Source organism: Eucalyptus grandis, chromosome 7, assembly GCF_016545825.1.
Source record: "Eucalyptus grandis isolate ANBG69807.140 chromosome 7, ASM1654582v1, whole genome shotgun sequence".
Lineage (NCBI taxonomy): Eukaryota > Viridiplantae > Streptophyta > Magnoliopsida > Myrtales > Myrtaceae > Eucalyptus > Eucalyptus grandis.
In genome coordinates, this window is record NC_052618.1 from 47,853,204 (window position 1) to 47,922,382 (window position 69,179).

The 69,179-nt window shown below is 39.4% G+C and overlaps 9 protein-coding genes across 13 annotated transcripts in view; 1 reads left to right on the top strand and 8 right to left on the bottom strand.

The window, feature by feature from the left end:
• Window positions 1-1,642: 1,642 nt before the first annotated feature.
• Window positions 1,643-5,024, bottom strand: LOC104453885 (putative methylesterase 11, chloroplastic). Its single transcript, XM_010068528.3, has 5 exons — window positions 4,487-5,024; window positions 3,243-3,479; window positions 2,988-3,131; window positions 2,554-2,685; window positions 1,643-2,229 (listed from the first exon to the last, which is right to left on the bottom strand). Exons 1-5 carry the CDS (start codon window positions 4,913-4,915, stop codon window positions 1,957-1,959), a joined length of 1,215 nt encoding a protein of 404 aa, XP_010066830.2. The 5' UTR covers window positions 4,916-5,024; the 3' UTR covers window positions 1,643-1,956.
• Window positions 5,025-9,572: 4,548 nt separating this feature from the next.
• LOC104453887 (pre-mRNA-splicing factor ATP-dependent RNA helicase DEAH10) lies at window positions 9,573-19,394 on the bottom strand. The gene is made up of 15 exons (XM_039317154.1): window positions 19,056-19,394; window positions 18,284-18,412; window positions 18,005-18,051; window positions 17,837-17,917; window positions 17,372-17,588; window positions 16,754-16,914; window positions 16,501-16,718; window positions 15,625-15,828; window positions 14,783-14,943; window positions 14,024-14,209; window positions 13,297-13,528; window positions 11,808-12,007; window positions 11,577-11,711; window positions 11,235-11,442; window positions 9,573-10,966 (listed from the first exon to the last, which is right to left on the bottom strand). Exons 2-14 carry the CDS (start codon window positions 18,385-18,387, stop codon window positions 11,259-11,261), a joined length of 2,130 nt encoding a protein of 709 aa, XP_039173088.1. The 5' UTR covers window positions 18,388-18,412; window positions 19,056-19,394; the 3' UTR covers window positions 9,573-10,966; window positions 11,235-11,258.
• Window positions 19,395-19,695: 301 nt separating this feature from the next.
• LOC104453886 (TMV resistance protein N-like) lies at window positions 19,696-20,606 on the bottom strand. The gene is made up of 2 exons (XM_018877292.2): window positions 19,931-20,606; window positions 19,696-19,799 (listed from the first exon to the last, which is right to left on the bottom strand). Exons 1-2 carry the CDS (start codon window positions 20,455-20,457, stop codon window positions 19,778-19,780), a joined length of 549 nt encoding a protein of 182 aa, XP_018732837.2. The 5' UTR covers window positions 20,458-20,606; the 3' UTR covers window positions 19,696-19,777.
• Window positions 20,607-22,010: 1,404 nt separating this feature from the next.
• Window positions 22,011-24,741, bottom strand: LOC104455735 (disease resistance protein RUN1-like). Its single transcript, XM_039316279.1, has 2 exons — window positions 23,861-24,741; window positions 22,011-23,238 (listed from the first exon to the last, which is right to left on the bottom strand). The coding sequence occupies exons 1-2, from the start codon at window positions 24,082-24,084 to the stop codon at window positions 22,119-22,121; spliced, it is 1,344 nt and encodes a 447-aa protein (XP_039172213.1). The 5' UTR covers window positions 24,085-24,741; the 3' UTR covers window positions 22,011-22,118.
• A 2,289-nt stretch (window positions 24,742-27,030) lies between these two features.
• LOC104453889 (geranylgeranyl transferase type-2 subunit beta 1) lies at window positions 27,031-31,552 on the top strand. Of its 2 annotated transcripts, XM_010068532.3 has the most exons (10): window positions 27,031-27,517; window positions 28,181-28,234; window positions 28,379-28,529; window positions 28,777-28,893; window positions 29,205-29,271; window positions 29,370-29,518; window positions 30,330-30,463; window positions 30,543-30,641; window positions 30,750-30,825; window positions 31,142-31,552. In XM_010068532.3, the coding sequence occupies exons 2-10, from the start codon at window positions 28,181-28,183 to the stop codon at window positions 31,243-31,245; spliced, it is 951 nt and encodes a 316-aa protein (XP_010066834.1). In that variant the 5' UTR covers window positions 27,031-27,517; the 3' UTR covers window positions 31,246-31,552. The 2 variants fall into 2 exon arrangements, with proteins under 2 accessions (XP_010066834.1, XP_010066835.1); XM_010068533.3 differs by lacking the exons at window positions 27,031-27,517; window positions 28,181-28,234 and having other exon boundaries at window positions 28,380-28,529; window positions 28,763-28,893.
• Window positions 31,553-47,887: 16,335 nt separating this feature from the next.
• LOC104453891 (scopoletin glucosyltransferase) lies at window positions 47,888-49,609 on the bottom strand. The gene has a single exon (XM_010068535.3). The coding sequence runs from the start codon at window positions 49,494-49,496 to the stop codon at window positions 48,033-48,035; it is 1,464 nt and encodes a 487-aa protein (XP_010066837.2). The 5' UTR covers window positions 49,497-49,609; the 3' UTR covers window positions 47,888-48,032.
• Window positions 49,610-55,966: 6,357 nt separating this feature from the next.
• On the bottom strand, window positions 55,967-57,968 carry LOC104453892 (scopoletin glucosyltransferase). The gene has a single exon (XM_039316539.1). It carries the CDS (start codon window positions 57,702-57,704, stop codon window positions 56,208-56,210), a length of 1,497 nt encoding a protein of 498 aa, XP_039172473.1. The 5' UTR covers window positions 57,705-57,968; the 3' UTR covers window positions 55,967-56,207.
• A 2,805-nt stretch (window positions 57,969-60,773) lies between these two features.
• On the bottom strand, window positions 60,774-67,176 carry LOC104453893 (cell division control protein 48 homolog B). 2 transcript variants are annotated; one of them, XM_010068537.3, is made up of 12 exons: window positions 66,966-67,163; window positions 66,784-66,828; window positions 66,593-66,648; window positions 66,217-66,366; window positions 65,225-65,332; window positions 64,727-64,826; window positions 64,271-64,543; window positions 64,019-64,188; window positions 62,875-63,003; window positions 62,340-62,427; window positions 62,191-62,268; window positions 60,774-61,577 (listed from the first exon to the last, which is right to left on the bottom strand). In XM_010068537.3, exons 1-12 carry the CDS (start codon window positions 67,140-67,142, stop codon window positions 61,281-61,283), a joined length of 1,671 nt encoding a protein of 556 aa, XP_010066839.2. In that variant the 5' UTR covers window positions 67,143-67,163; the 3' UTR covers window positions 60,774-61,280. The 2 variants fall into 2 exon arrangements, with proteins under 2 accessions (XP_010066839.2, XP_039172386.1); XM_039316452.1 differs by lacking the exon at window positions 66,593-66,648 and having other exon boundaries at window positions 66,966-67,176.
• Window positions 67,177-67,998: 822 nt separating this feature from the next.
• Window positions 67,999-69,179, bottom strand: part of LOC104455737 (asparagine synthetase domain-containing protein 1) — an 8,463-nt gene continuing 7,282 nt past the window's right edge. For 2 of the 3 annotated variants that reach the window (XM_039316702.1, XM_039316701.1), the window contains exon 13: window positions 67,999-69,179. This exon is cut by the window's right edge and continues 88 nt beyond it. In XM_039316702.1, the coding sequence (XP_039172636.1) occupies window positions 69,088-69,179 (92 nt within the window). In that variant the 3' untranslated portion in view covers window positions 67,999-69,087. The other variant, XM_039316703.1, reaches the window with a different exon arrangement.

The window sequence follows — 69,179 nt, forward strand, 5'->3', positions numbered from 1 at the left end:
TTGTCATAGAAAGCCCATTGCCTATAAATGGTATACAAAATAAAATATAAAGTAGATAGTTCAATTGAGCAATATAAGGCTCGACTCATCACTAAAGGACTCACTCAACACCACGAATGTTTTGATTATCATGAGACATTCTCTCTTGTTGCTAAAGAAATCACCGTTCGTTCTTATTTGTCTATTGCTGCATTGCGAAATTGGGAGCTACACTAAATGGATGTCAACAATGCCTTTCTTCATGATGATCTTGACGAGGAAATTTACATGGAACTTCCACAAGGATTACGTAGATAGGGGGAGTCTCAAGTATCTCGTCTCCGCAAATCCCTGTATGGACTTAAGCAAGCCTCTCAACAATGATATGTGAAATTTACTGCGGCACTTACAAATACAGGTTTTCGACATTCCAAGCATGATTATGCGTTATTCACATGGACCAAAGGTACCTCATCGATTTGCTTATTGATTTATGTTGATGATATACTTATCATGGGAAATGATTATGTTACAATTCAAAACTTCAAAAGATACTTGCATTTGACCTTCCATATTAAAGACTTAGGACTTCCCAAATATTTTCTCAGTATTGAAATAACTCAATCCAATGAGGGAATTTGTCTTAGTTAGTGAAAATTCATACTGGAAATCATATCAGAAGCAAGAGTGTTGAGATGCAAACTAGCTACTATACCCATTGAGCACAATGCCAAATTGACAACATATGAATATGATGCAAGTTCTTCCTCTCCAAATGAAGATCCATTGTTCAAGGATCTAGTAGGATATCGGCAATTTGTTGGAAAATTGATCTATCTCACCATGACCAAGCCTAATTTATGTTATGCAATGCAAATATTTAACTAGTTTATGCACAATCTAAAGTAATCACATATGAACACAACGCTGAATGTTGTAAAATATTTAAAGGATGTCTAGAACTTGGAATTCTATTATCATGTTATTGCAACATGAAGATGACAACCTATTATGCTATAGATTATGCTACTTGTTCGATGACAAGAATATCCATTACTAGCTTTTGTATCAAATTGGAAGGTCCTTGATTTCGTGGAAGATGAAGAAGCAGTCAACAGTTTCATCATTATCAGCTAAATCAAAATATTAAGCCATGGCAAAAACTATTTGCGAAACAATTTGGATATGAAGATTACTTTTAGATCTTAGTGTGCAAGTCAACAGCGCAAGTGAATTATTTTGCGATAATGATGTTGCGCTTAACTTAGCAATGAATTCGATTTTTCACGAAAGAATGAAGCACATTGAAGTTGATTATCATTTTACTCGAGAGAAAATTCAAGAAGGATTGTTACGACTTGAGGAATTGGAACTGTAGAACAGCCTGCAAGTACTTTCACTAAGCCCTTACATCTTTATTGAGCAAGTAAGGCGTCTTTGACATATATAAACTGCTGCTTGAGGGGGAGTATTGGAGAAAGGATTTGAATTGATCTCTTGATTGATTCCCTAGCTAGAATCCAATCTCGTTATTGATACAGTAAATTATAGATTTGGAATATTTTTTAGGAATATGATATTGTGTATATTTCTTCTGACTTCATTTCTTGTACTATAAAATACAGACGCATGCTTGTATATTATATGAGACGAGAAATACATAAAAGCCTTTTTCTCCATTGTTCCACGTTTCCTTTCATGACCATTTTCAGTTTTTACAAATGTTAATATACAATCAAACCATTCAGGGACACCTGAAGGTGCCGCATTTCACCACGTTACACCTAAGACCATGGAACCGCAGCATGCGACATGACGTGAATGCGATACGCGGAAGCTAGTATATTGAAAACCAAACCCAAATAATTGCACCTAAACCTCTTCCATGGCTGATAAGGAGCTCCTTCCTCCATTGAATTGTTTTCGTCATCCACAGATGAAAACTTCTCGTGTAACCGGATAATTTGGGGTTTGCTTTCAGGGAATTTTTGAGATCTCTGTCAGAAACCTGTGGAGGGCTTGGGGCTTCGAGAAAAATGGAGAATGATCAGAGCCTTTGAGATGGAAAACCTTTTCAGGAGGATTAGACTTTATCATGGCCTCCTGCAAGGAAGCAGGTATGGCATAATCTTCCTGGGTTTCTATGTAAAATCGACGAATAGATCCGTAGTTTGCATCCGACAAAGTGAGCTTCTCCAGGATTGGTGCAAAAGGTATTGGCCTCATCGACACCGAGGCTAATGCAACATCCTGAGACAGTAAATAATATTTACGTTAAGACAGGATAGTGTTAGAAATCAACAGCAGAAGAGATTTTGCAATTCTTTATCTGCACTCTACAAAAACCACTCCTTGTCAAAATTTCTAACTTTCTGTATTAGAATGGAGCAGTCTTATCCAATGTCATACTACCCACGAAGGTATTAAGCTATCTGAAAATCCATATTCCAGATTCGTCAAATAACTCTTCAAGGGCTTTTAGGAAGTAGGCAACAGATTTCTGTCTAACAGCATTTCAGGAGTTGTGGTGGGGCTGATTTGCGTCACTGTAATTTACATTCTCTAAGTATGTACCTTTGCAGGACTTTGATTGAATAACAAGTCTTCCAACAGTGCTTTCTCCAGATTGATAGCAGTAGGAGGTTGATCCTTTCCATTTCCATATAAGAAGATCTGCGCTTGTCGCATCAGATCACTTGGACCTTCCTGCAGAAAAAAGTAAACATCAGTACTAGAACAAGCCACCTATAAGCCATCTGCGTCATTTTCATTTTTTCAAACTTGATAAAGCATCGTTTGGAGCTTCCAGATTCAGCTCATCAAAATTATAATAAGTCGGCCTACTGTTTTATGTAACTTGTCTATGAAAGAAGCCCATGCTGAATTCAGAGGGACGAAGTTCAGATATAGAGTGCTACACAGACGTCTTCAATTTCTTTTTCTCTCCTTTGTTATTTCTTTTCCCTCAAGGGTCTAGTAAAAGTAGGAAGCGTTCCAAAGAATTTAACCTGTAGAGAGAACATATCAAGGAAGCTTTGGCCATTCTTCAACATTGCTGCTGCAAGAAAAATGGCTTTCGCTATCTTATGAGGATACAACTCCATCAGATATGAGACGCAGGCACCGCCAAAATCATGTCCCACCAAGATCACCTGCATTCGTTTTGGATAATAATGAATGAAACGACAGTTGGCCGAAGATGAGTGACAATTAAAAGAGGAAAGAAGATCGATCAAAGTGACAGATCGAGAGAGTGAAAGTACCTTCTCTCCATCTCCTAACTTGTCAATTATGCCGATCAATGGTTTCACGTATTCTGCCATGCTGCTAATGTTGTTCGTATCAGTCGATTGAATTCCTGAACCCATTAAGTCGACTGCATCCACCTTAAATCCTCCTCGGCGTAGTAGTGCAATCGTTTTATACCAGCACCATGCGCCGTACCCTCCCCCGTGAACAAGAACAAAATGTTTGGTCTCCACGCCATCAGCCTCCGAAGCCTAAGAAATACATCATTGTGTAAAAAAGAGGATATGGGAAAGAAATTAAAGCATTCACATGTGCTTTGCCATATAAAAAAGCCAGCATTTCTTTCTGTCTTTATTAGCAGCGCTGTAATTAATCAATGGAAAAGCTACAGGATCTGGATGAACGGAAAGACAGCATTAATTAGCATTGTTCGGACCACTGCCACTAAATCCTCCCACACGTTTGATTGATGTACCTTAAACTTAGACAAGATTAACTACGCATCATGGTTTCTGCAGCCACCGATTAGGAATTGGCATATCGTTACAAGAACAAGGGGCAGGTCTTGCTTTAAGGGAGGAGAACCTCGCCACGCTTAGCACATAGTTAACCCATTTGTAGGCCTGAGAAATCCTCCAGAGTCAGCAAAGACGGGAAAGACCCGAGTGGCAATTTTGATCAACCGACGCATGCCGGCCCAAGCCAGATAAAAAAAAATTCTAGACCTGATCATGCGGCATATTAAAAGACTGGAAAAGGACTTGAATAGGAATGAACCCATCCACATCTGCATCTTATGGTCAGGTTAACAGTGCTCACATGCTCGACAGTGACTGAAATCACTCCCGTTTCCTAACGGTGCATGTAGAAAATTCAGATGCAGATGTCTGTTTCGGCGTGACTAAGCGCGTTTGATTCGTTCGAGCGGAAAGGTCCGAGAGGAAACAAGACGGAAAGAGACATTTTCCGGTGCCAAAAGTCATTATCTCTACAGTTCCTCCTTTGTCAGCTCCTTGAAAGCAACCAAAAGTTGACCGCAACGCAAAGTTTGGCCGTGCGCATTGGAAAAGCCAATAGGAATTTGACAGATTCCAAAGGAGGAGGAGAAGAAATGATGCGCCGATCTCTATGACTCCATGTTAATGGCGACAGAGCATTAATCCTCGAAACAAGCGTCGTCGCGGAGGAACTAACGTAACTAATCCAGCAGAGACATGAACGTGTCTAGGGGAGTTTTAGCGTCGGCTCTCGATCGTACCTCTTCAGCCAGAATTTGCTGCAGCGGCGGGAGGAGAGCGTCGTTGCACGACCGCCTCCGAGAGGTGGAGCTCCTGGCGATGCTCTGCTTGACACCGCTCTTCCCCGACGGCGCGGAGGGAAAGAGACCCGAAGTGCTCGTGGACCGCCTGAACAAGTGAAGAGCATCACCGTTCTCGTCGCCGCCGCCGCTCCAGTGCTGCTTCAGGAGCATGACCGCCGCAATCGCCTGCTCGCGGATCAGAGCATCGGCCGCCTCAGCCTCCGCCGCCGCCGCCGTCTCCTCCCTCTTCTTCTTGTTCTTCTTGCACGAGGTCGAGCCCGGCAACCACGAGGCTGGACGAGGCGAAGCGTCGGGGCGGGCCGGGCCGGCGGAGTCGGAGGACCTCGCCGTGATCTTGGGAGAGAAGCAGGCGAGTGAGTTCCCCATGGTTACGGAGGATCGAGAGGCGAAGGTCGCGCCACTCCGGAGGGCTTTGGTTGGTAGGATTGTAGGAGAAGGTGTCGGAGGTTGTTGTGGTGGTGGTGGTGGGGGCGTCGTTGCTTTGAAAGTGCATGGGATGGGCCGATGGCTTCTGGCATATAAAGAAAGAAGGAAAGAAGAGAGAGAAGCCATTTTTTTTTAAGGGAAAATATCACAAATAATCCCTAAATTTTCACTTAATATGCAATCTCGTCTCTAGACTTTTAATTTATTCAATTTGGTTCCTGAATTATCGATAAATGTCCAATCTAGTCCCTGACTATTTGAAAATTGACTAATTTCGTCCCTGAACTTTCGATTTGCTCAATTTGGTCCGTGAACTATTAACAAATGTTCCATTTAGTCATTCTGTTGGTTTAAACCGTTTTAATTGATGACGTGGAACTAAATTGGATAACTAGAATTATGAGTCAATTTATATTTTTAAAAAGGAAAACAAATTAGGCGTTAGCTAGAGATGAGAGCACTGATCACAAAAACAGAGAGAATAAATGGTTTTGTATCTTATTCTTTTTTACGATGGCCACAATTTGACATGTTGTAAAGGTAATTTCCATGTGGATATTCCACATGTCCTTTTTTATTTTATAGTTAAGAGACTAAAAGTCATGGAAGCCAATTTCGTTAACTTTAACTAACGGAATGACGAAATTGGTGAATTTTCAAATAGTCATGGACTAGATCGGACATTTATAGATAATTCAATAACCAAATTGAACAAATTAAAAGTCTAGGGACAAGATTGCACATTAAGTGGTAGTTTAGGGACCAAATTGAGCAAATCAAAAGTTTGGAGATGAAATTGAACATTAGATAAAAGTCCATAGATCATTTGTGACATTTTCCCTTTTTTTAATGAGGAAAAAGAATATTAAAGCATGTGATGGAATCAACCACAATAATTTTTAAAAAAATATCAATTGTCCTCCCCTTCAGAAATCTACGGGGAAAAAAAATTCAGTTACTAATCACTTTAGGGAAAATTCCAAATAAAGGCTTGAAGTACTTATATTTCCTAAAATAAGGGTATAAAATAGACCTTATTTCAAATAAAAAGCCTAAAGTGGTCATACTAGTCTAAAAAGAAGAAGAAGCTTGAAGTGTGTTTTAAATAAGAGCTTATCCTCAATCAAGGATGTTTTTGTCAAGACACAATATAAATATAAATTAAAATTATATTATATTAAAAAAATTAAAAAAAAAGGGAAATTACAAATGGGAGGGCGTCGATGGGGCAACGGCCACAGGCTGGAGGGAGACTCCCATGTGTGTTCCCTTTTATAAGACGAAATTCCCTCACCAAAAGTGAGTCTAGTCCCTTCTTTGAGATTGATATAACTATTTGAGACATTTATTTAAAATAATGTTCACTTCATATCATTATTTGAGAAAATAAGGACATTTTATATCTTTATTTGAAATAATAATCACTCTAAGCTTTTATTTGAAAAAATAATAACACTTCAAACTCTTATTTGGAATTTTTCCCTTCTTTGTTTATTTTTCCATTTTCTTTATTTTTTTTTTCTTGAATGAGGGCCAACAAGGCAAAGGCCACAACACCCTCGAATCTAGGTCTAGCCTTGGCCTACAAGGGCTGCTAAGCCCTCACTTGGCCATAGTGAGGGCTATGACACTTTTGCTTAGTACAACGAAAGCCACCAACTTTCACTCTAAAGCCTTCTCCCCAAAAAAAAAAAGTAATTGAAAGGAAAAAAAAATCAAATTTTTTTTATAATATTATTAAAATATCTATGTTAGTGCTAGCCGTACCATATAAGATAATTAATATCAACGTCAACAATTTCTGGTCAAAATTAGCCGAATGGACTCCATTACCAAAATTTGATAAAACTTACAACTCAATTGGCACAATCAAAAGTTTGTAATTGAGTTAATAAAAGTATAATAGATTTAGAACTTCTTCTCTTTTTTTATAGCCGCCAATCTCTACCCACCACCAACCCTGCGCCGACCGTCGACCGACAGCCCCTCTCCCTTAACCACCATCTATGTCACCTCGCGTAACATCTATCTCCGACTTCGACCCCGATTCAATCTGCGTTCTATACCTCATTCTTATTCCCCTCTCTCTGAACTGTTCCCCTTCTTCCCGATTCTCGGAGGAAAATCATGGACGAAAATAGTAATTGGTGTCAAGGTGTAAAGTGGTATGCAGAGCCAAAACTTGGGACGGTAAGATGTGATTTTTTGAAAATGTAATTAATTCCCTATGGTAAGATGAGTTTAGAGGATAATTTTTTTATATATATATATTTAGGCGAAATTATATTATATACAACTTTTCCTTGTCATTTCAAGTATATCATCACATGAAGACAATATGTATGACTCGTTCTAATTGGCTTCTTTTTCTTCTTCTTTTTTCTTTTTTCTTTTTTTCTTTTTTGTCACGTTTGTCATAAAATAAACTTATATTAAACGGAATTTTGTTAACACTTGGTCAAAGTGAAGAAAATGGGGAGCAGCCAGCCCACGCCGACGACGGTTCTACGTCAATGCTGACCGGGGAATCCAACTCCCCCCTACCGCACGCTTTCAATGAGGGAGCGATCCGTATCGGCGGCCAATGCTTTTTTTAATTGCCGCGTAGAATTTTAAACTCGCGATCAAGGTATGCGAATTAAGTTATACCTGTTCTCCCGTTGAGCAATCCCGTTCCCATCGAACCATTTAATGATTTGTAGGCTAGGTGCAAAAGTTGAACCTACTAGGAGTGAGCACCGGTCCATGATGGATCCCGAGTCAATCTTATCTAGCTAAATTTAGGTCCGGACTCACGAATAAGTTTCAGTTTCAAAAAATCGTAAAGCAATCCCCACATCATAAATTCCAAGTTTCAGACCTAGAACCGACTCGCTCGAATCGCGCACCTTTACCAGGTGAATGCTGGTCCCACTTGCTAGATTCCAGCTCCCAGCAATCTGTCTACAACTTCGTGAATGCCAGCACATCAAGCGAACTTTTCAACAAAATGCACTGTTTGATCTCTTCTTCCTTCAAATAATGCAATTTTTCCAAGCCGTCGACACAACACTCCAAAATAATATGGCTGAAGTTGCTGTACTTTTTTTTTTTTTTTTATATTCTTATTATGGGTTGTTGTTTTGGCAGATTTTAATGTATGTTGTTTTAACTTTCATTTTGCTAGATTAGGGTTGAGTTAAATAATTCTCAATTGCTTTATATTTTTGTTTGTTTTGTATTATATTTTCTCTATTATTTTGCTATAACTGCTATTTGTCTCGGTTGTAAATAAAGGGATGTTCTGTTAAAATTTACCCTTTCAAAGAATAAAAAAATGAAACAAAAAAAAAAAGAATTGGTTGATTTCTTGATACACTTGAAATCAAAACCAGTCTAACAGAGTCAGTTTCAAAGTCTACAAAACAAGTTTTAGGGTGCATATATTAGAAGCCAATCCCAACAGAGTTCCGATCCATCCTGATTTTGCTCATCTCCATGACACCGACAAGATAGAGCAATGAACGATCAATTCGAACTTACAATTAAGAGTGCTTTCAAATCACTTGAAAAATAAGCCTACACCGTTCTTGGCTGACCGACACGCCGGTCAATCAAACTCAAGAATTGTTCCAACTCAACCATTGACCAACTTCTGCTTCCACACAACATGGTACAACGTTGACCCACTGCAACTGCACTCCCGACCAAGTCATCTACAACATCCACATAAAACCTAGAGGCTCGAAAAGGACAAGTGAATGATGCGAAAAAGGGAATTATATCGAGATTTTCCACAGCAAGACTCACCCTATAGACTAATATACCTTAAATCAAATCCAAATCGAGCGTAAATAGTGATTTTTGTCAAGCAAATCGATGGAGATGGGCCAATAAAATTCTCTTCTTCTTGTTGAAGAACTAATTAATTACATTTTTGCTGGAGGGTAAACCTATACTAATTAACTCATGTGTATGGAGCAATTAATCCTGTCTTTCGAGGATGAATATGAAAGCCTTTTAACAACTGTGTTTTTTTCATTTTTTTTCCTTGTCAAAATCATTTCAATTGCTGAGAACCAATCACTTTGCTTGTTATCCCTTTCCTCGACTAGAAGTCAGTCTTCTGCTTCCTTTTTGGCCATGTAGTTGTAATTTAGTCGAGTCAACTTAATTAACTGCTCAAATCCGATTCAGTATTTCGACCAAAAAAAAAAAAAAAAAAACTCGACTCAAAGACTTCATGCTAGCCTTTCAAGCTCAAGGTCGAGTAAAAGAAGCGTCTAACAATCGAGCATACCTTGAGCGTACAAAAGGTGAATCTTAATTCGATCAAACTTGAGCTGGAGTGTTGAAGGTCCTATAAGATTTATAGGAAGAATATAGCACAAGTATATATATATCGAACATGCACATACTCAAATGATCAGGCGAACTGATTTCTCCTACACGCACGAGGATAGCTTCTATCCACAATGTGATTGGTATGACTCTTGAGATTAATCCAAAGGGGAAATATTGTGATTCGAAACGAGATCTTCGTACCATCCAAATCAATCGAGAGCATGATTGCTCAGCCAATTTACAGGTACGGAAACTAATATGCAAGAGGAAAGAGTAGTGAAGTGAAACATCTTCCTTTTGTCAACGGAACATCAAAGCTTTCACAAGACGAGAATTATGAATTTGTGAGCTCGAAGCGAGCGTTAAAAAACAAACATGTTTTTCTCTTTCGTGATACCCCAATAGGCAAAATGCTTTCATGATCCTCATAACCATTGGAGAAGTTAGCTCCGCATAAATGTGGATCTGAACGGGATTCTGACGACGCCCAACCAACTTCTTGCATCACAATATTAAGACAGCATATATCCATACAAAAAAAGAATGTTGTCAGGACTAATGGCGCATGCCAATATGCAGGACAAGGCTGGTCCTTTTCAACCATCTGTCGTCCTCTGTGAGTTTCTGGTGGGGGCTTTAAATGCTAAGCAATGTTGTTTTGGCTGGACAGGGGACATGCCCTGTTCTCCATAGTCTTTTCCATACCGTACAACTTAGAAGTAAAGGCATTCGAATCAGCACCTTACCACACCATCAACCTTACCCAAACATTCCACAATCCGAGCAAAGAACTCTCCAAGCCTTTCAATTCAAAGGGGGCGCTCTGCAAATGGCTGCATCAAATGGAAGTGCAAAAGAAGAAGATAACAAACTGGGTTTTGCATATTGTAAATTATGAAAGCTGGAGGTGAATCCCGCAAACAATTGTTTGCTATAAATAACTGGACTAAGTCAAAAATATGCACTGATACAATTGACTAGCCCTGGAGTTCAGAATCATGTGCAGCTTGATTTTCAGCTACTGCCAAAGTCCCCATCTAAAGCTGTCGATACAGTATGTTGAAGTGTGCCACGAGGTGATTGTCCCCTTGGAAAAACTGGCGTATGAAAACATAATGCTCCAGTTCCTGCCTCAAAGCCGCAAGTTACCATACATGTCAAAACATGTGATCATTTCCACCAAGGACCTAGAGCTACTGAAGACATCATCTGGCAATATGCCCCCTTGATATAGAATGGCTTCACCAACAATTATGCGAAGGCAACACCAAAACCGGGCTCTTTGGTTCCATTCAGTCTCCTGACTGCTGATAATCAAGTCACCATCTTAGCAAAATTTTGACCATGAAATAGAAGGCATCTTGGCCAAGAAACCAAAGAATCAGGCATGGATTTTCAAAAAATGTTGTGCCCTTCCTTGGCCAGTCCCAATTATATAGACTGCACATACATCTAACGCAAGCTGCACCTTTCAGGTACATATTATCAGATAATTTAGTGGATAAGACATAAATCATTGAAAACAGCCTGAATCCCTTCCAATTCCCATCACAGTTCCCACCACACAGCCTAGATATCAGCCCAATTTTTTTGGGTCAAAGGATATCAGTCCATCGAATAGTTAAGCTGTTGATGCTTATCTTCTGCTGTTAATACGATGTCAAATACCTAAAAAAGAATTTCAACCAAATAATGACAAATAGTTAGGATGGCCTAGAGCAATTAAATAAATACAGCACAACCAAGGAAATGTTTCTTAAACAAGAAAAGCACACAAAATAAGTAATCCATCATCTTATAGTACTTTTCTTTACCATGGCACTTCACCAGGAACAAAATATAGTAAAAATGGAAGGAAAACACTGAAAACTCATCACATTTAAGGATAGGCCAAATACAATATACGACATTCACATATCACCAAGCATCCCCATACCTGTCAAAATTGATCCTGGGGATCCTATCTCTGCATGCTATAATATTGAGGAGCCAGCTCAGTTAACCACAAGTAATCAATTCTGGTTATGTTGCGAATGTACTTGTGATTAGTTTGAACTAATTCATTGAAGATGATACACTCCGGTTTTGTCCGAAATAGTACAGAAGAAGGATGGATCTGCACCACCTGACCACTTGCCAAAGCCCTATTTTCCACACCAAATATGTATTGTTAGGAAATAAAGTCTATAAGAGAACTGGAAAAAGACATTGATTAAAACTTGGATCTATGTTAACGTATTAAAGCTAAGAGGAAGGGGTCTGAATCAACACCCAGCACCTGTATAAACCTTCTGGCTGCTTCAAAGCTGCGTTGAGGAAAAAGGAGGTGGCGAGGCATCTCCGAAACTGAACCATGTCATCTCCACACGACGCAATGTGAAGCCCCATTTGCTCTACATGTCCCTGAATCTGTCTGTATGACATAAAAAAAATGCATAGTTAGAGGATCAATAATGCTTGTCCCAAGACATGGAGAACTAAAGGCAACATGCAAAAGTTCATAGACAACCTGTGAATGTCGCGCGCATGTCTAAGGGACCTGCTATTGATAAAATTTTCTTTGCACCATTTTTTGAGAAGTTTATCGTCTTTTTCTTTACTTTGACCACTCTTCCTCTTCTCCAAGAACTCATCAGCTGCTCGAAATACATTAATCAAGGTGATGTGGTCACCATCTGCACTTGAAAAGCATTTCATTGCAGTTCTTGCCTGGCCCGGCAAAGTTAAGTAGTCAGCTCTCCAGTTACATACAGAGTAATGGAAGTCCATGTGGTGCAACCAAACATATCAACCAGCCAGAATGGTTGTTTCAAAAAGAGCCCAACAAAACAAGACCAAAACGGACAGAAGAGCCTATGAATATGTTTTCCGCTTGTTGCAAATTAGTCAAGCAATAACCCACTGAAGGACTTGAATATGACATTAACACAGTTGAACTCACAGTTATGGACATCGGACGTTCATGAACTCACAAATCCTGTAAGATAACACTGCTGGCATATACTTGACCTTTCAGGCACATTATACTTGAATACAATAACAACTCAAAGGAGATTTATATGGGGAAAAAGCCATTAAAAAAAACCCCAACTATGCCCATCGTGACATATTAACCCAAAACCTTTTTTTTTTTTTTTATTGGTAAGAAACCCAAAACCTTTTTAATGACATCAAAAACCTCGAACTATGCACATTGTACACATTAACCCCAAAAAAATTTTCCTGTGACACCAAAAACCTTAAACTTGTACTCATATAACAAATTTACCTCAATTTTATTTTGTGACAGAAAAAGCCCCGAACTTGTACCCAATGTGTCAAATTTACCCTCCATCAAGATTCCATTAATGCATGCCAATAATAATCTTATTTAGCTGCCTACATGGATGATGGAAAGCAAACAAAGCTAGCGAGATGCCCATGTGGCAACTAATTGTATGTTTTTTTTTTTTTTTCTCATTTTCTTTTTTTCCTTCCTCCTTTGGCATCTTCCTTGGTTTGGCGACGATGAGGACGTGCCAATGGCACTAGTGAGGGCGGAGGCAACAGTGGTGGTTAAGATAAAGAAGGCACGAAAAAGGATCTTGATGAAAGGTAAATGTGTCACGCATGTATAAGCTTGAGATTTTTTATGTCATAACAAAAGTCTGGAGTAAATATGTCACATGGATACAAGTTTGAGGTTTTCAATATAACCAAAAAAAAAAAAATGGAGTAAAAGAGCCACATGGGTACAAATTTGGTGTAAATGTGTGACATGATTATAAGTTTAAGATGTTTGGTGTCACAAATAAGTTTAGGGTAAAAGTATCACAAGAGGCATAGTTTGGGATTTTTGGTGGGTTTTACCCATATATATACATAACCACATTTTTGTTACAACATACCTGGCTAATCCTTTCAGTAATACAATTTACATAATGTGCATGCACTCATAGCATAAACGAGTATAAGAAAAGCAAGATGAAAGGCTTCACAAGTATCAGTTCATAACTTACCTCTTCTAACTTCTCACGAGGGGCATAAAATATGGATTCTACTGAAAGCATCGCAACTGTAATCAGCACTTCTTCCACGCAGTTGAACTGACTAGCCTGTATGAGTGCCTTTGAATACATGGGATCTAGGGGAAGCCGAGCCATCTGGTGCCCTAATGGATCTGATAGTTTACAGTCCTCTGTTAGAGCACCCAGCAAAAATAACTGCTCCAACGATTTCACAATAGCTGCCCTGATCAAAGCTTACAGGTGTCATTACCCAGCAAAAAATACAGAGAAAAGTAGGTAATGTGACGCCACATCACAACCCATTTCATAACTTCTCTACAAATTATCAGCCTTTTGACCTGATGAAGCATCAGTACAAGAGAAGCACCATAACAAATTCATGTGGGAACAGTGTGACAACGTGGTGCACCCATATGTTCCATAAGAATATATAAACTTCTACTAAATTTTCTAGATTTTTCCGTCAGAGAAATGGTGAAAATGAAGGTGAAATAGAAAATTTCCGGGCACAAGAGACAGGATAATGTGAAATGAAGGATAATTTTCAAAGGACAATTTAATAGCCAAATTAAATCATTGATAAAGATGAATCCAACAAAACTAGATGAAATCACACTAATCCAGGCTTAAGAAAGATGATGCGTCCACAGCCTGGTGGACACACTTAATATGCACAAGACAGTAAATGATAAAGCAACGAGATCTCTCAGGGAATAACCTTGGTGGTTTTTCGATAAAGTCAAACCCAATAACATCTTTTACACCCAAAGCCATGAGCTGCAAAACAACATTTGAAAGATTGCATCTCTTAATCTCAGGCTTTGTCGAATCCTCAAGTTTCTCAAATTCGGTTTCTGGGTACAGGCGGAAACACTTCCCAGGTCCTTCACGCCCTGCTCGTCCACTGCAGTAGCAAGGTTTTAGTCTAATAACATGGGATTTTTATATGGTCAAAGTTTCAAATTGAATGGTTGAATGGACACAAAGATCCAAGACACGCAGACACGTTAAAATTACTCCACGTTATCATGTTTTACTTAAAAAGAAGTAACCATGCAAATATTGAAGGCAAATTCAACTCCAGTATGATCCAGATCTTCAATTACAAGAAAGGAGATGAATTTGATTCAAAAAGTCCACGCATGGGCAACAAAACCCTCTTTCATGGCACAAGATACCTGTCTTTAAAATGTTAAAGACAAATTAAAGGACAGATATCCCAATTTCTGGACATTTGCACTGTCTGAAAATATGCATCCACAGGAGAATGAAGAGAGACTGTCTACCATCCATATGTTGCCATTTTAGGACAGAAATAGTGTATGTTTTTCAGTCAAGGAATTTGTATGGCACCACATTGGGACTTCAATACCTGTGCATTTAAATGGTATCCCTTCCCCTATATCTTCTTTGGACTGTATTTGAAATGTGATCACACTACAAAAGCATAGATCAAAGTACAATAACTGCAGACTACCTTCTTTGAAGAGCCTGAGCCTTGGAAGTTGGTATGACAATTAATGATTCCATGCCTTTAGCTGGATCATATGACCGTGCTTTCACAAATCCAGGGTCTACAACATACTTTATCCCAGGTATTGTCACTGATGTCTCAGCTATATTTGTGGCCAATATAACCTGAAAGAGTTCAATCATATTAGTAATAATCATTACAAAAATAAATTTCTACAAAATTATTTTAGCTTGCCGAATGACAGTGATGTAGCCTTATCTAAGCAATATTAGTGAATAAACAATAAAATAAGAGGAATATAAATATGATATATCAACAGTTTATAAATCCAATAGATTGTCTGAAGGTAATGAGAGGAAATAAATCATCTTGACCACAAACAGCATGATGTTATGCTATCACAATAGAACCACCAACAACAACCAGATTCAAAGAGTTTGTTAATGTTAGAAACCCACTGCCAACAGCATAAAAGAGTTGTGCAACCAATCTACGTATGTCTAAATGTGAAGATACTGAGGATAAGAAAAGCTGAGAAATATCACCAAGAATACTTTTTTTATTGCCTGTCCTACAAGGGAAGTAAATAGACATAAATATCAACCATTCTCTCATGCTTCACCATACCAAGACAAGAAAGATGTACAAACAGTGAGGCCTCACATAAACTTAATGAAAAACATTGACGTGACTGCTACTAGAAAAAAACATCAAAGTGACAATGATCTTAATAAAGGTCCACATAATCCAAAATACAAATCATTACTCTATAGCAAAGGATCTGACTTTAACAGGAGCACTGTACATAAAAAAATCGAAAAAATTTGAGCAGCTTGGATAGTCACCTTACGAAATCCAGGAGGAGAGGGTGCAAAGACACGCATTTGTTTCTCAGAGGGAAGAGATGAAAATATAGAAACAGTCAACATATTACGGTTGCCTTCAGGCAACTGCCGTAGTCGCTCCTGAATAAGTCTTTCAACGGATTCAATTTCCTCTTGACCAGTCAAGAATACAAGGACATCTCCTGGACCCTCCTCCAAATGGATCTGAGTATTGCAAAATGTGTACTTATCAAATACGGCAAATATTCCAAGCCAACTGATTGGGATCAAACAAAAGAGTAGCTCGCATGGTAATATTTCCAAGGAGAAATCAAATTGGCAAGCCTTATTGAGACCTCAATTAAATTAATGACATTGAGTGAATATATGCATCACATTCTACGTGGATACACTTAAAACGCCTTTTCATGAATCAAGTCAGATGACAAATTATGTATCCTATCCTAGTCAAATAAACGAGAAGTGATTTTGGAAACCCGCAATGAATAGAATGTTTGGCAAGCCTTCAAAAGTTAAAAAATATGGAAGCTAAAGCAATCAAAAAACCAATTAACTGTAATCCCTGAGGCACTGCTGCAGATTCTTGTTTATGAATCATCTATAAAAGTTCTATGATTTTGAACTTAAATATATAAAGAGAGTTACACAATCGATACTGCATTTTATAGACACCACAACAAAGTTGCTGTTTAGCAACATTCATTGCAGTCATACTTATGGCCCAATATCGAACAAAAAAGCACCAAAACTACCCCATCAGATGTAAGAGCAGTGACATGTTGACTGTGAACCAAAACATGAACTTCCTAGAATAGGAGGTAATCCCTTTTCATAAAGACATAAAGAAGGCCTAAGCAAATAAGATTGAAAAACAACCTGGAATATGGTAATCAGGGTTGCATCTAAATAATCTGGTTGAGGATGAAGAGTATATAGTATATCCACAGGAAATTGCCGCCCCTGGACATGGACGGCTCTTGCACCACCAAAGTATTCGGAGAAGACACGTGCGTCTAAGCTAGCAGACATAATAATCAACTTCAATGTAGAAAACCGTCTGCTTTGGCCTTGTTTCAAAGTACTGGACCAAACACCTTGCCCTTTCTCCAAGAGCATGCCATTACTCAACTGCTTTTTTCGGTATTTGGACAATCATTGGCAGATGCAGACCTTTTATTTTGAACATCTTTCAACAAGCCCAACAGAACATCAGTGTGGACTGTTCTTTCATGGGCTTCATCCACAATAAGCACGGAGTACCTAGAAAGATATGGATCCAACAGTGCTTCCCTGTAGAGGAGTAGTATCAGCTCCGCAGGCAAAGACTGGAATCAACATAAGTTGCTAATTTCGCATAATACAAGTTTCACATGATTTCTCCATATACTGTAATTGGAAGCATGAAAATTCTACTGGTTAAACTTCCCTTGAGAATCTCAAAAAATAAGAACTAGAGCTTTGCCAGACTTCAGACCAATTAGCAAGATATCTAAAATAATTTCAGTTAGGTAGTAGATCTTGCTCCACCTATAGATCTAAAGAAATAAGACCAGTAAGTCTCCTTTCTACAATCACATCTAGATTACGAAATGAATTCGGTAAAAATGATTCGAGTCGGTGGACATCTTAGCCCACTGTAAAATAGCGATGCACCCAACTATCGAATCTTACAAGAATCTTCAACCTTCAAGAAATTGACTGAACATATTACACAAGTCGCAGGACAAAATAATGGCAGAAACTTTACCTTAGAAGCAAACCATCCGTCATGTACTTGATTCTTGTTGAACCGGATGTCATGTCATCGAATCTGATGGAATACCCAACCCTTTGGCCCAACTCAACCCCAGATTCCTCCGCCACTCTTTTGGCGACAGTAACAGCCGCCACACGCCGTGGTTGAGTAACCCCAATAACTTTCCCATCAGAACAGAACCCAGCATTGAATAGAAACTGTGGTATCTCTGAAAATATTAAAATTGCAAAGGATATAACAACTCCCTCAAGGGGGAATAGCAAAAGGCAAATTCATACATGCCAAGGGATTTTCAGCAGTAACATGTTGCACTGTGCAACCTCATTCTTTCGACCTCTCTACACTCGGATACAACGAAACATCACAAAACAAATATATCACATTGTACTATACTATGTACCTAATCGTGCTGAAATGCCGCACCATACATGGTATATACCCTACATGGATACTTACGTGTAGTTTTTCCGCTACCCGTCTCGCCAACGACGATCAGAGTGTCGTTGTTCCGCACCTCCTGGACGAGCCGCTTCTCCACTGAGGCAAAAAACAAAGCACCAGCCTAAAACTCAGTCCAAGCCCACAAACAGCTAAAGGGGGGGATTCACGGGAAACAAACATTACCCGACGCGATCGGCAGAGACTTCCTCTGCTGCGCAATCTTCTGCCTCCTGCATTCCATTAAAAAATTGGCCGGCATCCAATTAAAAAAAAATAAATTCTTTCCCTAGAACAAGCTATAAAGAGTTCTTTTTTTCCTGAACTCCCGACATCCGCTAACCGCTCAGGAAAGCCCAGAACGCCTCGAATTGCAGAGACTACTAGCGACGAGTCGGGATTGTAAACCTAGTGCAAAGGAAAACGTTGAGAGAGAGAGAGAGAGAGAGAGAGAGAGAAGAGAACCGGTTGAAGGAGTTTGGTTTGGCATTGTTGGCGAGGTTAGGATTGGAAGGCAAGCCGTTGAGGCGAGGAGGTCGAGCTGCGTCGCCTTCCACGCCTTGAGCCATCGGTTCAGGAGAGTAGTCTTCTTTCCTGCAGGAGCCCTCGGTGCAGTCAGAACTGCGAAGAACGTATGTAGGTCTCTCTCTCTAATGAGGAGCGAAATTACATGGATTCGAAGGTTTTTTTGGTTTTCTGGTTTTTTTTTCTTGGTTGTTAAGAGGTATTATTATACTTCGCTTCTGAGAATGATCAATATCAGAATCGGTGATTCTCGCCCTCTTTGGAATCTAGAATCTGAAACCGAACCAGTTTAGGAACTGCTTATTTGAAAAAAAAGATATAAAAAACCTCCACTAATCAATCAGCAACACAAAACACAAAAAATTGCATCTTTCCAGAACACCCTCTAAACCATAGAACACGCGAAACCTCCCACACGAACCGCAACTAAACAAAACTCCGCCGAAACCTCGAAGCTGCGAATAAACTATTCCCAACGAAATCACCATTATAACTCCCCAAGAAAAGGCACAAGAAGCAACTGAATACACAAGCTAAGCTCCAAGTCCGCACGCATCCTCAAAGAGAAGAGCCCAAAACACGCACACGCACACCCTCCCAAGCGGCGCAAGCCCAACAGCACAAAATCACCACTTTTCCCCTCTCTCCACCGCGACGATTGAAATTAAGAGCCTGGCAATTTGAAAAGAAAAAAAAAGGAGAAGAAAGAGACCTGCTTTACGCGAATGCTGAGCGGAATGGCGCGGAGGGAATCAATTGGCGGCGGCGGCGGCGGCGGCGGGGCGGCCGATTCCGTCGTTCATTGCGGCGGAGCGCCGGAAGAGAGAGAGAGGTGAAATCGGGGCGAAAGAACACACGAATTCGGAATGAAACGAGAGAGGAGAAGTAGGAGTAGCAGAAGAGAAGAAGAAGAGGAGAACGAAGGTTTAGAGAGAACGTGGCTTAGAGAGAGAGAGAGAGAGCTCTGGGTTTATGGAATTTTCTCCGGTTTGCAAGGATTCCGTATATGGAATGGGGAATCTGACCGATTATTCCCAATTCCAAATCATTAGAACAAGGAACGGGCTGATCTCTTGAGAACTATTTAGAATTGCAAGGTTCAATCCTAATTCCCTTATTGGATCAAGATTGATGCGCACCCCAAATTACAAGGCACAAATTGATGGGTTGCATAGGCTTCTAAATAAAGTTATGAAGACTTGTTTTGCTTTGACTTAATTTCATCTATTGTAAAATTTTCAAGTGTTTTGAATAAATAAAAAAAAGCATGTGCATTGCAAGATTTAAAAATAAAAATAAAAAAACGAAATCCCTTCAGCATAAATCCTTCAAATTACATAACAGTAAACCGTTGATGTTATGACCATCTACTAACCAACCGGGTGGGGATGCGATCAAGTTCAAAAATATAGAAGAGAAATGTTGATATTTATATCAGGTAGAAGAATCAGAATTTCTGGCAGAAAAGGGTAGAAGAATCAAAATATAAACATCTAATGAATTAATGTACTGGAATATTTACTTAAATAAAAAAAATGGCAGCCCGATTATACAAAATAATTTTCACAATCATGGTTAGATTGTTACCTTGAATGTTTCTCCACCTCCCATCCCTTGATGCCACCAACTTCTACGAGAGACTCCCGCCACGTCTTTATATTCTCGGAGCTGAACTTTTGCTCCTGATTCTCTATCTCTTGCTCCAAATTCGATATGACATCCTTGTATAACGGTGTTTGCAGCTTCACATCTTTGGGCTTCACGTCATAGAAGATGGGCAATATGACCTTCTCTTTCCCATCTTCTTTATGTTTAGAGGTGTTCTTCACCATTTTCACAAGCTCGTCAAGGCACCAGTGACTTGATGCATAATCTTTGGAGAAGATGGGTATGTAAAGCTTGCAATTGTCAATCACATGCAGAAGGTTGCTAATTTTTTCACCAGGTTGAAGCCCTACGTCATCGATGAAAACACGAATCCCGGCACCTACCAAGGCTTCGTGGAGGAAATTGGTGAATAAAAGACGAGTATCAGGCCCTCTAAAACTCAGGAAAACCTGGTATTCACCTCCTACCGTGTTGCTGGTGCTCGTCACTGTCTCTGAGTTTGCCATAGGAGCTCACTTCGCACTTAACAACGTCAACCCTCTCACCTCGTCTCTGAGTTCGCAATATGACATTTCACATATTTGAATCCGATCCCATTTGCCATCCAAAACGCGGATAGGCAACTTCGTAGCAGGTGCTGTTTCTAGTTTACAGTCAATCATCCAAAACGCGGATGGACCAGACTTTGCATTCTCCTTTTCCAAAGAAGGAAGCCCGTCGAGATGTACTTGTTTCGCTCGAGTGCGCTTGACTTCTAAAACGGTCAAGTTTTGTGGGAGTTGCTCGAGGGTTTGCAAGTCTGGTCCATACAGAGTGAGTTCTTTCAACAGAGAAAGGGAACCCAACTCTCTAGTTGGTGCGCAGACATTTGATAAGCAAAAGTGCAGCTTTCTCAGTCTGGATAACCTCCTAATCCCCCTCAACTTGCGAGTTTGAATTACATTTGATTTGGCCGTAGCTTCTTCAGAGTTATCAGATAGGAGCAGTTCAACTAGATTAGTAAGGTGTGAGAAGTTAGAAACAGTCATCAACGAAGTAGATCTTAGCCGTAGAGTGGTCAAACTTACAGGGAGCTTCGGCAACTCTTGTATTTTATCACAAGCATTTGGAGCGTCTAGTGTTTCGAGCTGAAGAAACTTGTTCATTGTACTGGGCAGTTTTGCAATTGGTGTGTGTGATACATTGGCATATGATAGTTTTGGTAGTCTACCAATGGAGTCCGGTAACCTTGTAATTCCCGTGTATGATACATCCAGCTTCGTTAATGACACTAATTGCGAAACTGAGTCGGGGAGTTCTCTGAACCTAGCACAGCTCCTAATAGAGAGGTATTGAAGAATCTGTAGCTCTCCAATTTGTATAGGCAATGATATAAAGTAGTCGCAGAACGCAATGCTCAAGTGAGTCAGGTGCCTCAGTTTCCCAATAGAGCTGTCAGCATACGTAAAGAATTGGCACTAAAAAATACTCAACTCCTCAAGAACTGAGTTCTCGGGAAAGGTTCCTGTCAGATTGATCCGACACTCATTGGCCCACGTAATGCAGCTAAGAGAGAGAACCTTCAATTTCCTTGCCGCCTACAAAAGTCAATGAAACATTAGGACATACCATTAGATGTCTGTAGAGTAAGTAATTATGGATTTAGGCTCCCGCCTTGTGTCATATGTCCTCTAATCCTTTTACTAAATGAGAAAATTAGACTATAAATCCATCAAATTTTGTCCTTCATTGAAAGTGAAAATTAGACTAAGAGGAAAACCAGCATACCTCGATTAGCCCATGGACCGGAGAGCTCCAAAACCTTTGCCCTGTGAATTTGAGGCCAAAAAGCTGCACCTCAACCAAGTTTTCTAGATGCCACTTGTTGGGTGGCTCCAAACATCGAGGATATTTAGGGCAAAGAATATCGGCCTTTCCCAAATGGCAAAGACAGCCCTGGAAGCCGAAATTTGTACGACCCAACTTAAGAAACCGTACATGTGGGAAACGTTTAATTTGCTCCAAAGTGATGGTTATAGAAGGTTTAGACAAAATCAAACCGAGTGCTTGAATTCTTCCCTTGATCTGCCAATGACATCGAGGAGAAAAAGCAGGAATTTGTCAGTATCGCGCAATTTAATTCAAAAATGCGAATCCTCAATTAAGAATAGGGTGAGCAATTTCTTATTCAAATTTGATCATACTTTACCTCTATTGATTTTAATTCACAAATGATTTTCTCTTCATCCAACAAACTAGACAACAACCTGGTATGCTCTTGTTTGGCAATTACCCTTCCAAGATCTCTAAACTGATCATGCATCCAAAATCTATCATCGACAACCTTTATCATGCACCTCTTAATAAGGACATCAATGGCATCCTCTGGGCCAATCTCACAATCTTTCCACCAGTACATTCCATGTTTCTTCTTTCTATCAATGAAACAGCATGCAATATCGAGAAATTTTTTTTTTTTTTGATGTAGCGCTAAGGCATCATAGCTAATCCTTAGCTTTCCCAAGACATCCTCATGAGGTGATTTCTTTAGCTTCTCTAGCCTCTCTTCCCATATTTTTTTGTTTTCCTGACCAAAAAGAGATGAACCTATTGCTTGAAGAGCTAAAGGTAGCCCCCTCGCGGTAGAGACAATGTCTTTTGAAAGAGTGTTGTAATTGGCTGGAGGAGAGTTGCAATTGAAGGCATGCTTGCTAAAAAGTTTAAGTGCATCTTCATCACTCAACATAACCATTTCATAATCCTCAATTCTATAATTAAATCCCCTGATATTCCAAATGCTCTTGTCCCTAGTTGTAACAAGTATCCTAGTACCAGGATGCAAAGAATTCACTCCAATTAGGTTTTGGATTTGGTTGCCCTCATCGACATCATCCGATACAATTAGCATCTTCTTGTTGCAAATTATTTTTTTAATCATATTGATCCCATCATCAATGCTATCAATTTCACGAACCATTCTAGAATAAGAGATGTCGGACAATAACTTCTTTTGCGGGGTGACTAAGCCTTTGGCTTTTGCCTTTTCCCTCACGTTATCAAGAAAGCTGCAGTTTCTGCCAAATTGAGGACATAGTTGGTTGAAGATAATTTTGGCAAGTGTTGTTTTACCGATACCACCCATTCCGTAGATTCCAATAAACCGTATGCCACCGGAGTCTATGTCTAATAAATTGCTTATGGCTGCTATCTGATCCTCCATTCCAACTAAATCTCTAGTCACATCTCTTTGTCTTGTCTTGAGATTAATCAAAACCTCTTCAACAACTGACTTTATAAGATCCCCATGGCTGCCATAAAGTTGAATAGTTTCAATTGAGAAAAGGTAAAAAATTTGCATATTGACCAACCATCTACTAAGCAACTTGAGAATGCAATCAAGGTTGGGATATATAAATATTCAACGTTAACCCCAGAACTTTTGGAACATCATGAATTATAAACTTGCACATCCATTACAAGTTAAAGGAATAGAGGAAGAGAAGTAATTGATCTTTAAATCAAGTAGAAGAATCAAAATTTTTGGCAAAAAAGGGTAGAAGAATCAAAATATAAACGTCTTATTTCTTTCAACGTGGAAAAGAACTTTGTAAAGGTAACAGTCCCTTAATCAAGTTCTCTAGCATAAAGTAGGAACCTAATACATACATGGATCAAATTAGTATAAAAAAGATGAAGTAAAGCCAAATTTTTAATATGATGGAAAATAGGTGAAAATGAATTATAATAATAACCCTATTAGGTCAGAAAAAATTTGGAAATCTCGTGAATTAAAAAAAAAAGTAAAAGAAGAATTTGAAACTTTCTATTTAAAATAAGGGAAATTAGAGTTGGAATATAGTTAATGAATTTTTATAAGAATTGTTGTTCAATATTACAAAATAAATTTCACAATCATGGTTGGAATATTACCCCGAATATTTCTTCAGCTCCCATCCCTTAATGCTATCAACTTCCGTGAGAGCCCACCGCCACTTCGTTATATCCTCAGAGCTGAACTTCTTCTCTTGCTCCAACTTCGATATGGCCTCACTATACAATGGGGTTTTCAACTTCACGTCGTTAGGTTTCACATAGTAGAAAATGGGTAATATGACCTTCCCATCTCCTTCAAATTTGGAGGTGTTCTCCACCATCTTCGCAAGCTCACGGAGGCACCAGTGACTTGAAGCATAGTTTTTGGAGAAGATTGGTATGTAAAGCTTAGAGTTGTTGATCGCTCGCAAAAGGCTGCCGCTAATTGTTTCTCCCGGTCGAAGTTCCTTGTCATCGATGAAAACATGGATCCCAGCACCCTCCAAGAAATGGTAGAGGCTGTCGGCGAAACCACTACGAGTATCAGTGCCACTAAAACTCAAGAACACTTGAATGGGTCATTCACGGTGAAAAATGGCTACAACACATTAAGAGAACAAATGACAACCAAGTCAGCAACTGAACACCCTTCTTCCTACCAAGCACCTAGAGCATTATGGAATTGTTAAAAAAAAAAAAAATAGGATATATAAAATAATAATAACTGTTAATATATTGCAAAGGATCAGAAAATTAAAAACAAATGTTTGAGACGTGCAAGTACTATCTTTAAGGATAGTTTCGTCTCTCAAAATACGAAACGGTGTGTAAAGCTTCAGCAGCTATTCTCCCAAGTTAAAATAGACCTTTTTCTATACTCCGCATTGAATATTAAAAGGAAACATAACAACTTTTGTGTATAACCTAGCAAGGAAAAAGAAAGGAAAGATTTTTAAAGGAAGGATATTCTCTCTTTCATTCAGTATATATTTTCAAGATTGTCTTATGAGGTTTTGTTTTTATATTCAGACAAATAGAGCCGTTAAAAGAGCTGTTGTAAAATAATTGAGGATTTATTTGAGAAGTAAATTAAACGTTACAAAACGATTTAAAAAACCGTTATACGACCGTTAAGAAATCGTTATTTAACCGTTAAAAATAATGATTGTTTTTAATGTAGTCATAACTTTTATTGAAGCTAATATTGTAAATATTTCAAAATATTATTGAAATATCCAACAATGCCCCACATATTTCAAAAGATTTTGAAAATAGAAAATTAATAATGATGCTGGGTTATTAAAGTGTAATACATTGGAATTGGTGCTTGTTAGGCTATGAACCAGCCCTAAAAAAAATGAAATACAATTCACAAAATTATTGGTGAAATTTGAAACTTCTATGAACCAAAAAATTCTTTTGTGAATTATAATTTTCATCAATCACATTACACTCCCACAAACTTTGTTGTTCAACGCAGTTTTGCGCTAATAGGCTATGCTCGTGCTTAGTTTATTCATAAGTGCTTTAGAGATTTTTGCCCAAAATTCTCATAGGAGTGGCCCCACTCCACACTTATATAGGTAATTTCATCAAGTGTATTATGCAGCTTAATACACTATCAATAATGGTTATGGAATTTCATTAAGAGCTTAGCCCAACATATTTTTTTTTGTAGTTTTGCACTATTCTCATTTTAGGATGGACAATAATTTTTAATAGTGCACTAGATCAACAAATAACTTGTTATTATTCATATAAACCTAATTAATGGAATCGTCAATCACATATGTTGAGTTATTATCACTCTTGATTTTCTTCAATTGGTTAGACCCATTCCCCTCGATGAATAGTAGGAGGTTTGGCCAAAATCTATTTCTGATTTCATACAATCAATGGACATAATTCCATCGTTAAGCAGTTACTTTACCACATCATCCCTCAATCAGATGTGTCTATTTTACAATTGAAAATTTTTCATTACAATGGTTATTGCCACTTGGCAATCACAACACTTAGACACATAAGGTGCCAATTTATTCCCAAAGGAATATCTGCTAAGAGTTTCTCAACTACTTAGCCTCATTTTTTTATATAAGTTTGAGAAAAATATTCCCTTTCTTCAAGAACTATAGTAGTTCTCAAAATACCAAAATAAATATTTTCTTATCTTCTCCTTCCTTCTTAAGTGTAGAAGGATATTTGCACATACGTGCCTAGTAGCACCTTAGGATGCGCATAACAAAATTTCTAAAATATAAATTGATTTTGGATCGAAATTGATTTCTTGAGAAGTTAAAAATTTTAACTTTTAATTTCTTCTTTAAATCTATTTCTGAAATAGAAATCTGTTCCAGAATTAGAAAAATAAAATTGTGTTACCGAACTGATTTATGTTCTAAACCTCTTCTGGATATTAGAGAAATAGAGAAATAAAGAAATATAAATTTTATCATGAGTGCCATTAGTCTACTACACATTATTTCATATTGGCTATAATATTGGCCTGAAAAATGACCACAAAATTGTGTCATCAAATCATTTGCTTCAATCAAGTCGAATTTTGGTTTAGCAAGATTGTCATTTCCCTCACAATTTCGTTTGGTTGATTTCCAAACTACAGTATCTCTTTGAAGTTGAACACATAATCTATAGTGGATTTTGTCTCATTTGAACCCCATATTCTATTAACATTATTGTATACTTTTAATATAATGGGAAATCCACCATGTAAAATGCCTTAATTATATCACTATGAGGCATCCCATACAGTAGAGAACAGGTAGCCTTTAGCCATGTCTTTATATCAGATTGTCAAACTATAAATCAATCTGAGAGGCATCCCTAACAATGAGAATATCAATACGAAAAGTAGAACAACCAATGGCTAGAGCCCATATCATTAAAAAAAAAAAAAAAAAAAAAACATTCACCATGTCATAACAAGTAATATAATTAAGATCACATCAAACATACAAATGTGCATGTTCATATTTGTGTAATAAAGCAAAACAATGCCAATCACATACGTTATCTCCAAATTCATATGTTATTTTCTCAATAGAAAATAAGAAATTTATAACACACATGCTATTGGGAAAAACCCTAAATTTCTCCTCAGAGCTCAAATGGGGTAAGAGAAAACCTCTTCATTTGCAACATGAGTATAGTCTTAAGTAAATTGCTCCATCAATCAAGAAAATTTATCTAGCAATATCATACTCTTGACTTTCCCTGTGAACCCTAATTGCAATAAAATTGAGCGAGTGCTATTTAACAGTTAAAAACCCTACCCGGTTAGCGACCCGCAGCTGACCTGGTTTTTAGCCGAAATCCTAGGGTTTCTTGGCGGCAACGGGGGTCAGGTCATCGCGCATCGGCCCGGGAGACGGCGGGCGAAGGCGGAGCAGATGCGGGTCGGCGCTGGGCGGTCGCGGACAGCTGGCGGAGCGGCGGTGGTCAGCGGTTCAGCTGCCGGCGTTGGGTGGAGGCGCGGTGGCCGGCGCGGGATCTGCAGGCGCAGTGGCTGGTGCGGCGGCGAGGGATCTGCAGGGGGGTCGAGCGGCCAAGGCGCGGGCCGGGCCGGGCCGAAAGGAGAAGGAGGTTGGGCCCAAAGGAAAACCTTCTTTCCTCAGGAAGATCGTCACGAAAGGAAGCCAGTGGTCAGGGGAGTCGGAAGAGTCGAAATCTTCAGTCGAGCGAAGGGCGTTTCGGGGTTTCTGAATCGAACCCACATCTTCATTTTCACTCCACTTCATCTTTTTCGATCGACTGGTAAGGTCTTCTGGGAACTTCTGTGTGTTTTTCCGCCTTGAATCTTCGCGCCGGGTGCTTCTGTTCTTCAATTTGATTCTTTTTGTTCCGTTTAAGTCAATTTGCATTGATTTTCGTCGATGTTGCGACTGTTTTGCTCATTAGATCGTTTTTAACCTGGAGTTGTGCGGTTTCTAGCTCGCGTGGCAAGAAAATAAGGGAGATCTCTTGCGGTAATCAAGATAGACAGTAGTATAAGAAGTGAAGTTGAGATTCAGAAATGTTATGTCGTAGTTGGTTTCGAGTCGTAATTGCTGATGGGTGTCCGTTGAATTGCTTCAGTTGAACTTGCTTGTTGGTCTAAATGGCCTGCTTTCTTTGAACTGGAGATTATCTTACGCTTGAGTCAGATATTGGGAATGCGAGTAATTTGAGCATGGACCCATCTTCTCCTATTAGAAATGGAGATGAGCTTCGTTCCCTCTTTTCATTTTTTATATGCATGCGATTGTTCACAACAAAGCTGAACATAATCTGTTGTTAAATTTATAGGATCCTTACGATCCTTGATGACCTCACAAAGTTTTGTAATTGTATACATTTTGTGCTTTAGTTTCTGAGATCATATGTGGCATGTGTAAGGTTTGATTCCACGTTCATAGATATGTTGTCTCTTATTGACAGATGGGGGAGCTGGCTGGTGATAAACATGTCAAGTACATATTGTCTGTTGAAAAGGTAGGAATGAAATTTTTACAATTCTCTTCTTGTTCTCTTGTCCACTTCCTGCCAGTTTTTTAGGAATGACGCGGTTTATTTGGACCTGCCATTCAGCATGATGGAGTTTACTGATTTGAGTTTTTGGGTTGATCTTGCACTCAGAAAAAGGATAGTTTTGAGTCAGTGGTTATGGAGCACTTGAGATTGAATGGAGCATATTGGGGATTGACCACTCTAGATCTTCTTGGAAAACTTGACACAGTGGATTCAGATGAAGTTGTTTCGTGGATCCTGCAATGCCAGCACGAGTCTGGTTGGTCTCTTGGCTTCTTTTATTGATTACCCACGAAAAACATGAGTTAACAGAACCTCTGCTCCACATTTTCCAATCAAATAATTCTTTTTTGAAAGAATGATAAACATTTTAGCTTGTAATTAATAAATCCTCTCTATTACAATAATGACCATATCTTAGGGGTGATCAGTGTTGCTTTATTCATTTTTTGATAACTTCACTCTAAAGGGCAAAGTGCGAATGTCACCTAGGGCTGCTTTTTCAGGTGGCTTTGGTGGAAACATTGGACACGATCCGCATCTGCTGTATACGCTCAGTGCCGTGCAAGTTTTGGCCCTTTTTGATAAGTTAGATGTTCTTGACATCAACAAGGTGACAGATTGTATCCTTTGGAATGAAGTGTCCTAGTCTGACAAAATCTTCCCATAGATGCAAGTTCCTTGGTGTTATTTTATAATTTTAAGTTTTCGCATGAGATTAATAAACTTATCTTAGGCTCTGTTTTGCATGTAAGAGGTCAGATTATGTTAACTATTCATATGTTATAAAATTTTGGTTACAGTTACTATATTGTGTGTGTATTGCTAGTCAAACATTGATGAGGGGGCTCTCTCTATGGAGATCCAAGTTGCTATTTTTAGATAATCTGCGGTATTAAATGCTCTACATTGTTATGCCTGAACTATGATTCAGACATCAGAGCACTGCAGAATGAAGATGGATCTTTCTCTGGGGATATATGGGGAGAAGTTGATACTCGGTGTCTTGTCCTTGTCTTTGATCAATTAGAATTTATATTCTTCTTGAGGATGTTTCTTAAATAATTGACATCCCTTTCACCCCTTTTTCCCTTTGAAGGTTCTCTTATTGTGCCATATGTTGTCTTGCGATACTAAAACGGTTGGATTCAATAAATGTGGAGAAGGCTGTCAGATATATAGTGAGTTGCAAAACTTTGGATGGCGGGTTTGGTTGCACTCCTGGTGCAGAGTCTCATGCAGGCCAAAGTATGTCATAACCTTACGCCCAAGCTCTTCCGTTGGTTTCTAATTTCTGATTGGTGCTTATTAAGTTATGTTTTTGCTTATATAAAAAGGTCATCTCCTAATTGTGTTGGTGAAGGATTCCATTCTAGGTCCTATCTAACCAATATTGCATACTGTTTTAGAGTGAGAAGGAAACCTGGGCCTTTGGTAATTAAATATGCACTGCAAAATGGTTGCAAAGCTGGATATCTTTTCAAGGATTTTATTCAAAACGAATGAGCTGGCTTGGACTTTATTCCACCATTAAATGCAGTAGGTTTTTCCTTTCCAAAAGTTTGGTTATTCCCGATTTTCTGCATCAAAGTATATCCATCTTCACTGTTAGGGAGAGATGATTGAAATATGAGAAAGATGAGAGGGTATGGAGTATGAAAAATGAAGGGAAGAGAGAAGTCTTAATGGATTTAAAAGGAAAATAGTTACTTATTGTTTTAATGGAGATAAATATGTTGGTTATCAGCCTAGCCTTGGTAGGCTACTCTCTTATCACATTCAACTTTCATTGTCCTCAATGTTACAAGCTGAAAACTAGAGGAATGAGCTTCTATGTCTACTTCTAGCTTTCAAAAATTGGATTTTGACTTCCTGATGCCAAATGACAAAATGGTTGAAGACCCTAAAGGTAGAAGCACAAGTTCAAGGCAAATCCACCCCAATCCTTCCCTTCCTTAGAAAGCCCAACATTGAAGTGGCTTCCTTCTTTGTTTTAATGATTTGAGTTTAGGAACTAGAGTACAATCTGCAGTGGAGATTTACTTGGTTACATCTGCAGTATTTTGTTGTGTGGGTGCTCTGGCTATCACGGGTTCACTACATCACATTGACAAGGACCTTCTTGGCTGGTGGTTATGCGAACGACAAGTCAAATCTGGAGGTTTAAATGGCCGCCCTGAAAAACTTGCTGACGTGGGTATCAAATGAGATTAAGCTATTATATGCGGACCATTTTGTCAAATTATGTACTGAACTAGTTGCATGGTTTCAGGTCTGCTACTCCTGGTGGGTGCTTTCTAGCTTGATTATGATTGACAGAGTTCACTGGATTGACAAAGAAAAGCTTATCAAATTCATCTTAGACTGTCAGGTTCTTTAACTGCTCCTCTATGATTGAATTGAAAACTTCTTGGATTTGAGTTACTACCTGAATGTTGAGTTTGGGAAAACAATGTTCATTTATGACCTTCTCTTTCAGGACACTGAAAATGGTGGAATTTCTGATAGACCAGATGATGCCGTGGACATTTTCCATACATATTTTGGAGTGGCTGGTAAGTAATAGTTGGATTTTGCCGTGTTCCTTTGCCTTCTCCTCCATGTTGAATTGGCTTTATCAAATTAAATTAGCAGTGAATTCAGGATAGGAGTTCGTAATATCATGCTGAAAGCGGAAATGGATGTCTGTTCATCCATTGATTTTAAATTGTTACCGGACAAAATATATTATCTGAATTATATTTAATTAATTTCAAAGTCATCCCTGAAGGATATGAGGTTGTCTTTATTGGTGAAGAATGTAAATGGTAACTGGTGACATACGGTGCTCATTGAATTCTTAAGGTTTTTCTTTCTTGGTGGTAATTTCAGGTCTTTCCCTTCTTGAATATCCAGGACTTAAAGCCACAGACCCAGCCTATGCCTTGCCGGTCGATGTTGTTAATAGGATTTTCTTTGGCAGATGTTCAACCTGACCACAGACCATACAATTTATTACATTCTCATGACTTTCTGAGTAAACATACTAGCATCATTAACCAACTTTCTACTTCACTGTATACCAAATTCCACAAAAATTGAAATAGTTGTTGGTCGACACAACTTTTCTGGTGAACCATTTGTTACCCTGGGAGAACCTAATCTTCTTTTAATCCTTTTTGTGCCTCTGTCTCTCTCAAGCTATAGTTTGCCTTTATGTACCTTCATCTCTCTTGAGGCTCAAGCTATAGTTTCGCCTTTTTGTACCTTAGTCTATCTCCTATAAAATTTTGTATGCTGAAACCGTCTTTGCAGAATTTAGCACAAAAAGACAGGATGCGTATCAGTTGTGGTTTGCATGGTGGCAACCACAACTGATACGCATAGTTGGGGAGTTCAGTTTGATCCCTAGGATTCTTTTTATTATAAATTTGGTTCTTGTGCTTTTCTTTGGCAATAATCTAAGTCTTTGATGATTGGAAACTTGATGAAAATTGCTTAGCCAGCATCGTTCATGGACATGGTTGCTTGGTGTATGAGTGGTTGGGCAACGGTCTTGGGTAGAACCGAGGACTAACCAGGCTGGTCTAGTTCTGTTCAATTTCAGGCCAATTTCAAGTAGAAAATCAGTTGGTTTCCCAGATCTGGTCCTGATGAGTGCAATTTTTCTTTCTTGTTCCAAACTGGAAAACACTTGGGCTTAGGTGTTATCTTGTTAGGTAAGGAACACACAACCATGAAAAGCACAAGGATCGAATGTGTTCTTTTTTACAGAGCTAGGGAAAGCTTTCAAAAGAGCCCCTGAAGGCAATTTTTGCAAAGTAACCTCCAAAATGGTGTTTGTCTCATAGAAGTCACTGAAGTTGGTGACTTCGTCTCAATTGACCTCCTAGATCACTGGCGGCACAAGTTTTCGTCGCACAACCACGTGCATCTCACCTACCATTTTCCCCATCATTGGAAGGGCATCTTCGTTTGAAATCTTCTAAATCTAGACTGTATCTCCCAAATTTGAACCTAAAATTGTTCGATTCCCTTAAATAGACTCAAATCTCCAAATCCTCATAATATTCCAATTAGGAGTGCAGCAAGTCCTACCTTCAACTATTTGCACCTTCACCTAGAAAGAAAGCGATTGCAACTAGTTGAAGCTACATTTCGATGACTTGGGCACAAGTCACATGGATTGATGACAGTGATGTTATGAGAATTATGTTGTTATTTTAGTGTTACTTTGGTTTGTTTGGTTAGATTTGTCTTTGCATCATTTCTTCTTTTGTGCGAATCGATGCATGCGAGTTGCATTTTCTAATTGCAAGTGGTATCTACGTGTGCATTACGTAATTGCAAATGGTGTCATTGTGATACCTGAGTGCTACAATGGTCCGTATTTTGTAGTTTTTGGCTGTTTTTGTTTTATTTTTTCGGGGGTATGTTTTGTCATGTATTGCACAAAAACATATTCATATTATTTTTAATTCCATTTTGTATCAAATGATAGATGTGAAGAAGTAAATTATTTTATGTTTGATAATAGGGAAGCTGAAGGCGTTGAAGAAGATTAGTTTGCCATTATTGATTTGGATGACTTATTTAGATAATTTTTTTTAAACGAGGGTGTCGATGGGGATGGTATTTGCAAGGGATCTGGAGAGAGTGATGAGTATGTTTATGTTTTAGCTAATAATATAGATATCTTGAGTATGAGAAACCCAAATTAGCATACACATCTTAAGTTTGATGCTAGAGTTGATATTAAGAATCTTATCTTCGGCTTGGCAATGTGCTTTAGTGATGCTAATAAGTATAAAGAGTCTATTATGAACTGTCATAAAGAAAAAATGGAAGATGGGAAAGCTTCTTCATTAAATGAAGAAATAAGGCGAGGTCAATGTGTTCTGAGGAGTGTGATTGGCTCATATATACTTTTAAAGTGCAGAGAGATCATACTTTATAAATCAAAACCTTCAAGCGTCTAGATACATGTAATAGAGCTTTGAATGTTCATTAAACATGTAATAGAGCTTTGAATGTTCATTAAGTAGTAAATGACTTATAAGCAAGGATTGTGATTGGTTGAGAAACAATCCTACATTGCAAGCAATGTTCTTCAATGAAGATAATTATGAAAAAAAGAATGTTTTCAAGCTGTCAAGGGCTACGATCTACAAAACTAGGGCTACACCAATGGGTATGATCATAACGAAGGAGGAACGATTTTGGCTACTGCCAAGCACTTTTTTATGCCGATCTGGGATCCACATGTATAATCAAGACTAAGAAATGTCAAGATCAATTCAAGTGTAAAGGAGTCTATGTTTGTCTAGTTGCATTGAGAGGTTCTCCAAGAAGGATGTAGGAGTTTTGTGGGGTTTGATGGTTACCATTATCATTAGTATAGAACGTCATGCGTCTAGTAGTTGTGGATGTAGTTGGCAACAATTAGATGTGTCCCTTTGCATGAGTAGTAGTGGGACAAGAAACATACAAGACATGGCATTAACTTGTGAGTATCATAACAAAACCTAGGGAGTACAGACCTTGGAAAAAAAATTTAAATATTGAACTTTTTTGTGTGATAAGCAAAAGAGATTGTTCCAATTACTAACAAATCTAACGTCTCAAGTTGAATATAGAGTTTGCTTGAGGCATCTTTATGAGAATTTCAAGCTGCATCATAAAGGAGAAAATTAAAAAATTGGGTTTCTAAGGCAATTTGGATATCTAATATGGAATTAGTAGTGGGAAAGCATAAGGCAGTTGATGAGAGTTTTTCATTGGATGTTCCAAAGGCTTCTAGTGTAATAGAGCAAGTCCCATTTTAGGACAAGCTCAAAATTTAACATTTCTAAAAAACTGGTGTAAAAGTTTTAACAATAACATCATTGATGTTAGGGTTAATAACCCGAAAAACCCAAATTGGTATACCTATGATAAATTTACCTAAAATGATCTCCAAAAACCTTAATTTGTTACCCTTATGACAAATTTACTATAAACTAATTTATTTGATCTCCATTAATCCCAAACTAATATATATGTAACAAATATACCGTCTATTAAAGGTATATCGGTTTTGGGTTCTTGAAAGTCAAAAAATTAGTTTGGGGTATATTTGTCACAAGTGTACTAGTTTGGAGTTTTTCAGGATATTAACTCTTGATGTTATGGACGGGCCTATCCCCACAATACTTGGAGCTATAAGAGTGCAACTCATAGAAAAGATTCATAAGTAAAGGGATAAAATGAAGAACAACAATTGTGTTATCTTTCCTAGAAATCAAGATATTAGAGCTACAAAAGCGGGGCTTTCAATGTCATTGATTCCTAGTTGGAATGTGGAGGAAAATTTTGAATTGAGTGGGCCATTTGGAGATAATATGGTTGTTAATATTATTGAAGATGGGATATTAGTGAAATCCCTTGCTATCGTGTTGTGGCATTTCTTATGTACACAAGAGAAGAGTCTAAAAAATGAGTTCCCACATATTTGAATAAGAAAACATTCATGCAAACTTATAGCCGTGTTGTGTATACTTTAGATTCCAAGTACACATCGCCTTCTAGAGAACCATTACTGACAATAAATGTGTCCTAGCAAGTTGATACAAAAAGTAAAGAAAGAGCGAAGTGAATGAAACACCTAACGATAAATTGAGAAAAAGAAAGAAGAAAGTTGGGCGAGAGTTTGCAGGAACAAAGTTGAAGAGGCAGAATACCACAATCCTACATGGGAATTGTGTTGGATTAGACCATTACAAGTGTCATTGTAAAAACTCATTTTTCAAGCTCTTCTCTCATGTATACGAGCTACCGCAACATGATAGCAATGATAGCAAAGGATTAAACAAGAAGTTTCGACTCTAATATTAACAACTCTCTTGTTCAAATTGATCCTTCCCATTCCAGCTAAATCCATTATGCTGAAAATCTTTTTTAAAGCTCCAATATTTTATAGATCCTAGGACAAACCTTACCAATTTAGTTAGTGTGTGTGAATCTCTTCGATGCACTATTATAGCTTCAAGCATTGTTAATATAGGCTCACCCCTCGCATCAATGTATACTCTTGCTGAAGCTTTCATTTTAATTGTTCAAGGAAAGACTACATATTGAGCTCGTCTCAAAGTCAAACTCGCTCCATTGTACTGGAGGTTTGAGGGGCAACCAATCATAAGCCTCCTCATTAACTTTCTTCAGTTCTTCCATTGCCATTTCATGATCAAATGCCTTAGTTATCGTTGCAGCCTTTCAAACAAACTTTTGGAATTCCAACCTTTTGTGATGCAGCATAAAGTTCTCACAAAATTCTTCAAGCAAAATCTATATCTTGCTTTAGGCATTACTTGCATCAATCCCTTCTGCTTGTCCTGCAATTAAAAAAAAATTACTTTAAATTTTTAGAGTCTATAATTCATAGGTTCTACGATCATATTAATAAGTTTGTGCCATGTCTTGTACACTTCTTGTCCCACTACTATCCATGCAAAGGGATACATCTGATTGTTGCCATCCATGTTCACAGCTACTAGAAGCATGCCTGAGATCTTAATGACAAATGTCAACCATCAAACCGCACAAAGCACCCACATTATTTTTCCGAAAAAACCCTTAGTATATTGACAAATGAAAACTCCTCTACACTTAAATTGGTCTTTGACATGCCTCTATCTTCATTACACATGAGGATCTTAAGTTGGCATCAAAAAGTTATTGCGATAGCTCATAAGCAACCAAAATTTTTCCTTCTCCTTCATTTTCTATTGGTGTTGCCCTAGCTCTGGAGTCTGTACACCATTGCCCTTGATACCTATAAAACATTCTTCTTGGACTCCACTATTATCTTTCATTAAAGCACCTGGTATGTAGGATTATTTCTCAACTTATCACAATATTTTTACTAACTATTTAATTGCTTACTTAAGGAACATACAAAGCTCAATTACATGTATGTACAAGTTTAAAGGTTTTGACTTGTAATGCGCGCTTCTTTTGCACCTTTGGAAGCATAAGCCTTTAGGACACACTACTCTCAAATTATATAGTTCATTCTTAACTGACCCTTCTCATCTCCTATTTTTTACAACGTAGTTCTTAACAGACTTTTTAAATTTCTTAGCATTCTTAAAAAACATCCCTAACTTGAAGACAAGATTCCTGGTATCTACTTCAGCATTGAACTTGGGATGCATGTACTTATTTTGGTTTCTCATATCCAAGAAATCTACATCATCAGCTAAAACGGCTACATACTCACTACTGTATCCAACATCTCAATTTCCCTCTATTGAGCCGTCACTATTGACACCCTCATTTCTTGAATTTCTCCTATATAAGTCATTTATATTTATAATGGCAAACTTATCTTCTTTAGCACCCTCAATATCCCTACTATCAAATGTGGAACAGTTTACTTCTTCATATCACTTACCTGGTACAAAATAAAAGAAAAAAAATAACGTTCATGTATTTTCTTAATGCCTTATATGGTCATACATAACACCGAAAAAAAAAAAAAAAAAAATAGTTAGAAAGTTCCAATATCAAGGACCATGACAGCACCTAGTGACCATGACAGCACCAATTGTAATTACAAAATGCACACGTGAGTACCACTTGAAGTTACAAAATGAAATTTGCATGCATCGATTTGCACAAAAGGAGAGACAAATGCAAAGATAAATCTGACCAAGCAAGCCATCACTGCCATTGATCTCACATTTGATGACATATGCCCGTGTCGTCATGTTGATTCAACGAGCTACAATCACCTTCTTGACGAAAGAAGGAACAGTTACTCTCTCAATTGAGAAATTTGGGGACGAAGGTTTATTTTAGGGACGCTGGGAAACCTGATTTAGGTTCCAGAAATTTCGAACAAAAATGCCCCTGCCAAGGCGCGGAAAATGGCACGTAAAACGCACACGGTCACCGTCCGGTATTCTGGGGTTATTTGAGATCAAGTCATCAACTATTTTGAAACAAACATCACTCCGAGGGTTACTTTATTAAAACTGCACCTGCAATGACCGCTTTTCCTGCTGTCATGCAATTTGTACTTATTTATGTTCTCAATTTCTCGTCCCTCTCCCCCTGCTTGCAACTCATTTATTTCTAAGATTGCCCTGCCTAACCTTCAAAAAATTATCACAAATTGAGTTCTCAATCCTTTTGCTGTACATTTTTTCTCTATGCTCCCCAAGATATAGTTTGTACTGGCACGTAAGTTATTATCTAGTGTTGATCGAGGATTCAATTTGAAGATCACCGATTCCCGCAGTTCTACTTGCAGAATATGTGAACTTGAGTTTTGTTTACAATATCACTATCACAGCCAATTTATCCTCGACATATAAGGAGTAAAGAGAGAACTGTTATATTCATGTGTTAAGCATTCAAATTTAGGGTTAATACTCTAGAAAAACCCCAAACTGGTACATATGTAACAAATTTATCCAAAATTAATTTTTATATTAAAAAAAATTTCAAACCAGTACACCTATGACAAATTTATCTTAAATAACTACAAAAAACCGTAAACTAGTATACTTATAACAAATGTGCCCCAAACCATCGAATCACTTTCCTATATCATTTTCCAATGTGCATTGATTTATTTTGGGATCCAAAAAATCCTAAATATATTGCACTTTGATCAGTTCAGTCATAAATCTTTCTAATTTTGCAATTTGAGTTCTAAAAGTTTTTACTTTATGCTAATTGAATCCGTTCGGTTAATTTTGGTCAAAAATTGCTAATATGAATGCCGATTGTATCAAGTAAGACAGTTGGCGCTGATGTTAATAATTTTTAATACTATTTCAACAATTTTCAAAATTTTTATTTTTTATTTTATTTTTTATTTTTTATTCTCTTTTCTTTTTTTGTTTCCCTTTTTCCCTCCGACAATGTTCGCTGGGGGTTGTCGAGGACAGCCTTCACCCGGGCGAGGGCGAGGGTCCCTCGCTTGCAGAACATCTCCAAAGAAAACCAGGGTCGGAAGGTTAGAAGCCATTGCCAACTCCCTGAACAAGTGGATCGTCATCTTCGTTCTCTTCATCTCCTTCCTCGTCTCGCTCAGGAATCACAAGGGCTCAAGCGCAAATCAGCACGGACGGCGCTTCACCCTCCATTTTTCTCTGGATTCCCTCTCCCCCGTCTTCCTTCAGAGGAACGATGATGGCGTCATCGACCGAGAAGACCCCGCGCTCGGGCTCCAGTACGACTTCTACCGCCACACGTGCCCTACTGCCGAAGAAATCGCGAGGTCATCCATGTCCAGAGTCTACTCCCAACACCCCGAAGTTGCCCCTGCGCTTCTTCGTCTCCTCTTCCACGATTGCTTCATCAGGGGTTGCGATGCTTCAGTTCTCCTGGACAGTAGCCATGGAAACCGAAGGCCCCCGTGGGGCGGGCCGGCCCTGGCCCCACTCGATGTGACAGGGCGGCCCTCACCAGCCTGGCCCGGGCTTCCTCATTGATGGCTGGCAGAGGAAAAAGAAAGAAGAAATGGAAAAACAAAAGAAAAGGAATAAATAAATAATTTTTAAAAATATGAAAATATTATCAAAAATTGTCTTCATCAGCAACCACAGCATTTACATAAAAAAAAAATTGGCCAAAATTGACCAGATTAACTCAAGTGAACAAAAAATAAAAAGATTTAAAACTCAATTGACAAAATTGAAAATTTTATAATTAAATCAGTAAAAATGCAATAAATTTAAGATTTTTTGGAAAATTTTCTTGATTTATTTTCTGTTTGTCTTGCGTGTGCACAGCATGGGGACATATAATAGATGGTTGTCCCCACTTAGAAGAACTAACGAGGCACCGTCCCTAACTTGATCTCCAAGTTTGGGCTATAGTACCCTTTTTCTTTTTCTTAGTGCATCAACCTCAGTACAACACGACGGTCGCTAATCAACTGTCGAATGTCAAATGTCTTCTTGTGGATTGGGTTGTTTCGGAGTGGTTAAGGTAGAAAAAGTCTAGATGACTATGATCCATTGGGACCCCAAGAAGCCTATAATCCCTTTACCATCAAAGGGGTCCATCTCATTGACCAACATTGATATTGACCTAACCTTTTGATGTTAATATGGTGTATCATCTATCGTTCAATTCAAGAATCCTCTTGACAATGTTATCCTCTTATGGCTATGACCCGCGAGAGTTTACTATCGTCCTTACCCATTAGTGCAGATTTATACAATTAATTTCTAGATTCTTATTTTTTTTAAGGAAGAAGGTTTGGTAAAAGTCCTCAATCCTGTATATTAAGGAGAGAATGGAGCTGAGTACGTCTTTAAACTGTCTCATTTGAACTTTGAGACATAAAATTCGGGGCATTCTTGCTTGAGTGGAGAAAACAAAGATTCACTCAGGAACATAGGGGCTGTGGGGGATGGTAGACTCCCCATCTTTCTTCTCAAAGAAAGGTTACCACTAGGTAAGGGTATAGGAACCTTTCATGCCTAGTTCCTGCAAGGTCGACCTATGCTTTGCAGAGTGTCTTTTAACTAACTTGTCGGCCAAATACTCCCAATTGAAAGACATTGTGCTAAAAAAGGTTTGGTAAAAGTTCTCAATCTTGTATATTTAAGGGGAGAAAACTCAGCAAAAGTCGGGACACGGACCCCTGGAGTGCCAAAAGTTGGCACAAAGGGACACTTAAGTGCCAAAAGTTACGAAAGGTACACTTAAGTGCCAAAATCGGAGCAAAATGGATCACTTGAGTGCCAATCCGGCTAAAATCCGGCCAAATTGCATACGTGGCGTTTCCGGCGACTTCTTTTACCGAGGTGGCAAACGTTTAAAGAAAAAAAAAACCCACGTGGACGACAAAACGACGTCGTCCACCCACACTGAGTGAGCTGACCTAAACGACGTCGTTTTTCGTTGGTGTTAAACGACGTCGTTTAGGTCATTTTGGCTTAAGCACACCTAGCCGTCGCTGTTCCTTCCCATCTGCGTTCACATTAGATCTCGCCTCGTCGCCGCCCTTCTCTCCATCGCCGTTCACGCCGTCGCCGCTCTTCTCTCCGTCGCCGTTCACGCCCATGTGGTCATCGGTCGCCGTTGTTGGTTGTCGTAGCCACTCGGCATCGTTGGTCGTCATCCCTGCTCACCATCGTCACTCCTCTAGGTTGGGCCCCTTTTCCCCCTCCCTCGTGATTAAATTAGGGCTCGATTATTTTATTAGGGCTCGCTCGATTATTTTATTAAGGCTACGATGGAAATGCTATTGAAATGCGCGCGCTCTGTTTGGTTACTCCCTTGTGTAGAGATGCTTGCCTCAGTCGATGATTTATGCAGTCAAGGCTCGAGTGAGACAAAATATTGACTAATGTGGAACTAGGAACTAATGTGTTTGAGTGAAAAGTTATTGAATCGGGTGGCTGGAATAATGGCCTTTAAGCGCTGCAAAGAGCACGCAACTTTGCTATCAATCTGCTTTTGTTCCTTTGATTCCGATCTTTTCGTTCTTTTAGTCTTCTTTCTTGATTGTTGTTTCTAATCGGATAGTCAACATATATGCGGGGCATTGAGGAGTGCAAAATTTGTTTTGATACTTTATATAAGTTCATTTACCTGCAAGGGACAAATTTGAAACCACATGTATGTAAGTACCTCATTTTAAAATTTATAAACTATGAGCTCTTTTGACATGTAGTATTAGTCTACTGTGCAATGGATAAATTTAGGGCTTGGATTGTGTAATGACCTCTTGACACAATATATTAATGGCCAAACATTATAGATTAGGGTATGATTTCTCCTCTTGGTTGGATGAGAAACAGAACTTTTACCCTATAATTTTACATCAAGCTTGCTTTAATGAAATTCTATGTGTTTTCACAGGAAAAATAGATTTGATTAAGTGGATGTACATTCTCATATCGCGGGTTTAGTTCAGCAAAAGATAGTAGACAAAATTGCTTGGGCTGTGCTTGTTGTGGGGACCTATGCTTGTTGTGGGGACCTCTGTTTTTGGTTTATATTTTAAGGGAATGGAAGGCAAGGCAAATAATTAAAGTGGCGACCTCTTAGCTGTCATGAAAGGGCATATTCTCAGTGTGGGGGCCTCTGTTTTTTATTAATATTGTAGAGGAAGGGAAGGTAAATTATTAAAGTGTCGACCTCTTTTTTGGCTGTCATATATGGGCATATTGTCAGTGTGGGGACCTGTTTAATAAAGTCTATGACAGTGTGGGGACCTGTTTAATAAAGTCTATGAGAGTGGGGGGACTCCCTAGTGCGATTGTCTATTGTTCTTTGTGGATGTGGTCCCAAAACTAATTATTCTTTGTCTTGTTGTTGGTGCGAAAATGGCTCATGCCAAGGATTATGTCGCTGTCATAGTTTGCTATGCTTTGGGGAATTTGTAATTGGGGAGGATGAGTGGGAGTATGAGGGTGGAAATGAGGGCACCATTTTTGTCGACATTAAGAAGGCATCTTATATAGGATTTGTTAGGGATATACTAACTTATTTGCCTTGTAAAGTTCAGAAGTTGCTGTATTGTATTCCTGGGAAAGGTTTAAGAGATGATTTGCGAACCTTAGAAAATGATAACGGCTTTAGGGATATTCTATACCATTATCTTCATGGTGAAGAGGTAAAAATATATGTTGAGTACAATGAAAGTGAGGATGAAGATGATGATGAAGAAAGTGCCCAAATAGAACAAGAAGGAAATGGTATTCAAGGTAGTACGAGGTTAGGGTCGAAGAAAGGCGGGATAGACATGATGGAGAGGAGAGGAGCGCGGATGCGGTTCACCATAGTGATGATGACATAGGTGATGTCACAATCACTGGATTAGATTGGGAAGTAGCTGAATCAAGTGATGATGATGATGAAGGGTTGCCTACTGCAAATTTCACAAGTGATAACGACGACGAGGAGCTTGTACAGTCAAGAAAAAGGCAAAGGGATTTTTTGACAAATAAATTTGCAGCTTTGCATGTAGCTGATGAAGTTCCAAATAGAGCCGAAGGCCCTGTAGATGCTGTTGCCATTGGTGAGGAGACTGATTATGAAGAAAGCCTTGAGAATGTTACTTCCCAAGATGAGCTTGAAGAAGATGAAGGAGTTGTGCATACAAGGAGAAGGAAAAGTAAGTTTCCTTCTTATGATCCATCCGTTGCCTCTCCTACTTTGTTGGTAGGTATGAAATTTCAAGATGCAAAACAATTTAGGGAAGCTATACTTGAAGAACTCCATTGCTGCACTGAGGAACATTGACTTCATTAGAAATACTAAGGCCTTTGTAAGAGCTAAGTGTTCGCAGCAAAATTGTCCATGGAGGATCTATGGTGCATTTGTTAGGAGAAGTGGATCTTTCCAGATTAGAGCGTACGAAGAGGAACATACTTGTTCCATTAATTTTGAAAATAAAAGGGTAACAAGTGCATGGTTGTGCAAGCACTTCTTTAATATGATTAAGATGATGCCTCAGATGAATAGTACTCAGTTCAAGTTGCTGGTGAAGGAGCAGGTTGGCATCAATATAAGCGAGGAATCAATGCAAAAGAACGAAGCAAAAGGTGATGAAGATACTCATTGATCAATACAAAGAATAATATGGACAGGGGCTGCAAAATCCTTCAAGTAGAGTGTATGTAGAGGCTGTGGAGAGACCACTTCGATATTGGGACCAAGTTTGATAAGTTCTATGTTTGCTTCGATGCATGCAAACGAGGATTTTTATCTGGTTGTAGACGGATTATAGGATTGGACGGGTGTTTTTGAAGGGCTTGTGCAAGGGAGAATTGTTGGCTGCAATTGGAATAGATGCAAACAACCGAGATGTTTCCACCGGGCTTGGGCTGTTGTAAAGGTAGAGAACAAGGACAATTGGTCTGGTTCCTAAAAAATTTGATGGTTGATTTGGAGATAACAAATGGTGCGGGGTGGGCGTTCATGAGTGACCAACGAAGGTACTCTTTGAAAGATTTGGTCAATTGTTTGCTTGTTGATATGAACATGTCGTTTGCTTACATTTCTTTTCTTTTTTGAATTATTGCGGGGACTGGTTCCAGCAATAGCTGAGTTGTTGCCTTATGCCGAGCATTGAATGTGTGCGCGGCACATATATGCAAATTGGGGAAAGAACTATAAAGGGGATAAGCTGCAGTTCAAATTTTGGCAGCTAGCAAAGAGCACGAATATGGCTGATTTTAGGATGGCCAAAGAAGAACTGCTTCAATTGACAAGGGAAGGTTATGATGCACTATTCCAAACAGAACCAAAGTATTGGTGTAGGGCGTTCTTCAATGAGGAATTCAAGTGCGATAACATAAATAACAACATCTGCGAATCATTCAATGGGAGGATAATAGATGCCAGATGCAAACCAATTATCTCGATGCTTGAAGACATAAGGGTTATGGTTATGACTCGGTTGCACAAACAAAGGGATGAGGCTGCAAACTGGACTAGGCAATGTGGTCCTAGGATTGCTAAAAATTGGATGAGAACTTGGCTACGAGTAGGTATTGTCATCCCATTTGGAATGGGGATGAAGGATATGAGATAATGAAGGGCTCTGATAAGTATGTTGTCCATTTAGGTACGAGGAAGTGTTCATGTGGAGCATGGCAAGTAAGTGGAATTCCTTGTGCACATGCCATATGTGCCATTCAATTGAAAGGCCACAACACAGAAGACTACCTTGATGATTGGTACAAGAAACCGAGATATCTTGCTTCGTACCAATGCATGTTGCAGCCAATCGAGGTACCAATTTACGGGAGCCAACGATCATGAAGCACCTCAACCTTTGCCACTAAAGAAGAGAATGGGAAGACCAAAGCGAAAACGAAGAATGGCGGAAGGAGAGGTCTCAAGTCAGGGCGTAGGATGAGTAGGATAGGTGTAAAGATGAAGTGCTTTTTTTTGCCACATAGCAGGGCACAATACTAAAGGTTGTCAATTAAGGAAGCGGCGAGGAACAGTTGAGGCCAATCGAAGGACCTAGTGAAGGGACAATTGGAGAAGGACAAACGAAATGCGAAGTGAGTCGTCTGTTCTTCATCGACAACAATAAACCCAAAAGTCATGACAATTGTGTTTATGTTGTTTTATGGTTTGTATAAACAGATATGTACAACTAATTGACATAATGTTTTTGTCTTTGTCAGGTCAGGAGAATGACACGTGAAGAATTGGTCGAAGCCCCTGCTATACCTTCCACTGAAGGGTCTGTTCAAACAAGGCCAGGTAGACAGCCAGCTCAAGGATTGGCCGAAGCAACTGGAGGGCCAGTTAAGTCGACTGTTCTTCAGCAGAAGCAAAGAAAAAAATACCCGGTAACTTAAATAATTTGTGTTTAGTTTTCCTTTACAATGGCCTGATGTTTATATTTATGATATCATTTGTCTTTTTCTCGGGTTCGAAGAAGGCAAGCTAGAGCTCACCAACAAAGGGCCCAACGAAAGGTCACCACAAGATCCATCACCAAGGTCACCACAAAGGCCACTAGAAGGGTCATCACAAGGGCCACCACAAAAGCCAACAGAAGGTGTCATTGAAGCTGAAGAGCTAAATAGAAAAACAACCAAAAGAAAGCCAAATCATGAGCCACCTATAAGAAGGCCATCTACAAGACGTCTAACATTCGAATGCCCAGAAGAAGCCCCTGCTGTAGCTAAACAGCCACAACAAGAGCCCAAGAAATCACATGCGAGAAGAAGGGCTAATCAATCACAAGTACCTGAAACTGACGTTCCCCTTCGAACAAGAGGAGCTCTTGGAAAGAGGCTAAAACAGTATGGTTATGGGCTTTATACAGATGAGCGTTCTGGAACAGTTATTCTTAATGTAAGTTTTATAAGCTTACGAGGCTGTATTTAATTTAATTTATGGTGCAAACTTTTGTTAATAATTGAGTTTTCTTTTTGAAGCCTGGGAGAAGTTCAGAGGTTCTTATCTCTCAAGGCCAAACTCAAGAATCAACGGCTGCACCAACAAAAAGAAGAAGACATTGGTTGCGCCAACAAGAAAGAAGAGTAAGAAAAACCCGATTACGGTCCATCGAATCGGTTTGGCCTACGACAGTTGCAGCTCCGCTCCTTCTCAATCAGCTCGGCCTAGGACAATTGCACCTCCATCAAAATCAACGCATCCCGAGACAGGTTGAAGAAGAAACCTCACGTCCGGTTAGAAAAAGCACAAGGATTATGAATCAAGTGAAAGGAGCACAAACAGGAGGCATTGTGCATATTGATTAATGAAATGGGATGGGATATGGTTTGTGGGGGCGACGAGTCAATTGTTTTACTTGTTGATGTTTTCTTTTAAATAGTTTGTCATCGACTTTGTGAGACTTCATTTCAATATCAATGAAATGATTTTGTTGCTTGTCATCTTTGGTGCCTTTTTCATTTTTTGTATTTTGTTTTTACTTTTACTTATTGCTTTACCTTCGGTGGTGGATCCGTGGTGGTGACTAGGGTGCTTGTGTGGTGGTGGTGGCGGTTGGTGAAACTTGATGGTGGTGGGTCCACTATGTGGATTGGGTTGGGGCCTTTGCTGTAACTAGTATAGTTTGCATGAACCCCTTTTGCAACAAACCCACGACCCACCACCAACAAAGGGCTGCTAATGGTGGGTTTATGGTGGTGGCTACGTGCTTTGGTGTGGTAGCTAATATGTTGGTGCCGATGCCTACCGATAGGCTGGTGGGTCTATTATAGGGGTTGGGGGCTGGGGGTTTGTGCTGCACTTGGTGCAAGATGTAAGTGTGCAATATGCACATCTTGCACACATCTTGCTCCAGGTAGTGTTGGTGCAAGCTGATGTAAGGCACTAGGAACTTCGCACTTTGCGAATACCAGCAGACATAGTAATGGCTCAAGTGGATGCCTGGAATGCTTGATGTGGCTGGTGGTGATGGCTAGAGGCCGATGGTGGCCGGTGGTGGGCGGTCGTGGTGGGCGATAGCAGCTGATGGCTGGTGTAGTTTATAGATGAAACGTACAAATAAAATTGACACTTAACCGATCACATTCTAAAAAAACTCGGCACTTAAGTGTTCACTTTTAATCACAAATGGCACTTAAGTGATCACTTTTGATACTAACTTGACACTTAAATGACTTTTTTTAATCACGACCGGCACTTAAGTGATCACTATATACAACTTATAGCACTTGAGTAATCACTCATGTTTGTCCTATGTAAATGGTGATTTGCAGGCAAACCGGAGAAGCTGCTGGTTTATATATACGAATGTTCAACTTATGCCAACTCCATTCGATTCATTGCTCTTGGTTTACATTCAGTTGAAGAAAAGAAGTCACCACAACACATCCACCCAATATACATTCCATCATCACCGATTTATATTCGAGAATAAGCAAAAATATAGTACAAATAGTATCTCATTCATTCAAACAGCATCTCATTCATTCCCTTTCCTTGATCTCATTGACAACTATGGCAGTCGGAGAAACTTCTTTTCATTTTCCAATACTTTACATTTCATCATAAAATAGGATAGACAAAAAAACAGCAACACAATAAACGCTCGGTAACACTTTCGTTCAATATTCATCTTTGAAACTTCATTCTTCAAATGGTTAGCAGAAGATGCTTGAGCTTGCATTGAGTCAACCTCGTCCAAATCGTCCACGAGTGTAGATGGAGGTTGATGACATCCATCAAGTAGGTCCAATATCACCTCACGTGGCTCGGTGAGAGAATTTCGCATCAACCCATTCGAAATATTTGCACTTCGACCCTTCTGTATCGGGCACATCCATAGAATCTTCTCCCGGGATTCCTTCGCGTCCACGATGTTCTTCTTGGACTTGGTAACCCACAAAAACATAAACGCTCACCTTCTCCTTCGCTTTGGCGAGAGAAATTTGAGTTCTTTGCTGAAAGTCCTGCTCTCCATTCTTAATATCCAACCGTAGAATTTGGGGCAAATCGAGTTAGGGTTCGGGATTAAGGCTCCAACGCTTCAATGGCAATTTGCCGGATTTAGGGTTTTAGATTTGGGGCAATGGGGGAGACGATGTCGTTTTGGTTGATTTAAGGGCTCCATTTTGGCCAACCCGAGAGACGACGTCGTTTTGGGTGAATTAGAGCGACTCAGCTCTCCGGCGAGCCACCTCGACAAGAAATAATCATATTTAATTGCCACGTATGATTTCCGGCTGCCTTCGCCGGAGGTGGCACTCAGGTGTCCCACTTTTCTTACAAAGTGGCACTTAAGTGTCACTTTCGTAACTTTTGGCACTTAAGTGTCCCTTTGTGCCAACTTTTGGCACTTGAAGCGTTCTTATCCCAGCAAAAGTCCTAAATTTTGTGTACTTTATGAAATTCTAAACTTTCTCAGCATTATAATCGGGTGCTAAACATTCTTTAGAAAGTGCAGTAAAGTCCATTTAGTAAATAGTACCATCTTTTGGCAATGTGTTCATTACAAGATACATGGTTTATGTAAACATCTCTGTGAATTTGGCATCTCCCAAGTCATCTATTCTCAAGTCAATTGTTTTTCTCAATTCTTATTGACCGACCTGCCGGTTTTGCCTTATTGTTCATAAATTTGTGCCTTGAGAACTAAATCAACCATGTTCTTGTTCAAGGGGGGACAAAAAGAAGAATTTGGGGATTGAAACATATAGCGAGCAAATCAATAATATCTAAAATGACCATTGAAATCGTCACCACAGCCTTATACTTCGCACTTAAATCTGAATCTCTGGTTCCTTAAAACACACCACAATGTCACCACCTTACTTATTCCTCACAAAACCATATTTCTTCAACCTGAGCCATATGTCCTCAATTCTTCTATCAAAGCCCCCAAATCATTGTATGAAGAACCCCCTTCTTCAACTGCCCTTTTGGCCATAACCCCAAAGCTCCTTGCTCTGCCTCTCATCTCCCCTGCCCTCTCCCCCACCATTATCTCCTTCACCGCCCTCTCGACCGCCTCCTTCCTCACGAAATCCCCCACTAACCTTGCCCACCGCCGGGCCCCGACCCCGACCCCGATTCTCAGGACCTCGGTCACCAGCTTCTCGTTGTAGAACTGCTCCGCGAAGATGGGCCACGTCACCATCGGGAGCCCCGCGCTGATCCCCTCGAGCACCGAGTTCCACCCGCAGTGCGTCACGAAGCCCCCGACGCTACGGTGATCGAGGATCAGGACTTGCGGGGCCCATCCCCGAATGATCAGCCCTCTGCCTTGGATCCTCTTTCCGAACCCTTCGGGCAGCCAATCGTCCTGGCCTTCGCCCTCATTTCCTTTCTCTTCTTTTCTGTCCCTGCTCACAACCCAGACGAAGTCCTGGCCAGAGGCCTCCAATCCCGTGGCGATCTCTCGCAATTGCGCATCCGAGAACTTGGATGTCGTGCCGAAGCAGACGTAGACGACCGAGCTGGGCCCTCTCGAGTCGAGCCACTTGAGGCATTCGTGCCCGTCGATAGATGCTCCCTTCCCTCCTCTCTGGGCCTTCTCCTGCAAATTCCTATTGCACAACGAAACAGGTCCTATGTGCCAAGCTCTCTTGCCGAGAGCATTCCTGTAGTGATCCACATAACTCGGCTCAAGCTCATGGAAGCTGTTCACTATCATCCCGAAACATCGACCCGCAGCTTGATAAGATCTCTTCAGCAACCTGGTGAAATCAGTCTCGACGCTGATCTTCAGCTCATCCGGGAGCTGAGACCTCGTCATCATAATCTCGTCCGGCAGACCGGGCAAGCGAAACAGCTCGTCGTCAGACGAAACCTTCTCGTGAGGCCTGTGCCTCTGCACGCTCTCGGCCGCACACATGGAGAAGAAGCTCGTCCCGTGGAAGGCCAGCCTCGGGATGCCATGCCCGGCCGCTATGTCATTCGCAAAGGGAAAGAATATGTCGGCAACCAGCGCGTCGGGGGCCAATTCCTCTACGAGAGCTTCCAAGGGCCGAGACAGCATCGAGATGGCCCTGAAGAACTTCAGCTGGATGTCCTGCGTGGAGACCATGTCGAGGTTCTCGAGGCCTTCTGGGAGACCGACTTCTTGGGTCGGGAACTCGATAGTTCGGAGGTCGATGCGCGATCCCGCGTCGATCTGTAAAGAATTCTGGAAGACAGGTGCGTTGTGTGGGGTGGTGATTATGGTTGCTCTGGCTCCCCTGGCCGTGAAGAGCCTGGCCATGTCGAGGGTCGGCAACATGTGGCCGTGAGCCATTAGAGGGAAGAACAGGACATGGACTCCTCGATCGGATTCCTGTTCCATGGCGACGATGACGAAGAAGATGAAGAGAAGGAGGAGGAGGAGGTTATGGAGGTTCAAGAAAGTGCCGAGTGATGGTAGGAAGGAGAGATTGGGAATCTTGTCATATGCTTTGTGCTCTTCCAAGATTTTTATTTTAAGGGACTGCCGACTTAAAGGTCGTCGTCGGGGACCACTTTAGTGTGCCGTGTTTGGAACTCTACTGAGTATTCACGTCATTTAGTATTTGTGTAGTTTTCCTGTGCACCGAATGGTATGGTCGTGTCTCTTATCTCTATCTTGAAGATGATGACTTATCGGTAGACTCTACTTTCATATGCTGGCTGGCCTTCCCTTTGGTACAATGATGTTTCGATCTCGGAATTTGGAGTTTGGTTGAGAAATCACTCCTGATTTGCAATCGTTTATGGCCTTTTATCTCCTTAAATTCGTAGTTTGTGCATTTCACAGCTTTGAAAAAACTTTGCATATTCCTCATTTGACTAGCAAGATGTTATTCAGTGCGCTTGAAGCGTGAACGGTGCGAATCTCCCTCAAATGAAACCCACGTGTACATGTGAAAGGATAGGGTATACTCCCAAAGTAGGCAATAATTCCTCTTGACTAGCTGCAAGGAATCACAATACAATCGTGGAAGATGATTTTTTTTTTTTTTTTTTTTTTTTTTTTGGTGGGGGTAAGTAAAGCAGCAATGAGAGAAGACAAAGGCAATAGCTCACTCAAGCACATAAAATGCATTAATAGAGTCTAGCACGCTAGTTCCAAAAGGGCTAAAAGCGTGAAGTGAGTTTCTTTTTAGTGAAAAGAGATGGAGTGTTAATGGAAAATTTATCGGTTAGTATAGAAAGGAGATAACCTAGCCTGAGTTTCATTCAGCAAAGGACCATGAGCAATCCATGAAGCATGAATCTGTCTATCTCGGGAGATAATACGTGCGGGAGTAGAGAAATGCAAATCCAATGACTATAAGGAACTAATTGGCTACCAATTAATGTCAAACACTATATACCAAGTTCATTAAGTGACAAGGACAGTCTCATTTGTCAAATACATTTAGATGAGATAAACAAAGCTATTATGGCTTGGTGTGTTTAGCCCTTAAATTTAATGCACTGGTGAGTAATTACATCCGAGGCTTGTTGCTTTTGCATAAAGCTATACATATGGTTCAAGATTATGACAAAATTCAAAACAATGAACTCAAATACTAACAAGAAAAGAAGTTCAAAAAGGACGTGGATAACACAGACAACCCAATACTTTATAGTTTAATACTTATGTAATTCAATCGAATTCATTACATATCATAACCCGAGTGACATCAGATTCAGTTCATATGAAAAAAGCTCATATTTTGTGTGTATTTATTGGGTTGCAGTTTGCAATAGATCCCTTTCACCATTTCATCATGGAAAGTCCACACAAAAGTCATTCCAATTTTGAGGAAGCACACTAGTAAAACTCCAACTTTCAGAAAATTTCTGTCAAAATTCAAAGTGAATGGTTGAAATGGAGCTGTCAAGTATTAAAAAGCTGGTAGCCTCCTTCACCCCCACCACTAATGCATCCTCAATTCACTTCGTCAACTGGAAAGTACAGCTACATTATACGCCAATCGGCATTCCTCAGTGGGAATTTTCGGCGGGGGGTGGGGGTTGGGAAGTTGGTGCCACAAGAATAACTTGCTCTTTTTCCTTTCTTTCTACCAAGAATTGGATTAATTCTAAATGCACGGCGCGAGAAAAAATTCTCCTTGGACACCACAAATTCATTGTCACTGATCTAGACAGTTGGTCAGTTTCTCGTATCCTAATTCCCCATATCGATGTAGACATAATCATGGCATGTGCATTCCGTTGAGGCTCGGACCGAATTGCAAGGTCCTGAAGGATTTTCGGGTAGGGTTGAGCGAAGAAATTTTGGTGAGAAGGTGCGGTTTTTTTTTTTTTTTTTTTTTTTTGGTAAAGAGAAGGTGCGGTTTGACTCGAAGATTTGGACAAAAAAATTTAAGGTTAACTTCTAAAACACCTGAGTGCCTTGCGGCAGTTGTACAAAAGCCCTAGGACTTTGGAAAGTTCGAGATAACCCCTCCTCAACTTTGACAATTGCACAGTAGTATCTGATCTTTGAAAAGTGACAGATCACATCCTCTCACGAGAACCTTCATTTCTACTGTAGTTTCCAGTTTCTATGTCTGCATAGTAGTTACGTGTCATATGGAAATGAATAAACTCAAATCTTTTTACTAAAGTGATCTTTGCCGAATTTTCTTAATTCCATTGTCCATGCATTCTCTCTGTTTTTTCTTCTTCTTCTTCTTTTTGGCTTCGTTAGCCATGTGACAAAAGTTTTTTGTTTCATAAAATGAAAAGGTTCATATTTTGTTAATATTTGACGGCCATGCAGACACAAAAAACTTAAGAGAAAAGTATAAAAAAAAGTCTTAAATCTATTACATTGACATTAATTCAATCGTAAACGTTTCAATTGGACTAATTGAGTCATAAACATTTTAACATTAATACTAGTCCAATCCATTTGGCTAATCTAGGTCAGAAATTACTAACATAAGCATCGGTAGTCCTACGTGACACAATTAGCACTAACGTGAATACATTTTATAAAAAAAAAAAATTCAGATTTTTCTTCTTCTTTTCTTTTCTCTTTACCACTTGGTCGGCAAGGTTGCTGGCCAACCATCGCTAACTAGAGGCTAATTTGGGCAAGGGCCCCCACACCCTCATTGGACACTCACAAGGACATCGGCCCCCACGCAAATCTAGGCAAGGGCCGCAACTGTTGCCTATTGGCTGACAAGGGCCTTTGCGCCCTCGCCCAAACCGAGTGAGGGCATCATGACCTTCATCGACCACAAGCGAGGGCCTCTGCGCCTTTGTTGGCAACTAGCGAGGGCACAAAGGCCCTTGCTCATGACGGGTTAGGGTCACAACATCTCAAGCGAGGCCATCGTGGCCCTTGCCTAAATTTGGGCAAGAGCATTGCGGCCCTCACCCGCCACAAGTGAGGGCTGCTACGCCCTCACCTATGGCCCATGAGGGCACAAAGGCCGACCTCGGCCAAGAGGTAAGAGTTTTGACCCTCACTTAGATTTGGACAAGGGCCAATGCACTCGCCTATGGCTTACGAGGCGCAGGGACCCTCGCTAGTGGCTGGTGAGGGCTCGTGCAAACTAGCCTCTAGCTAGCAATGGTCGCAATCGACTATCATCAACCAAGGGGTAAAGAAAAAAGAAAAGAAGAAAAAAAAAGGAGAAATATAAAAAAAATCTAATTTTTTTTTTTAAATTATAAAATTTGTCCATGTTAGCACTAGTAATGCCATGTAGGACTGTTGGTGCCTATGTCAACAATTTCCGACCTAAATTTTCCGAATAGATTGAACTTGTACCAATATAAAAAGGTTTATGACTTAGGGTGTGTTTGTTTTGCGAAAAACGATTTTCGAGAAAACGTTTTCCTGCTTTTCCAGTGTTTGGTTCATTTAGGAAAATGAGTCAATGGAAAATGTTTTCCTAGTCAACAGAAAATATTTTCCTTCCAAAGCTTAAATTCGGGAAAACAATTTCTCTTTTGAAAAAATCGGAAAATGTTTTTCAAAATGTTTTAAGGTCCTTACTTAATGAAAAATTCATTATTAAAAAGAATTTCTAATTAAAAATTTTGAATTTGTTATTATTATATCTTTTCTTTTCTTTCTTCTTTCTTTTTTTTTTTTTTTTTCCTTTTTTCTTGTTTTCTTTTTTCTTTCTTTGCCTGTGAACGTAAACCCTAACTCCTCATCCCCTCTCTCCTTCTCCTTTGCCCCCTCCCTTTCGTCACCACCGCCTACTCTAACCCTAGCCCCTCCTGCGCTCCGGTTGGCTTCACTCCCTCCTCTTCCTCTCCGTCGGTGTCTTCTACACCTTCAATCATTTTTCAAATGTAATCCAAACACCAAAAAATATTTTCAATCACGTATCACCAAACAAAGGAAAACTAACCGTTTTCCTGTAAAATGATTTCCAAGAAAACATTTTCCAAAAACATTACTTTTTTCGTAAAACAAACACACCCTTAATTGATCCAATTAAAGGATTTAAGACTGAATTGATATTAATATAATAGGTTTATGATTTTTTTGATACTTTTTTCCAAAAACTTAACGATAGCAACAATAAAAGTAAAGTGCAGATAGGTAAAACATGTTACTTAATAAAAGCGTGGGGACTATTATTGTGAAAAGATGCTAAACTTAAGGACGGTAATTTGTTACTTTTCAATGTTCAGAGGCTATTGTGCAACAATTCGAAAGTTCGGAGGTTTATCCCAAAAACTTATGATGGGCATTTAGGCGAAACGTAGGTCCGGGCCCACCCAAAGGTCCCCTTATTTTAATGGTGATTTATGTGAGTTACTTAATAATCGACATCTGTTCTATTACTAGTTTTATTTCAAAAGAAAATCTTGAAATATCATCTAAAATTTTACATATTGATATTTGAAAATTTTGAAAGGTTTGTAGTATTTTACAATTCAGATTATATAAAAGTCAAAATTCTGTAACATTCACTAAAAAATCAAGTTAAAAGTAGAATTCACGATTCACTCCCACCGGACTTACTGTGACGCATATTCTTGCACGCTTTTACATCATGCTTGGTGGGTGCAGACTCCAGGGATATCTTTATCTTTGAGCCCTTTTCTTCCTTTTTTGATTCATATTTTTGAGGGGTGACGGTGGGTTAGGCCTAATGGGATATTCAACCTTTCTCATGTTATAATAGGATTTATGTTGCGTTTCGTTCAGCTTTTTTAAAGGGTTTTTGGGCCTTTAAAACTCCTCAAAAAAACCTAAAAGATTTGTAATTAAGTGTTTAGGGTTACCGGATTGCACCATTTACAAACGAAGTACAATCTGGAATGAGTTTAGAATTCATCTAAATTTGACACTTGAGTTAAGAAGAGTTACTTTACTAAAATATTATCTCCTTTAAAAAAATGTAAGATCACTAATGTAATTTCATACACTCGAAAGTAGATTCACCTGTACTTATTTACATTCTTTTACAAAATCCACGATTGTCTCCCTCTTCACGATCGGTAAAATTGAGGAAGCTGGCTTTTAGGACAGACTTGCTGTCGAAGAGGGCTCATTGTCCAATATTAACTCCTGAGGTGCAATTGCAGTTGAACTTTCACATCTGAGCTCACGTTTTCTGTCTCATTAGCTTAAAGTAGAGGCATTTGCGCATTTGGTAATCATGTGTCTGCATCATGTGAAATCTGCAGCAGTCTGAAACGAAAAGGAGTCGTATCCCGAAAGCGAGCGTGAACCATACTACCAAGAATGCATCAACTCGTGCATCATTGCTCGATTTTCTGGTATCTGTTAGGATCTGCTAATCTAAGCAGTCATCGGACTAAGTGAGTATTGGTTACTGGTTAGAGCGTGGCCTTTGGGACTGCAGACAACCGTGCTTTCACTGTCTATCGTCAGCTTGCCTAAGCCCAAATTTCGATCTGTCTATGTTCATCGTCAGAATATGACCATGTTATTAGCTTAGTACTTTACTTTGTGGGTGCACAAAGCGCCATACGAGTCTTCTCGGTCAAGCATTCGACCTCGGTCACGTTACTCACTTCCGAGGCCTGGTTAGCTGACGATACTGCTTGGTTCTCTAGAGTCCGCGCCTGACGAGAGGACCATTTCGCATCATTCTTCATGGAGTTACTCAATCATGTCTTGCTTTGATTTCTGAGGCAAAAGTAGTCCTAGTTCCTCTTAGATTCTGTCTCGCCGGGAATTGACCTAAGCAGCGAGATAGATTTTCACCAAAGTCTGATCTTTGGTTTTAATTGAATTGGAAAGGAAGTAAATTGCGCAACAAGGATCAAGAAAAACTAAATCTAAAGGAAAAGGAAATACAAGTATAGGAAACTGATAAATTGAAACTGGTAAGATACATAAGTTGGGTGCTGATGAGCCTCCACAATTTAACACGGCTTTATATAGTCTACTACAAAGTGTAATTGCCGGTAAATTATTAATAGTCAAATTGATGTGGTTGCAACCGCATCTCCACAACTTTAGGCTCCATGATGGCACATCGACCTTATCTACAAGCGGTTACAACTTTTCAGTTGCCAACTATTTAACCGCAATCAATATATATATTTATCTTCCATTAGCATTTTCACTTCATCTTCTTTCTTTAGTTCCCCTACATTCTGACGCATACACAAATTTGCTTTACTAAGCCATAATCGTTGACCAATGGCCATCATATAGCGACGATAGTCAAATTATACTTAATACCAAGCGCTATATTCATGCAAATCAGCATCATGTCGATTAAAAAGACTTTGGTCATTTTTTTGGTGTCAACTTCGACATTGGAATGGTTCTTAAATGTCTTAACTGAACCCTTTGAACCCACAACAAGAGAAACCCTTATACACACATCCTGTATCATATGAAGAACAGAGCAACAATCATAGTAAAGATGGTGTTTACAGTAACAGCTTTATTCTTCATAAGTTTTCCTTGTCACAGCACACGCCCCTCGCTCCTCAAAGTTACAAGAGCGAATTAGAGTGCCTCACACAAGCTAAGGGCATTCCTATCATGCTTTACAAGATTACTTGCAAAAAATCCCCACACATGAAACCTGAAGGTCAACATACAAAGTAGCTAGCTATTCACATTTGCAAGGATCTAGCTCTTTGCATCACGAGCAATGCGGTGCAAAGCAAGCTCTCTGATCAAAGCATTCATACCCGAGTACGAGGACCCTCCGTCCTCGATAGCCCTCCTCGCCTTGTCGGCGAGTAACTTGGCTCTGTCTCTCATCGCCTCTGCTTCATCCCCCACCATGACTTGCCTCAAAGCCTTCTCTATCCTGTCCTTGCTCACTATCTCTTTGTCCGCAACTATGCCCACCCACTGTTGAGCCCCAACTCCTACACCAACTCTCAGCACTTGGGTCACCAGCTTCTCGTTATAGAACTGCTCTGCGAAGACCGGCCACGTCACCATCGGCACCCCGGCGCATATCCCTTCGAGGGTCGAGTTCCATCCGCAGTGCGTCACGAATGCCCCGATCGCCTTGTGATCGAGGATCAACACCTGAGGTGCCCAGTCCCGAATTATCAGTCCCTTGTTTTCCGATTTCATCCTCTCCTCGAATCCTCTCGGGAGCCACTCCTCGTCACCACCGGCCTCGTCCTTGTCCCCGCCACCCTTGTCAGCTTTTCGGACGACCCAGATGAACTGCTGCCCTGAGGCCTCAAGCGCCAGCGCGATCTCCCTGAGCTGATTGGGAGAGAATTTAGCCACGCTCCCGAAACATATATAGATAACTGAATTAGGATCTTTCGAGTCGAGCCATTTTAAGCACTCATGTTCGTCGATTGTGGCCTTCTTTCCTCTCGTAGCCTTGTCTTCAATGTCCCTATTGCACAATGAGACTGGACCAATGTGCCAGGCTCTCCTTCCTAGCACATTCCTGTAGTAATCAGCATAGTCAGGCTCTAGCTCGTAGAAGCTGTTGACTATGACCCCGAAGCTTCGAACCTCGGATTCCTTGGCTTCACGGTTGAACCTTGTGAAATCGTTTTCGACACCGGAGCGGAGATGCTCTGGAAGCTGCTTTCTGGTCAATTTGATCTCGTGAGGGAAGTTGGGGATCGCAAAAGGGTCTGAATCAGATGGCACATTCTTGTGTGGCTCATGAAGCCTGACACACTCCGTCGCGCATAGCGCGAAGAAGCTCGTTCCGTGGAACACCATCCTAGGGACTCCTAACCTCTGGGCCACATCAGTTGCCCATGGAAAGAACATGTCAGCCACCAGACAATCAGGAGGGTCCTCACTTAGAAGCTCCTCCAGTGGCTGCTTCAGCATTTCTGTGGCCTTAATGAATTTGAGGAACATTTCTTGGGACGCGACCAAATCTAGATTTTCACATCCCGGAGACAACCCGGCCTCTACAGATGGGAAATTGACCGTCTGGACATCAATCTTGGCACCGAGCTTCTGGGTCCTCTGGATGGTTTGAGCAAAAATCGGTGCATTCAGTGGGGTGGTGATGATGGTTGCTTTGAGGCCTCTAGATGCAAAGAGTTTGGCCATGTCTATGGTTGGCAAGATGTGGCCATAAGCCATGAAGGGAAAGAAGAAGATGCGAAGCTGACGTACATTATCGCTTCCCATGACTCTGCAATAGGGACAAGAGTTCCCTAAAATTCAAGCAGAAGAGAGGTCAAAGAGCCAATCTCGTCACTTCAGCTCGTTTTGCGCTTACTCATAGGTTGCTTCCATATATATATATTGGTGTCTGCCTCTCCGAGAGAGAGAGAGAGAGAGAGAGTTCAGGAAAAGAGAAGAAACTTTCAGATTCTTCCTCCATAGATCACGCTTGTGGTCGTAGTTGCTAGAAGATGAACACGTTGTATGCTTGTCAGGAACAGCCAAATGTCAGCCAAATCCTGTCACCGCCAAGAGCTTATTTTATATTTTGGGATGATTCTAGACTATGGATAACGAAAGCGATGTTCTGATTGCAAAGTGAATTCATGCACGGTTCTACATCCAGAAATTGGTAGCAAACATCGGAAATTTGTCCAAATTAGGGAGAAGGAAGCACATCTAAACAAGATAGAAGAAGGATGAGATGATAGAGTGATGAGTTCTAGTTCGGCTCAACTTAAATAATTCATGCTTGAAACTTGGGTTAAGATCGATCGAATTCAAATTTCCTGTCGAAGCTCCACTCTATAAGAAATTCGACGTACTTTGAACTTGACTGTACTCAAGCTAAAATGCAGGGTATTCCATGAGGATGTTCAACGCTTGGGTGTCAAAGATGCGCCTCCCCTTTGCAACATATTTACATGGACAAAGGCCCATAAAAAGGTTTAAGTTAACGCCTCCCTGTATATGACCAGGAGGATACATCGTCCAAAGGCATTTTGAAATTCGGTATTATTAATCAAAGAAAAATTACACAAATAGTCCTAAACATTTAGCTCAACGTGTAATCAAGTCCTAAACGTTTGAATTTGTACAATCAAGTATAAAACGTTCTTTATCGATCAAATATATTGGATAATCTCTCACATAAGTTCGTTGATGTAATATGCCGAAATGTAAAGTGGCTATCATTTATCAATATGAGCATATTTGACCATGACGCTGCACGATCATCATGTTAGATAAGACAATTCGTATAACATATGGGCCTAGCCGCCTAGCCCAACCCATGTTCTTAAAGCTCAGCCTAATTTCTTTCTTCCTTCAACATATTTGTGCATTGGAAGCTAAAGAAAGAAAAGAAGCAGCAGCAAGCGGCGATCAAAACAAGAAAAAAGGGGGAGAGCTCGTTCGTGGAGAAAGAAGAGGGGAAAAAGGGCAAAGAAAAGAGAGATAGAGGGAAAGAATGAAAGAAAGACGAAGAAGAAGGAGAAGGAAGAAAGGAAAGGGGTTTTGCATGTACATATAACGGGGACCTCACCAAGTCAATTCAACTTCAATTCACAACGCCCAATAAGTACTTGTGCCCTTTGTTCATCCAAAGAGATAAATTTTCAGAATTAGAGTGTAGATTTCAAGTTTTGTAAAAATCGAGCTGTAAAGTCTAATTTTTGAGTTGTTGAGCTATGGAATTTTATGAAAATGGTAGATTATGGTGTTGTAGAACTGTGAGTTTTCATGAGAGTCTATTTAAAGCAACAGTTTAGTTAGAGCAAAATTTTGGGGTTTCGCGTGCACTTAGGTTTGAATAATTATTTTTAGTGAGTGATTTGTTAACATGTAAGAGTTGTTTTATTGGCAATTAAGTGTAGTCTAGTCAAGCCCTTAGTTAAAGTAGCATTTTACTTGATTTTGAGGTCGATTTTCGATTAATTGATAGATTACGAGATCGTTGCATGTTTAGTCACGTTATTTGGTTTGGAGTATGCCCTGGTGAATTGTGCTATCTCTTCTTTGAGTTTATAAACTCATATTTCAAAAGTGATATGGATTATCTATAGTATGAGTTATGAAATGAAATTTTTATTGCATAAACATTTAGATCAAGCATTTACTACCTTTTAGTATCTATGAATAATTTGAGAATCGTTTTAGGAAATGTATTGTAAAAGGATACATATATGTATTGTGTTACAAACTAGTTTATGAAATGAATGCTGAAATGATGTAAGTATATTATGTCTAATGAACAAAGTTGGGAAAAATGATATATTTTGAGTTTGCGAAACTTTTTTGTTATATATATTCTTTTCTCGATTTATTTTTACTTTCAATAGATCTGAAATAGATCGAAAGATGAGGTTCCTTGATTTACTTCAAGAGCACATATACTAAAAGATACTAACCCTTATTTTTACTGAATTATTTGATATATTGAAACATGCATTTTCATATTAAAAATCAATTTTCTCATCAAAGAAGTAACTAGTTTCTAATAGATTGCAATTATTGATAAATTACTCAAATAACTTCTCCATTATCTCTTCTTCTTTTTTTTTTTGGTCAGTACTTCTCCATGTGTAGTATGATGAATCCTCAGAACTTACAAGGATGATAGGAACTTTGCCTACAGAAAAAAAAAAAAAAAAATAGAGTCCAAAGCATCTAAGAATGTTTAGAAACTTTTCATATTGGAAGCATGCATCCTTCAACACTTTAATAATTTTTCATGTTTATTATTACCTTTCCAAGTTTCAGATTAACCCTAAATCTATCACCAATTAGTAATTTTATATTTATTTGATTCACAGTACCTATAATTATATAAAACATAAGTTTTTTTATATTGATTAAAGCTTGGTGCTTGGTCTATTATAAAAAGCAATAGTTTCGATCATCTTGTGTTATCTCCATGTACTCCCTGATAAAATTAAAATAAAAGCTAGTGAGTTATTGATCAACCAAATATTATTCCAATGTTAATAGAAAAAGTTGTCATATATTTTCAGTAGTTTCATCTCAATAACAATGGTAGATGATACTAGCCAGCGGTCAAAAAGTAAGTTTGGTAGCAAAAAAACTAAAAAATCAGAAAATTCGGAGATAAGTTTGTAATTTTCCAATTACACATTTCCAGCAACATCATGTTAACAAAATTTACTAGAATTCAAATGTAGGTCTATAAACACACCAATTAAAAAGATTGGCTACTGTGACTTCATATTATTAACTTTTTCAAATATTTGCAATAACTTTACCAGTAACGCCAGTAAATTTTGACAAACAACGAGAAAATTCAAACATAAATAATTAACTTATAATCAACTATATATAAGTAATTTCAAATGTAAGTTGGCAACTTACCAACACAAACATTTTCCCAAGTACTGGATATCTACTAAAACTTCTGACAAAATTTACTAAAATTTATCAACTCACGGATCACATCCACCAGACATCAACAGATGACATTAGACAGATCGAAACACAAGAGGACCAAATTGCTCGACGATGCCGCATTTTCATGATGTCATCGCTAATCCCCATTTCCGTGAAAAAGTCCCTTTCATGAGCTTTTGAACTCAACATTTGAAACTGCACTAAAACACACCCGACTGCTTTTTGCATCAAAAGGTAGGCCAAAAATTGCAATCAATGAGGCGAAGCTTGATCACAAGCTGCTATCGACACTCATAATCCAGATTCCTGGAGACCATAAACACCATTTATAATCCAGAATCCTCCGATCCGGGTGGAAAGATGTCTGGCTTCAAGTAGGGTCGTGTCAGTTTGGATCGTTCGGTCACATGGCTTCAGCTATCGAGTCCTTCGGAATGATTCATAAGAATGAATGTCTGCTTCGGTCAATGCTGGCTTCAAGGACTCCCTAACGATTTGGAAATGACGGTCATAAACGGCAATTGCGTGAATGTTTTCTCTTAAAGCGACTATTCCTGCTTCCCTGCACAGGCCCTCCAATTCAGCTCCTGTGAACCGTTCAGTATGTTCTGCTAAATCTCTGAGATCAACATCATCCCCTATTTTCATGTTTCGAGTATGCACGCGCAATATCTCATGGCGAGACACCAAATCTGGTGGGGGTACATAGAGCACCTATAAATTTAGAGAGGAAAAAGAAAAGGTAATCATGAACTTGACAAGGTAGTCAAAAAGAATTAAATTGTTCCATCACAGAGTACACACTCCTAAACTAGGGGAAAAAAAATTCCTTCAACGGAATAGACTAAATTGCAAATAAATAAATAAACTACTCTCCATTAATGATTTGGAATTGCCACCGTAGGGGGAAATGGTTAAAGAAACATAATTTCCCGAAAAGAATAAGAGCACAAACATAATTTTTTTTTTTTCCATATTAAAATTACTAGATTGAGTTATAAACAATACTTCAAAGACACTTCAAAGTTGAAACAGAAATTAGTTCAACAAACATCTTATTAAGGCTAAAAAGTAAAACTAAAAGTGAATAAAGAATTAGAACCATAATTATATGGAGAATAAGTAAATTGCCAATATTAAGGAATTATGTGAAAATATTAGCAAGCTAAAGCCAATCTGGACTCACTGGCTTAAGAAAGGTGGATCAGAAGTTCCAGTAATAAGCACTTAACAGAGTACATAATCCAGAAACAACTCAGCAGACACGAGAAGAAGGTCGCAGAATTACAGCCTGGAGTCTAGATCAAGAAGCAGTAATGTTCCTTACCAAATCAAAACGTCCAGGGCGCATAAGTGCTGCATCGATTGCATAAGGGCGATTTGTAGCAGCTAAAACAATGATTCCCTGCCCATATGAGGTAGCATGAGATGGAAGCTAATCATGATTTACTATTTATCAAACACAATAATGCTCACATTTGCCAGTTCTAAACCGTCCATCTCAGTCAACAATGTGGATAGTAGCCTCTCTCCAACTACGGCATTGCTGCTTGATTTACCTCCACTGCAAGTGAACCAAAATAGAGAAGCCGCATTATACGTCCATCTTTAGTTGCAATTGCCAACTATATCGTCCAACAATAAGTCAGATATCATGGAGAAGAAAATTAAACCGAAAGTCGACAAACATTAAGAACTTTTCACACAGTGGAAGGTTCACCCGAGAAATTAAATGAGGAAAGATATGAGGGTATCTTTCACGCAACACATTGAATTAGCACTCTTCACTCATTCCTCAAAGTTCATCACATCAACCAAAGCCACAATGTGTTCATTGTACATCAATACCAGTGATGAGTACACTGCTTTCTAAGAAAAGAAACTTCTTCAGCAATATATATAAAGACAATCATCCTGGTCTACGACTATAAGTGAACAGAACAAAATGAGAGCACCTTAGCTTGTACGGAATACCCCAAGAATGATGTTATGCAACCCTCAATAGACTCACCGCTTGCCTGCCACGACGTCAGCCTCATCAAAAAATATGATGCTTGGTGCCGCAAGACGAGCTCTCCTGAAGGTATTCCTCAATAAGGCTTCCCCCTCTCCAACATACATTGAATATAATTCTGCTCCACTGAAATACAAAGTTTGTGAATTCTCAAGCTAAAGGAATGTGATAATCACATCAGAAAATCAGAAGGAAAAGCAGAACATTTGCACTGGTTACATCATCTCAACTTTTGGCTTACATAATGGCAAACGAACAGGAGATATTTTGTAGGGTTGCAACTTCGATTTGTCAACAGCAAAGAATTTTGGTTTTTTCTAACATCCAGTTTCTGGCGTAGTCATTGTGCTTAGCTAAAGTGAATCGTGTCATAAAGTTGGAATCTATTTCAAAATTATATAAATGGGAAAGTACCCTTATTATCACACTATTACAACTTCCTTCTTTCAATGGCTGAAGAAATTAATTCCATCAGCAACTTCATAGATGATCAGGCCCTCATACCATTATCTTTACTACAAATTAGCAACAGCATATCGCCAAATTTAAGCTCCACTGCAGAATCAATTGATAAAGGATGGACTATCCTTTTATGATAATTGAGTTAGAAGATTTACCAAGATGAGTAAGTTAAGAAAGATGCTATATCTCCAGCACAAGTTCTAATATTTTGGTATCCAACTTAGATTGAAGATCTAACGATTATGATTTGTAGTGTGATTGAATCTTGCATAAGCACCAACTCAATTAGTAGCAATTTTTTTAAGAGAATGCAAGAAATTGATCCACCCACAGATTATTACTTTTCAGTCATCATTCATGTAAAAATAAAAGTCAATAACAGTTTGTTGACATGAACAAACTATATTGTGTGATGGTAGGTTTACTCATACTCGATCCAATAGCTGATCAATTCTCCAAGCCCATTCCACAGAGTTTCATATTCCACCTTTCTTGTCCATCCTGGCATAAAGTAAAGTTACTCCTCCAGACTTGTGAAACAACAAGCCATTGGATCTAGTGGAAGGTGGAACTTTGTTTTATTGCCTAGGGTGAAGGATGGAATTACAAACATGGCATTCCCCCTCTTCTTAAAGTCTCAGAGCATATATAATTGTTCAGGGAGTTATTGACGTCAAACCTTAAGGAAAAAAAAGAAGCTTGGGTAGCATGAGCAGCGGCTTTCGCAAGAGTAGTTTTTGAGCACCCTGGAGGCCCATGCAGAAGTACTCCACGTATTGGTGATATTCCCAGCCTCGAAAAAGCAGCAGAATGTTTGATAGGCCACTCAACAGCTTGCTGAATCTTCCTCTGATCAAAGTTAAGAAGGTACAAAAATAAAATAAAAAAATGGACGAACAACGCCTGAGCACATAAAGATGAGTTCACTGACCTTCAATTCCTTATATCCACCTATATCATCCCATGATACCTTAGGAATTTCTACGGTAACACCTCTTGTTATACTTGGGCCAACAATAGATCTAGCATAGTCCCAATCTTCCATTGTAAGCAAAAGTGCCTCTACATCTGAAAACCTTTTAAGAGCAAAAACAGTTGCCTCGCGACATAAAGCTTCTAAATCAGCTCCAACATATCCATTGCACATTCGAGCAATGGATCTCAAGTCAACAGTAGGATCCAAAGGAACTTTTCTTGTGTAAAGCTGACAATCAAGAAACAAGGAATCAAACTGCTATATCCGCTTTGAGAAACCAAACATTCGATTCACTTAAACTCACAGCTCTCAGGTTTCAAAGATCTGTGCAGCCTTAGTAAAAGATAGTGAGGAAGATGCATCTAGTGCGATCTTGGAAACAGCCTATTATGACAATAATTTCTATGATACCTGGAGAACTTCAAAGCGCTCTTCTTCATTGGGTGTTGTAACTTCTATTTCAACATCAAAACGCCCATACCTTCTAAGTGCAGGGTCAAGTGCATCCACTCTGCAAATACAAAAAAGCAAGTACTGAATGAAGAGAACAAATGACCAATGCAAATGGAGAAAATGTACTTAGGGAACCTCATCAAAATAGTCATCCAGGCATCATTTTCCATTTTTAGAAAAAAAATTGAAGCAATAGAGGTTAGGGTTATTGGCTCTCAGATCAATGTGAGTCACTGAAATTCTTCTCAAAAGCAAGGGAAAAGAGTTCACACTACGAACTGCAGAATGAATGAAATATGGCTCCTCAAATAGTCTTCATAATATACTAATCTACAAAAGCTTAAGGTATTAAGTTTAAGGAGGCATGCTGAGAGGGGCCAAGACTAAATATCATTATTAAACAATACCGAATATCTCAAACAACAATAAGCCTCAGTCCACATGTGAAGATTTAACCTGTTGGTCGATGCAACAACAACAACTTGTGGCAATGATCCTGATAACGGCTGAATAGAGTCCATGAGGGTACATAATTGAGATGTCAAACGAACATCTTGTTCTCTTCTGCACTTTAAGAAATAACTTGAATTAAACTAAACATTGCCAAGTAAGCCTTACGGTAAAGCAATAGCAAAATTGAGGCAAACAAACAGGAGAAATGGCAATTCAGCATAAAACTGATAATGGTCCAAAATGTCATTGTTCTGCTAGCTGCTTTTATGACCCCACCTATTTGCCAGTAAAGTCCTCAACCAAAACGCGAGACAGAGAGAGAGAGAGAGAGAGAGAGAGAGAGAGAGAGAGAGAGAGAGAGTACATCTATAGTTTTAGACGAGATTGCTTTATTGCAACACCTTGAAAGGACACCTACGAGCTAGCATATGCACGTGGCAATAAACTCTATGTTTGATACAAATGAAATTATCTAAACACACTGAATAAAGGAAATTTTGATAAAATTGCCAACCATGTTTCCCCTCATCAGAATGACAGTTACTTGGAACTTTTGTGTTTGATAACAGTTTAAAAAAAAGAGGGTCCACGTAAAATCCAAGCAGCTCATGAACAGCTTTTCATTTTTCACAAAAAGCAAAAAGATTATAGATACTAATAAAAAGGCAAATATGACATTTATAGCACTAACTAATTGCACTCAGCAAAACGATGTGTCAAAATTGAGTCCCTAAATTTAATTTTGACAGATACACAAGCTATCACATAGTTTGCATGATCACCAATATGACTATATAACAATTCATAGTCCCATAGCTACTGATTTCCGAGTGATGCCTAACACTGATTAAGTAGATCCTAATGCTACTTATATCATATTCTCCCGTTTTCCACATTTCTCGTATTAAAACGATGCGAGTTTTGTGTTCTCCACAGCTAAATGCTTCCCGTAGCCAATAATTGATTGTGGAGTAGGAGATTCTTGGGATTCTTACCTAGAACTACGATGAGGGCAAAGCACATCTATTTCATCTATGAAGATAACCGATGGGTTGCCCGACGCTGCAACAGCAGATGCTTCAGAAAAAGATTCTCGCAGAACACTCTCACTTTCTCCAGCATGAGCTCTGTGAACAGAGTATGGACTGCAGTACAGACCAAGAGGATTTAGCGGTAAGCAATTCATTGCGTCTAAAGCAAGCCCCGAAGATTACAGAGCCGAGAGCGTAAATTCATCTGCAAACGGCAATCAGTCGAAAAGTGAACGGCCTTTTTTTTCCCCCTGTAGTTTTCCAGATTGTTTTATAGCATGAACAAGAATAGCTACCCCGAGAAAATCGAATGCGTGATGCAGAATTACATTAAAAGCACCTGATAACGGTCAACTGCGCAGAACATTCTTGTACAACGGCACGAACCAAGCTTGTCTAGCCAAGGAAGATGAAACCCAGACGAAAAAATCACTCAGATGCGAGAGAAAAAAAAAAAAAACCAATCGCGCTCCAGGAAAAGGGAACGAATGCTCTAGATTACAAGGGAACAGGACATTGCCGATCGCGTACCTTTCCAGTGCCCGGCGGTCCGTACAGAAGCAAGCCCCGCGGCCACTGCGAGAACGCGGTCACGTCAGGATCGAAACGGGGGCATTCTCGGGTTGCAGCGACAGGTTTTAGCGGCTAAAGAAAAGTAAAGAAACGAACTTCGTGCGCGCGCGCGAGAATCGTAAGGACGGAGCGAGCGGTACCTTGAGGCCGAGCCGCTGAGCTTCGCGGGAGTAGAGAAGAGGGAAGGTGATGAGCTCTCGGAGTGCCTCCAGCGCTTCTCGGTTGCCGCCGACAGCTTCTTCAGCTCTCCAGCTGTCGCCGCCGCCGCCGCCGCCGCCGCCGCCATCGACGCCGTCGGGATTCCCTCCGCTCGTCATTCTTTAGTCCTCCGTGTTTCTGTGCGCGCGCGCGCTTGTGGGGGCGAACTGGTGGGATTCAGGGTTTTATGCTACTTTCAAATTGGGTATTATGCATGTATATTATTTAATATGTCGATTGATTTTATTTGCTATGATGTTTATCTTATTACCTTCAATTTTTATTTAATAAAACTTATAAATAAATTTATATATTATTTACCAATATACATTGAAATATACAAAAATTCAATCACCCGCACTATTGTTAACTTGGGACAATTTTTTCCTCAAGAAAAATTAAAAAACAATAACTTTTCAAGTGCTCGGGGCGACGAAAAAATTGAGAAAAACTGGTCTGGTGAACACCGAGTGAAAGTAAAAAGCAAAGCATTGAATAAATTAAAATTTATGAATCATGTTGTATAAATTAAAAATTCAAAAGCAACATTATATATTGAGTCAAATCATCTATATCATTTTTCCTTATCTGATCACTCATATTTTATTTTCTCGACTCTCTATCTCTCATCAATTTCTTTTTCTTTTTCTCCATGCACATTTCTACCTTTTTCTGAATATACTTCATTAAATCTCATGTTCTTATACATTCCAGAAAAAACACGATCATCTATAATGTTTTACGAATACAGCTCATAATTTCTTTGTAATATTTGTCATTTTGATGGTTTACACAATAAACAAAGAAGATATTGATTTCAGTTTGTTATTCATTTTATGTCACATTCAACTATGTAGGTCAGGCTTGGTGGATTCAATTGTCATCAAAGAACCTCAAATCGAATTTCTTTCGGACTTGTTTCCAGCACAAACAAACACCACAAAATGGTTTGCTTAATTAAATCACGAGAGATGATGCAGCATGGAAAAACACGAAATTCTTTCTGCTGAAGCGAGTTACTGTAAATCCAACAAGAAGTGACAAAAAATATTACATAATCGATGTCAAGCAGCCCATAAATCTGAAGAGGTCTAGTGAAGTTAGCATTAGCTTAAAAGGATCGCCTAGATACGAAAACACCTTGTTCTTTCCTCAACATTTCCGATCTCTAATGAATTTCCCAGCAGGCTTCAAGCCTACCTAGGCCCACCTGGTGATAAGAAAAAATCAACCGGGAAGGTCTGCAAAAGCAACTAGTTTGAGTATGTTCGCTAAATTAATCACCCAAAACTGTGTCTTTGATGACTTTGTGCTGGGGAAGACGATATATGCTGCTCTTCGAACAGCAAGAACCATCCGACGAGCAGAAATGAATACTTGAGCTGGTTCGTGGATCACATTCACCTACTCTTTCAGATCCTGGACCTGATACTGATATGTCAAAACCAAGGGGCATGGTCAAGCAATCAGAACCACGGAGGAAGACTTCCAAATTTTTTTGGTAATTCCTCAAAACTCAGCTCCTAAGGCATGTGAATTGTCACGCTTCCTGCAGACGCTTGGTTTGCTGCGCGGTTACTTCCAAAGTTCTTCCGGTTTGATTCTCTTGCAATTCTTGAACCAAACTTTAAACAGTAAAACATACATCTGTTATTGTCTGCTTGATTTTTCTATATCATATGTAGAAGATTACTGCAAATTGCAGATTAAAGAGGTGCTAGCGTAGAAACTGGACACCGTCATTTCAAAGCAACAAGGAGCTAAAATAATCACATTATGATATGTAGCTGCAAACAAAGTTTCATATATCCGTGCTTGAGGTCTTGCCTCCGCATTTATCAAGGAAAATGACAAGTGCAAAGTGCCGCGAAAAAATGAAGCAAGAGAGGGACAAATGTGAATCACTAGGATGAGCATTATAATGTGCATGTGTAGGGACATATAATGACGACTGTGGCACACCATTCGTAAAGGGGAATCCAGATACATTGCTATGCACATAAACTAGATATGAAGAGACTTAGATGTAAGCCTTGACCCTATCCTAAAGAATGCCTCCATAAATCAACTTAAGAAGATACTGAAAATAAGCAATTGCTTTCTCAAGAAAGAGCATAGTAACATGCCATGGAGCTCACGCCCAAATTCCCCACAAG

Bases quoted from the DNA above. Each gene is read 5' to 3' on its own strand.
- LOC104453887 (XM_039317154.1), bottom strand. From the start codon at position 18,387: ATGGCTCAAGGCGTGGAAGGCGACGCAGCTCGACCTCCTCGCCTCAAC. The intron at 11,712-11,807 runs GTTGTCTATGAA...TATGTCATACAG, and splicing joins CATGCGCGCGACATTCACAG to ACAGATTCAGGGACATGTAG. The intron at 11,443-11,576 runs GTGCTGGGTGTT...TGTGGAAAATAG, and splicing joins CAGCCAGAAGGTTTATACAG to GGCTTTGGCAAGTGGTCAGG.
- LOC104455735 (XM_039316279.1), bottom strand. From the start codon at position 24,084: ATGGTGGAGAACACCTCCAAATTTGAAGGAGATGGGAAGGTCATATTA. The intron at 23,239-23,860 runs GTAATATTCCAA...ACTTTATGGCAG, and splicing joins GAGCTGAAGAAATATTCGGG to CCATGGGGATCTTATAAAGT.
- LOC104453889 (XM_010068532.3), top strand. From the start codon at position 28,181: ATGGGGGAGCTGGCTGGTGATAAACATGTCAAGTACATATTGTCTGTT. The intron at 28,235-28,378 runs GTAGGAATGAAA...TCTTGCACTCAG, and splicing joins ACATATTGTCTGTTGAAAAG to AAAAAGGATAGTTTTGAGTC. The intron at 30,464-30,542 runs GTGGGTATCAAA...GCATGGTTTCAG, and splicing joins GCCCTGAAAAACTTGCTGAC to GTCTGCTACTCCTGGTGGGT.
- LOC104453885 (XM_010068528.3), bottom strand. From the start codon at position 4,915: ATGGGGAACTCACTCGCCTGCTTCTCTCCCAAGATCACGGCGAGGTCC. The intron at 3,132-3,242 runs GTACTTTCACTC...AAACGAATGCAG, and splicing joins AGTTAGGAGATGGAGAGAAG to GTGATCTTGGTGGGACATGA. The intron at 2,686-2,987 runs GTTAAATTCTTT...TTTTTTCTGCAG, and splicing joins TTGATATGTTCTCTCTACAG to GAAGGTCCAAGTGATCTGAT.
- LOC104453886 (XM_018877292.2), bottom strand. From the start codon at position 20,457: ATGGCAAACTCAGAGACAGTGACGAGCACCAGCAACACGGTAGGAGGT. The intron at 19,800-19,930 runs GTAACAATCTAA...CTTTTCTGCCAG, and splicing joins GAGGTGGAGAAACATTCAAG to AAATTCTGATTCTTCTACCT.
- LOC104453892 (XM_039316539.1), bottom strand. From the start codon at position 57,704: ATGGGAAGCGATAATGTACGTCAGCTTCGCATCTTCTTCTTTCCCTTC.
- LOC104453893 (XM_010068537.3), bottom strand. From the start codon at position 67,142: ATGACGAGCGGAGGGAATCCCGACGGCGTCGATGGCGGCGGCGGCGGC. The intron at 63,004-64,018 runs GTTTGACGTCAA...TTTGTATTTCAG, and splicing joins GCTTCTTTTTTTTCCTTAAG to TGGAGCAGAATTATATTCAA. The intron at 62,428-62,874 runs GTGAGTCTATTG...GTTCACTTGCAG, and splicing joins GACGTCGTGGCAGGCAAGCG to TGGAGGTAAATCAAGCAGCA.
- LOC104453891 (XM_010068535.3), bottom strand. From the start codon at position 49,496: ATGGAACAGGAATCCGATCGAGGAGTCCATGTCCTGTTCTTCCCTCTA.